The sequence below is a fragment of the Sorex fumeus genome, unplaced genomic scaffold (assembly GCF_029834395.1).
Source record: "Sorex fumeus unplaced genomic scaffold, SorFum_2.1 ptg000093l, whole genome shotgun sequence".
Taxonomy (NCBI): Eukaryota; Metazoa; Chordata; class Mammalia; order Eulipotyphla; family Soricidae; genus Sorex; species Sorex fumeus.
Genome location: NW_026606150.1, coordinates 7,773,140 through 7,844,321, shown reverse-complemented (window position 1 = coordinate 7,844,321; position 71,182 = coordinate 7,773,140). Strand labels below are relative to the sequence as shown.

The window sequence follows — 71,182 nt, the reverse complement described above, 5'->3', positions numbered from 1 at the left end:
GGGGAGGTGGCTGGAGCAATATAGCACAGCAGGTAGGTTTTTGCCTTGCATGAGGCCGACCCGGGTTCTATTCCCAGCATCCCATATGGTCCCCCGAGCACTGCCAGGAGTGATTCCTGAGTGCAAAGCCAGAAGTAACCTCTGAGCATCACCAGGTGTGACCCAAAAAGCAAAAAAATAATAATAATAATAATAAGATAAAAAAATTTGCTGGGGATGTTTGGGGACCACAGTTTGTGGTGTTCAGGGATTATGTGTTTCTCTTTCCTAGTCATCACTCCTGAAGGGCTTGGGGGACCTTCTGGGGTGCTGGGGATTGAACCCCGTCAGCTGCAGTCAAGGCACGTCAGAGCAGCACTATGTCTCAAGCCCCTCGCAGTTTTTAAAACCCACTGACATGACCATCTCATTTTTATGTTCTATCTGTGAACATCGAGATTTAATATTATTTACGAGATTTGCTTATTTATTAATGCATATTATGGACATTCTTGTCCTCATTCCAAACGCCCTAGAGTTGCCTGGAGGTTTAGATTCCCTCTGGACCGTTATTTGCCAGACTTTCCAGACTCCTTCAGAACCTTTAGGGCCTGTGGGAAAGAATTCTGACCCATAGCAGGAGGAGGAACTCCCTCGGCAGCCTGCATCCCAGGTGTCACATGGGCTCTGTGTCCACTGTCCTGTCTGAGCTGCGTCCAAACCCACCCTGGAGACCCGCGGGGCACCTGGAGGAGCCCGTGTCCCGTAGCCTGCTCAGAGGGGCGGAAAACTCGCTTGCACCCATGACCATGGCATCGTGGAGGACGATTGGGAAATAAAGTTCTAGCTCAGAGATTTGGAAGGGTGGGCACTAATAGAGGGGCAAGGCTCTGGCCTTACATGTGGCTGACCCTTGGCACCTGATCCAATCCCCCTCATGCAGCCAGGAGAGATTACCCAATCATAATGCATTCCCTAATCATAGCTGTTGTGGCTGACTCGCCCCCCCCCCAAAAAAAAGAAATATTGGGTGGTTCTAAAATATACATTTTAAGATAATAATTAATTGATTTTTTCCTTCTTTTTCTTTTCTTGTTGGGCCACACCGGGGGCAGTAATGGCCCATCGCTGACCTGAGAGGAACTGTCCCTCCCCCAGCTCCATCTCACAGTACCACAGAAGGACCCACTAATGGCTCCTAAACCCAGGAATCACACCGGGGACATGTTTCACCTGGTCTGGAATAACTCAACTAAGGTACTGATAAGGGAAAATGTGACATATCAGAAAACAACAGACGTTACAGATGCTTCTTGGTATTCTGCATATATCAGCCACATCGTAATCCTTAGTGTCACTGTGCTCATATCCGTCTGCAGCATGGTTGGGAACAGGACTGTCATCTGGCTGCTGGGTTTCCGGGTGAAGAGAAACCCCTACAGTGTCGACATCCTCAACCTGGCATTCGCAGACTTCACCTATCTTTTAGCGAATGTTCTTGATATCATAGATATCTTCAAAGTGTATTTTTCTCATTTTTCTTGGATTTTCGACAATCTTATCATATATTCATACCAGTGGGTCTGACTCTACTGATGGCTGTCAGCGCCGAACACTGTCTCTGCGCTCTGGCCCCTCTGGTACAAATGCCACCGCCCGGCCCATCTCTCTACCATACTGTGTGCTCTCATCTGGGGGCTGTTTTCAATTTACTTTTTACTGGGAATTGCATGCTCTTACTCTGATTTTGTTGACTGGATTGTACTGGAGGACATTTCTGACACAATGTCCCTTCCTACTCTATTGGTGCTCTTTGTGTCCAGCCTGATTCTGGTCATTTGAGGACAATGCTGCTCCCAGCGGAGACAGCCCAGCAAGCTCTACTAGACCGTCCTGCTCAATGTCCTGGCCGCGCTGCTGCTCAGTATGCCGAGAGGGATCTATGTGGTCTGCAATTGGCAAGGTTTCCATCAAGATACTATATGATACATCATTCTCCTCCTCAATGCCATGAACAGCGCAGTCAACCCCATCATCTACTTCTTGGTTGGCCGGCACGGGAAACAGAGGGGCAGGAAATCCCTCCGAGAGTGTTCCAGAGTTCTCTGACAGATGCAGAAGCAGGAACTGAGCAGAGAAGAGGAATCTCCGACCCCAGACAGAACATAACGACCCCTGAGCATGAGGGAGGGGGATCCCAGTTGAGTCCCCAGGTCTGACCCTGTCCCGGGCACTGTCTCTGAGAAAGTCTCTGACCTTCCCTGGAATGGCCAGAAGCATCGTGTGACTGTCAGGAGCGGGAGTTGTGTCTGTGTCGGGACCACAGAAATCTCCACAGATACAACATGCAGACTTCCGCGGGGCCGCAACTTCTCTGGGTCTCCTTCTACACACGTTCCCTCCTTCTCATCTGCACCCCGGGGAGCAGGTGGGCTCAGGCCCCGTGTGCACATGTGTCCTCTGGAAATCTGTGGGCACTGTCCCTCGGCCAGACCCCACAGTCCAGGGTCTCTGACCCCTTCACTGTCCCCAGGGCGCCCTACAGCCATGGGCGCCAATATTGTCCCTTGAGCTCTGCCGAGTCAGGTGTCCTTTTGGAATTGCCAACTCTCCACCGAAGCCTCCACAGGTCTGGACCATCATCTCACCAGGAATCCATTTGTTCTGTGCCCCAATGTTCATGTGTCCACACCATCAACATCTCTAAATTCGCGGCTCTTACAAACTCACTCTGCTGTCCCGCCCATTAAGGGGGAAGGTGACACCGGTGACACAGGCCAACACCTACTGGCCTGCAATGTGCTGGGGACATCTGGGTGGCAGAGGTGGTGTTTGGAAGAGATGCCTTCTGTCTCCTGAGAGACAGTTGACCTCAGAGGTGACTCCCCCAAAGTGCAGTGCTCCTTCGTGTCCCCTGGAGGGAGCCGTGTCTGCACGCTGGGGCCCCTCTACCTAGGCTGGGGGTTGGGCAAAGAGAGAAGCTGCAGTAATCTCTGTGGGGAAGGAGCTTCTCCCCTCTGACACCTAGTCACTTTACTCCCCCACATGGACACAAGTGCGAGGCTGCTCCCGCCCTGAACTTGTGGAGCCCTGTGGTCTCCCTGGACGGGCCAGCAGGAACCTGCACTTTAGTGGGTGCCCAGCTCATTCCTCCACCCACAGTCTGAGCCAAGACGCTTGATCCCGTGTCCTGGGTCCACACTGCACTGCTCTGCTCTAGGCCTCTGCTTTGTGCGGGCTGGCACTGGGAGGGACAGAGTTCAGACTGTGCCCTGGGTGGTTCTGGCCCTTGGGGAGCACTGTTTCAGGGGAGCCCCTACCCACATGAGTTCCCCTCCCAGCCCCGTCTGCCCTTGGGTGCTCTTAGGAATGAAACTGTGTTCCATGTGCCCTGCGTGGGAACTCCCATAATCTACACCCTCCGCTGTTCCCTGACCGCTGCTGACTGACCATCTGCCTGAAGAAAGGTGAGCTCCTCTCATAAGACATTAAGTTAGTTAAGAGATTTTGGCTGCCTGATTTCTGACTGCGATTCTGTCACTGACACCCCCCCCCCCCCGGCACAGTGGGGAAGGTATTTGCTATCCCGAAACTGACCGGGGTTTGATTCCCAGAACCACCTACAGACCCCAAGTCCCACCAGGAGTGACCCCTATGCACATAGCTTGATGGAATCCTAAGCACAGCTGGGTGTTGGATCTGAACTTTAAAAAGGGGTGGGGGAGAATGAATGAATTGACTTGGATGGGACAGATACAGGAGGGTCTCCGCATACGTGGTTCTGAGGGAACATGGTGAGGGAGTGAAAAGGGCCGATGGGTTAGTGTCCAGAACAATGAGATTTCCGTGAGGGAACAGTGAGATTAGCTGAATCGGGTTGTCTGGGGAGCGTGTGGTGCTGGAACCCTGTGTGCATGCCTCTGTAATTTATGTATAGCCCATCCCATGCTTAAACTTATAAAATAAATGCAACAAAGTCCCTTTCCAGAATGAGGGTTGACACTCTATGACGCTTCCTTGTAGCAGGTATTTCTTGTGTTTTAAACATCGGGTATTTGCATGCTTTATTTTTTGTCCACATCAGACCTTTAAAAGCTACCCGGGACCTATTTCTTATGCCAAAAACAGTAACAACAACGTGCTCTTCGTGTTCCTGGAGCAAGCAGACGCCATTGGGCTACACTAGCACGCGACAGGGACAAATGAAGACATATTGGCATCCGCTCGAGCAAAACGATGAATAGTGGGATTCCAGTGATACAGTGATATTTTGTGTCAAATCCTATGACGACTAAAGTGTTTTTATTCATGTTTGTTTATTTTTCTCTCAGATCTGTGAACAAATCTGAAGTCAGTTTTGTTCCCAGGATGATATAGTTGAATATGATGTTTCTAATGTTGTATTTTGTGAATAAAATGATTCTGCATGATTTCCATTCAGAGATCTTCATTTGTTTTAACTGTGAACAAAAGGTAGAGGAAGAAGCATCATATAAAATATAGCAATGGGGGGGGGGGGGGGTATGGTGCTGCCAGCAGGTCATTCTGTGCCTGTGAGGCAAGTGCATCAGCAGCCTGATGGCATATTCAGACTTTCAGATACCCCAAAATTGCTGCTGTGCCTTTGACCAGACCCCAAAAACTTGGGGCAAAGTTTACCAAGAAAGTAAACGGCCAAAAGTTAGGTATGTGGGAGACACATCCACAAACCTCCTACGGCTCAGCTATATAATTGGAGGCATGGCCTCTCTGGTTCCTGATTGAACTGCTTAATGGCCATGACCCCAGAGACTCAGAAACAAATCTCGAAACCCAGCGGCTTTTGGCAGACATGCGTCCGGACCACGCAATAGATTATTGTCACCGGACCACCCGGGGGGAAGAGGTTTCGTGCCTTGGCCTGTTCTCCCTGGCAGCCTGGGGGCTGCCATTCTCCAGAGGCCACTGGACAGTCAGGTTTGGGCCCGCAGTAACGAGACACGCAGGGCCTCACAGGATGGGGGTGGAGTCGGTCCTGTCCTCCCCACCCCAACGAGACCCCAAGTCATCTCCCACAAACGGTCTCTCTGACTCCTGATCAAGCTGCTTAACGGCCATGATCCCAGAGACTCAGAAACAAATCTCGAAACCCAACAGCTTTTGGCAGAAATGCGTCCGGACCACACAGTAGGTTACTGTCGCCGGGCCACTGCAGGGGGGAAAGGGTGTTGTCCCTCCACCTGCTTCCCCCGATGGCTCCATGGCCGTCATCCTCCAGAGGACATTGGACAGTCAGGTTTGGGCCCGCAGTGATTGACATTTGGGCCTCACAGGATGGGGTTGGAGCCGGTCCTGTCCTCCCCACCACAACGAGACCCCAAGTCGTCACCCAGAAACAGCCTTTCTGGCTCCTGATCAAGCTGCTTGACGACCATGATCCCAGAGACTCAGGGGCAAATCTCGGAACCTAGCAGGTTTTGGCAGAAATCCCGCCAGATTTAAGTGTTAAAATTTCGGAGTTTCAAAATCGCGCAGCCACTACTGCAGCCACGCGACATCATATCTTATTCATAACCAGCAATAGAAAACAAATTGTATACGGTTGCCTTTTCAGCAGATTTGAGTGTTGGGGTAAAATCTCAAATAATAATGGTGGGTCTGGTGTCAAAATATTGAATGTGATCGAAGTAGAGAGAGAGTAATGTGGAAATCCTCTGCCCCACAGGTAGGGGGAGGGTGCAGAATGGGGGCATACTAGGGGTTGTTGTGGGTGGAGAATGGGCACCGGTGAAGGTACTGGTGTTTCATTGTATGACGGAGACTTAGACCCAAAAGCTTTGCAACTGCTCTCACCGTGATTCAACAAATAAAATTATAAAAAAATGAGGGGAAAAAAACGTAAGGTGTAGTTCATGCCCAATTCAATCAGCTAATCAGTGACTGAATAAATAGCAGTAATCCTACATAAAAAAAATATATATTGCAATGTAGGCGCTGGAGTGATAGTACAGGGGGGATATGGTGTTTTTCTTACACATGACTGAACCGGGTTTATTCCGCAGCACGGCACGTGGTCCCTCAAGCATGGTCATGAGTGATTCCTGGGTACAAATCCAGGAGTAATCCCTAAGCATCACCTGATGACCACCACCAATAATAATAACAAAGACTCTGTCAGGGCCAGCTGGAATGACAGTCCAATGTTACTATCCCTTTTCCGTGTCTCAGACTTGAGGTCTGTCCTTCACACTCCATGTGACCACTGAACCCATGAGGGTGACCCCTGAGTGCCCAGTCAGGAGGAAGATGAGCACAACCAGTCTTTATACTAACCCTCAGTAAATATGTTGTGTCATTCCCCTGAAACCCCCAGTTCCTGTCCATCGCCTGAGAGGTGCATGTCTTTGTGCTGGTCAATGTCCTCCTTACTGGTGAGGAGCCGGACAACCCAGCGGCCAACTGCGTAGTCCCTTCTCTGTGTTCTAAAAACTCATGTCACTGGTGAATGCTCTTCTCTGTTTTCATTGCTGCAGACACGTTTCAACATGATGTGCTAGGATTTTCTCTGGTTATTTAATTTTCCTGTTAGTCCTGAGCAGACTGTATTTCTCCATTGTCTATTATGGTCCCCACCATGAGTTATGGCTCTAAAGTTCTGCACATGAAAAAAACCGAAGTTCTCAGTTCTTGTGTCATAGAGCATCGTAACATTCTTGGAATCCTGTGAGTATTTTGTAACTGTGTTTCTGTGGGGGGCTGGAGCAATAGCACAGCTGTACGGCATTTGCCTTGCGTGCAGCTGACCCAGCCGAGCCGGGTTTGATTCCTCCGCCCCTCTCGGAGAGCCCAACAAGCTACCAAGACCCGGTCAAGCCCTGCTGGAGTCACGCTGAGGCTGCCACATTGCCCGGCTAGGACGGCAGCAGCCCTGGACCCGGTCCGGTCCCTGCTGAGGCCGTTGCTGCCGTGGCCTCTAGGGCTCAGGGCTCCATGCCCCCCAGCAGGCCCACCCGGACCCGCAGGGCGAGGGCATCAGCAGCCTGACGGTGCCTTCAGGCTTCCCGACACCCCACATCATCGCTGTGCCTTGCTGAGACATTCTCTCTCCCCTCGAAAAGAGCTTCCTCTCTAGCCTTACCTTTCCAAACCAGACCTTCATCTCAGTGGAGAGTTCCAGAAGCAGTACAGCTGGTCTAGCTGTCCTTGGGATAGAGTGACCTGATTATGGTCAAGGAAGAAAGAACAAGAAAATAAAGGGCACCTCCTCCCTGAAGCACCTCTGACTCTCTCTTGCTGTACTTGAGATTGATTCTCATGTATGTTATGAACAAAGTGTATCACATTTGCGAAAACAACATGCACCTTCAAAGTTGAGATAAGTTTAGAGATAAGTTTAGGTTTTTCTGTTCTGTGTGGTACTAGGTAGCTGTTTTTTCAAAAAGCATAATTTTACCATGGAATAAATGGTGTTCAAAAGTAGGCAGATTAAATACATACATAAATGTTTGTTTATTATAGGAATACATATAGATTCCTTCAATCAGACAGGGCAAGTTTCCATTTTGTCCCCACAGTTGAAATTAAGGTGACACAGTTTTTTGCTTTAACCTAGAATCAGCTCAGCGTCTCCTACACCTGTGTCTGGCTGTCCTCACTGGGGCCCCTTGGAGAGGGGTGGGTTGAGTTTCCCTCCCTGCCCTGAGCAGAGCCCCGGCAGCCGAAGTGTGTAAACTCACACAAATAGGGGGCTCGGCACCCACACGGCGGCGGCTCTATCTCTCCCGCCACCCGCGTTCGGTAGTCTCACCCTTCTACCACCCCGGAGAGGTCGATGGCGATGGTCAGGCGGGGGAAGGAACGAGGGCCAGGCTGGTAGGTATTAGTCGTAGTTTATTCTGATTCTCTCCTCATCTGTCTTTCTATCTCTGCCCCCCATTCTTCCTCCCCCAGCTACTTCATTCTCCTTCTCCATTCCCCTTCATCCTCCTTCTCTGGAGTCTGGGTTCTGATCCTCTCTGAACTCTCTTCTTCCTTCTGCCCTCTCTGAACTCTCTTCTTCCTTCTCTCTGCTGCCCCGCTCCTACAGTATAGTTAAATTCTCTCTCCGTGAGGAATTGGGGAAACAATTACACATAGGTGCGGTCACAATCAATAGGGGTGGAGATCAACAGGGGTAGAAATCTTAGCCTCAGGGAAGACCGCTCCTAGGACAGATCCTTCCTTAGCAGGAGGACCCACCCTAGAGCAGAATTCCATGGGCGTGCCTCTCCTCTCCTTGTCCGACAAGCATATAAAATATTATATAAATCATTTTGTATGGATACAGTAAGAAATATCTTAAACTTATAGAATTGCTCTCCTAGGGCCATCTCGATCTCAGACTATGGTGCTCAGGCCAGATAGTCTTTCCCACCCCTAGCAGGATCCTAGTCTTGTCGTTACCTTTGGATCATGACAGCATTTGTCTATGATCAAACTCTTAACTTATAGTTAAGAATCGTGGCACTTTGGCCTGGCCCATTTCGCTGCCAGGGTAGTTCACTGCTTGCCCTGGGTCCATTCTGTCCCTCGTCGGGACCCTGCTTTTGGGGTGTTAGGAACTAAGGGCAACTGAGGCTTAAGTCGAGAAAGCAGATGCCCGGGAGTGAATAATATTCAAGGCCAATCAAATCCTAAATTACAAAGCATAATGTTAACGGTCTTTCTGTATCTATACAAAAGGATATTACTTTAAAGTAAACTGTTCATAAGGCATAAGGAGAGGAGAAAGGCAATATTTCACTCATACATATAAAATCATAGATTTCTGGGAAACTGATCTTACAAATTAACAAAGTCTGATTAAGGGGAAAGCTGATTAACTGGGTGGGAGAGCATAGGGAAGACTGTTTACAGATAAACACAATGGAAGTGGAAGTGCTTCTGGAGCACTGAGGTGGGTGTAACCAGATTGATGGGTGTAACCAGATAAAACCTAAGCTTCTTGAAGGACAAAGCAATGTTACCCAACACCGAAGACCTCTGGAACCAGCCAGAAGCATGCTGAGACCACTCCCTCACACATGAAGGAACTGGCAGAGGAACCCAGGCATGCAGGTCCCAGGACTGAGGTCTCCAAGCCTGCTCAGATTGTGACTGGGCCTCCTGCACCCAGATCCCACATCTTCCAGTAGGTAGGCGTCACACCCACCAACTGCCCCTGGTGCCAGTAATCCCATTTACGGCCAACACCAGAGACTATAAAACCCAACTCCCGGAAGCGTGCGGCCACATTCGTGGCTGTGTGACATCTTTTTTTTTCTTTTTTTTTTTTCTTTTTATTAGTGAAACACCATGAAGCACAGTTGTAGATTTACAATTTTTTGTGCTTGGGTTTTGATTATACAATGATCAAATACCCATTCTTCCATCAGTTCCCACTTTCCACAACCATGGATAATATCCCTCCCACCCCCACCTCCCCATCCCACCCCGCCTCTGTGGCAGGGCATTCCCTTTTGTTCTCTCTCTCCTTTTGGGTGTTGTGGTCTGCAAAAGAAGCATTGAGTGGCAAACATGTTCAGTCCATAGTCTACTTTCAACATGAATCTCCCATCCTGGGAGGATCCTCCAAACACACTTTATTTGGTGCTCCCTTCTCTATCTGAGCTGCCCTTTCCCCTAGATTGCCCGGCTGGCCTCTGACCTATGGAGTAATCCTCCTGGTGCTGATCTCAGCTATTCTTGGGTATTAATCTCATATTTTGTTACTTTATATCCCCCAGATGAATGCAATCTTTCTATGTCTATCCCTCTCTTTCTGACTCATTTCGCTTAGCATGATACTTTCCATGTGGTACCACTTGTATGTAAAATTCATGACTTCATCTTTTCTAACAGCTACATAGTACTCCATTGTGTAGATGTACCAAAGTTTCTTTAACCAGTCATCTGTTCTTGGGCATTCAGGTTTCTTCCAGTTTCTGGCTATTGTAAAGAGTGCTGCAATGAACAAACAAGTGCAGGTGTCACTTCGACTATACATTTTTGCCTCTCTGGGATATATTCCCAGGAGTGCTATGGCTGGGTCAAATGGGAGCTCAATTTCTAATTTTTTGAGAATCGTCCATACTGTTTTCCAGAAGGGCTGAACCAGTGGACATTCCCACCAACAGTGAAGGAGTGTCCCTTTCTCGCCACATCCGCGCCAGCATCGGTTGCTTTTGTTCTTTTGAATGTGGGCCAGTCTCTGAGGTGTGAGATGGTATCTCATTGTGGTTTTGATCTGCATCTCCCTGATGATTAATGATGTAGAGCATTTTCTCATGTGCTTTTTGCCATTCGGATTTCTTCTTTGAGAAAGTTTCTGTTCATTTCATTGCCCCATTTTTGGATGGGGTTGGATGTTTTGTTCTTGTGGAGTTTAACCAGTATTTTGTATATGCTGGATATCAACCCCTTGTCAGATGTGTATTCGGCGAATATCCTTTCCCATTCTGTAGACTGTCTTTGTATTTTGGTCACTGTTTCTTTGGAGGTGCAGAAGCTTCTTAGTTTAAGATAGTCCCATTTATCTATCTCTGTTTTCACTTGCTCGGCCAGTGGCGTGGCATCTTTGAAGATACCATTAGCTTCAATGTCATGGAGGGTTTTGCCAACTTTGTCTTCAATGTACCTTATGGTTTCTGGTCTGATGTTGAGATCTTTAGTCCATTTTGATCTTACTTTTGTACACGGTATTAGGCAGAGTTCTGAGCCCATTTTTTTGCATGTAGACATCCAGAGATGCCAGCACAATTTGTTAAAGAGGCTTTCCTTACTCCACTTCACATTTTTTGCACCTTTATCAAAGATTAAATGATCATATGATTGAGGGGAGATGTCAGTGTATTCAACCTTGTTCCATTGGTCTGCAGTTCTGCCTTTGTTCCAGTACCATGCTGTTTTAATTATTACTGCTTTGTAGTAGAGCTTGAAGTTAGGGAGGTTGATTAGTCCCATTTTCTTTTTCCCAAGAATTGCTTTAGCTATTCGTGGGGGCTTATTGTTCCATATAAATTTCAGGAGTGTTTGCTCCATTTCTTTGAAGAATGTCATGGGTATCCTTATAGGGATTGCATTGAATTTATACAATGCTTTCGGTACTGTTTCCATTTTGACAATGTTAAGTCTCCCGACCCATGAGCAGGGGATATCTTTCCATTTCCTCATGTCCTCTTTTATTTCCTGAAGTAGCGTTTTGTAGTTTTCGATGTACAGGTCCTTTACTTCCTTAGTTAAGCTGATTCCTAGGTACTTGATTTTCTGGGGCACAATTGTGAACGGGATTTTTTTTTTCATGTCGTTTTCTTCTCTCTCACTGTTTGCGTATAGGAAAGCCATGGATTTTTTGGTATTGATTTTATAGCCTGAAACTTTACTATGCAAGTCTATTGTTTCTAGGAGTTTTTTGGTGGAGGTTATTGGGTTCTCTAAGTAGGGTATCATATCATCTGCGAATAGTGAGAGCTTGATTTCTTCCTTTCCTACCTGAATGCCCTTAATATCTTTTTCTTGCCTAATCGCTATTGCAAGTACTTCCAGTACTATATTGAACAGTAGTGGAGAGAGTGGGCATCCTTGTCTCGTTCCTGATCTTAGAGGGAAGGCTCTCAGTTTTTCCCCATTGAGGATGATGCTTGCTGTAGGCTTGTGGTAGATGGCTTTAACTATGTTGAGGAAAGTCCCCTCTATACCCATTTTGGCTAGGGTTTTCATGATAAAACCATGCTGGATCTTGTCAAATGCTTTCGCTGCATCTATTGATATGATCATATGCTTTCTATCTTTTCTTTTGTTGATATGATGGATTATGTTGATTGATTTCCGAATTTTAAACCATCCTTGCATCCCTGGGATAAATCCTACTTGGTCATGGTGTATGATCTTTTTGATGAGTAGTTGGATTCTGTTTGCTAGTAGTTTGTTGAGGATCTTTGCATCTGTGTTCATCAGGGATATCGGCCTGTAATTCTCTTTCTTTGTGGTATCTCTGTCTGCCTTTGGTATCAGTGTGATATTTGCTTCGTAGAAACTGTTTGGAAGTGTTTTTGATATTTCAATTTCGTGGAAAAGCTTAAAGAGGATTGGGAGTAAGTCCTCTTTAAAGATTTGGAAGAATTCACTAGTGAATCCATCTGGGCCAGGACTTTTGTGCTTGGGGAGACTTTTTAATTACCATTTCAATTTCCTTGATGGTGATAGGTCTGTTCAGGTATTCCAGGTCTTCTTGGTTGAGCCTTGGGAGTCTGTAGGAGTCTAGGAATTTATCCATTTCCTCGAGGTTTTGATGTTCCGTGGCATAAAGCTTCTCAAAGTACTCCCTGAGAATCCTTTGAATTTCTGTAGTTTCTGTTGTGATGACCCCCTTTTCATTTCTGATTCGGTTTATTAGGGTTTTCTCTCTCCCTTTCTTTGTGAGTTTTGCTAGAGGCTTATCGATCTTGTTAATTTTCTTGAAGAACCAGCTCTTGGTTTCATTGATCTTTCGAATTGTTTTTTGGGTTTCCATCTCGTTAATCTCTGCTCTGAGTTTTATTATTTCCTTTCTCCTGTTCGGGTTGTGCTCCTTTTGTTGGTCCTTCTCCAAGCTCTTAAGCTGTGAGGTTAGTTTATTTATGTGGGCTCGCTCCTCCTTTCTGAGGAATGCTTGTAGAGCTATAAACTTTCCTCTTAACACAGCTTTTGCTGTGTCCCATAAGTTTTGGTAACTTTTGTCCTCATTTTCATTTGTTTCTAGGAATCTTTTGATTTCCTCTTTGATTTCCTTTCTAAGCCACTTGTTGTTCAATAGCACACTGTTTAATTTCCAGGTGTTTGATTTAGTTTTCTGTTTTTGTGTGTGATTTACTTCTAATTTCAGCGCATTGTGGTCTGAGAAGATTGTTGATACAATCTCTATCTTCTTAATTTTATGGAGGTATGTTTTGTGGCTCAGCATGTGACCTATCTTGGAGAATGTTCCATGGACGCTTGAGAAGAATGTGTATTCAGCTTTTTGAGGATGAAGTGTCCTATATATATCTACTAAGTCCCTTTCTTCCATTGTTTCCCTCAGATGAAGTATGTCCTTGCTAAGCTTGAGTCTGGTTGATCTATCAAGAGGTCTACAAAGTGGTGTTGAAGTCTCCCACTAGCATTGTGTTGCTATTGATGTCTTTTTCCGAATCTATGAGTAGTTTTTTTTTAAGTACTTTGCTGGTCTCTCATTAGGTGCATATACATTTATTATTGTAAGTTCTTCCTGTTGTACAGATCCTTTGATCAATAAGAAATGGCCTTCACTCTCTCTTATGACCTTCTTCACTCTGAAATCGATGTGGTCTGATATTAGAATGGCTACCCCAGCTTTGTTATGGGAGCTGTTTGCCTGTAGGATTGTTTTCCAGCCATTGACTCTGAGTCTGTGTTTTCTTTGACTGTTGAGATGTGTTTCTTGCAGGCAGCAGGATGTTGGGTTCAATTTTCTAATCCATCCTGCCACTCTATGTCTTTTAATTGGTGCGTTTAGCCCATGGACATTGAGAGAGATTATTGTTATGGGATTTTGTCCCATTGTTCTGTTGAAATTTGGTGTATTTGAGGGGCCTGTCTTGCCTTTAAGTATCCCATTTAGTTGTTCTTGTAACCATGGTTTTGAGTCTATGAAGTTCCTGAGCTGTTGTTTGTCTATGAAACTGTGTGTTGTTCCTTCTATTATGAATGAGAGTCTCGCTGGGTAAAGTATTTTTGGAGAGGCATTTATTTCATTGAGTTTTTTCACTATGTCCCACCACTGTTTTCGGGCCATGAGGGTTTCATCAGAAAAATCAGCTGTGAATATTAAGGATACTCCTTTGTAAGAGATTTCTTTCTTCGATCTTGCTGCTTTCAGAATTTTGTCTCTGTCTAAGGTTTTGGTCATTTTGATCAGGATGTGTCTTGGGGTATTTTTATTCATATTTCTTCTAGCTGGTACCCTTCGGGCCTCCTGAATGTGGCCACAGGTTTTCTTCAGCTCTGGAAACGTTGTAGCAATGATATCTTTGACAGTTTCTTCTTCATGAAGGTTTTCTTCCCGTCCCTGTGGGACTCCAATAATTCTTATGTTACCCCTCTTGGCTTCATCACGGTCTTCCCTTGCCATCTGTTCCCGAATTGTGAGTCTCTTTTCCATTTTCTGCTCTTTTCTGGAGAGTCTCTGAACTTCATCTTCGAGCTCACTGATTCTGTTCTCAGCAGCTGTTACTCTGCTGCTGAGGCCTTCCACTGAGTTTTTCAATTCGCCTACCAGGTTTTTCAGGTCTGACATTTCCGATTGCATTTTCCTCATTTCTGCCTTCAAATCCTCTTGTCTTTTATTGTCATTGCTTTCCATTGTTTCTTTTAGTTCCCTAAGCATCCTAAGTAGCTCCCTTCTGAATTCCTTGTCAGAAAGGTTGTCTAACACTACAGTACTGTTGATGTATTCTGGGCTAGACTCTTCAATAAGAAAGTTTGGTGGGCTTTTGCGTTGCTTTACCATTGTGACCAGTGTAGTTTAGTCCTTCACGTTCACTGTTACTATTCTGCTTGATATGCAGTGTGATTTGAGATAGGCTTGTGAGTTATTGGCTACTGTGTTTCTAGTAGCTTAGCTAACCTAGAGAAGGTTCCATCTAAGAGGGTAGCTTATGGTTCCTATGGCATATGTAGTGGGAGAGTGTTTCACGGCCACTAACACGGCTGCGGCTCAGGAAAGGGCGCAGATCAAGGGAGAGAAAACCGGCTGTTCTAGGGGATCGAGCTAGCTGTGCAAGAGAGACTCCCAAGCCCTGGGCACCGGGCTGTACCTGGTTGAATAAGGAGAGAGACCCGGAGACATTCAGCTTTGTTGCCCAGAGATGGGATGGGCTTCAGTTCCCGTGCATGACATCTTATTATCTCCTTCTTACTTTAGACAAACCGGCAGGCTACCGAATGTATCCTGCCTGCACGGCAGAGTCTGGAAAACTCCCTGAGGCGTACTCAATATGCCAAATGGCAGTAACAATTATGGGTCTCATTCTCCTACCCCTGAAAGAGCCTTGGATATGGCACTATTTAAAATCACAGGGCTAGGATGAAGGAGACATTACCAGTGCCTGCTGGAGGCAATCGGTGAACAACAGGATGATTGTGATTGTGATTGTGATCGTGAACCTAGAATCTCAGCACTTGGTGCAGAATGTGAAACATCAGTTTTCCTTATTCATCTCCAAATCTAAAAGAGTTTGTTGTCGAAACTAAGCTTTGTGTCAGTGGTGCCCGCCATGGCTGAGAGGTGTCCTTGGGGTTTATTGTGGGTTTTTTTTGTATTAAGGACCCTCAGGGGGTGTACACTAACTATACACTGAATGACGTGATTCCATGAGCACTGCCCGAAAAGTTTCATCGGGTTGGGGTTCCTCTCTGTGTACCCTGGTGGGAAACAGCCCTGGGACTGGGAGCATGTGCAGGCGAATCCCTTGGTTTCTCAGAAGCTGTGCGCAGATGTTGGCAGGGGCAGGTGGGCCTAGAGAGAACTGGACCGCTGTGATGGGATGACATTTCAATAAAAATCTCCAAACTACTTTGAGACCTACGAAGATATTTTACATAATTTCCTTAGATGTGTTTTTCGTTCTTTATTTTAAAATTTATTCATTTTTCTAAAATAGTTTGTTGCTTGAGCTGGAGCGATAGCACAGCGGGTAGGGCGTTTGCCTTACACGCAGCCAACATAGCCGACCTGAGTTCGATTCCTCCGCCCCTCTTGGATAACCCGGCAAGCTACCAAGAGTATCTGGCCCGCACGGCAAAGCCTGGCAAGTTTCCCATGATGTATTCGATATGCCAAACACAGTAACAAGTCTCACAATGTTACTGGGCCCACTTGAGCAAATCGATGAACAACGGGAGGACCGTGACCGTGAGATTGTTGCTTATTGCATTAAATATTCCAACCCCAATCCCACCAACTTTGCACTTTCCCACCACTATTTCGTTCAATTTTCCCAACCACCCCTCAAGCCAGCCCCTATATCAGGATCTGAAGAATTTATTTTCTATTGCTTGTCATGATTCGCTGCGTGCAAGGCAAACGCCCTACCACTGATCAAAGAGATTTCTGTAGAAGAAAAGGTGTGAAGATCGTTCTATAGCACCATGGAGCCATTAAGGCCTTGTAGAAGAGAGTATTAACATGCAGTTACAGGTTAAGTCTTGTATGTTTATATTTTCGAAACTGAGATTGGTTGCCTTCAGCTTGCCATCGCATACCATAGAGTTGCTACTCCTGATTTATCAGTGGTGTAGACTTTGAGATGTCACACAGCTGCATTCATGGCCGCAAGCTCCTGGAATTCAAAAATTTTGTACAGGGTCCTAAAGCTGGAGATGTGTTTTTAACTGGATGGACTTTGGGTGCCCTGGATGACAGGGCCTGCAGTGGGGTCTGGAATCATCTTTGCAATTGCAGATCTCTTCTGAAATTCATTTACAGTCTCTGGATCATGGGTAGTTAATTACCTTATTTGAGGAAGTGCATGGGGGGTGATTGACATGAGGATGAGGGGAGGTAGCCCATCCTTACTCCGTGAGAACCTGGGGATTTTGGTGACAAAACCTGCATATACCTGAGTTGTATAACAGATCAATTTCTGGAAGAGGCTCATCCCCAGCAGTGCAGTTTGGGCTTAAGCATGAAGGCAGTTGTGACGTGCGGAGGGCTTCAGTTGCTGGGGCTCTGTTTGGGCGGATGCTGGGCTCACCCAACCCTCCCTGGGATGACAGCCTAGCACAAGGTCTGCAAGTATGTCTGCAACTTGTCGATCTTTTTGGAGACTTGTTTATGAGTCTCTGGATCACGGTTAGTTAATGAGCATATTTTAATGAATTTGTTTGGAGGTTCTAGCAGGGGAGCACAGCTACTCATATATCCTAGACCGAAGACCGGTCCGTCTCTATCGGGGAAGGCCGTCCTCTTCGACCGAGCGCGCAGCTTCGGGAGGGACGCACATGGAGCGGTGAGGGAGGAAGGGGACACCCACCTAGCCAGCCAGATCAGCCGAATCAACCCTGGCAATCAATGGGGTGACAGATGTCGCAGTCAGATCGCCCTCACATCGCTGGAGCGATAGCACAGCGGTAGGGCGTTTGCCTTGCATGCAGCCAACATGGCCGACCCGAGTTCGATTCCTCCGCCCCCTTGGAGAGCCCGGCAAGCTACCGAGAGTATCTCGCCCACACGGCAGAGCCTGGCAAGCTCCCCATGACATATTGGATATGCCAAACACAGTAACAACAAAGTCTCCAATGGAGACGTTACTGGGCCCGCTCGAGCAAATCAATGATCAACGGGGGTCATTTATTTTTTATTTTAATGAGTTCATTGGTTCCAGAGAGTCCATGGGTGTGACTGCCAGAAGAACAGAAAGGTGGGGGTGGTCACCCAACCCACTCTGTGAGAATCTGAATATTTCAGCCAAATGTGTACTTTTTTTAAAAGTGCAAATTGCAATAAAACCATTAGTATAAAAATAATTAAATGGGAAAAATAAAAAATAAAGTTGTAGAGATATAAACATTTATATCCATCTCTTTATACCATATGTTGCCATGGAAGTCTTTTTATGCTGAATCTACTCCAAATTATCTGGTTAAGTACATGGATGTGGGTAGAAATCAACTGTATTCAAAAAATAGACAGTAACATTTCCACTTTCCTAGAAATGATGAAAGCATCATAAGGTTCATGAAAATTCATTAACTTAACAAAAAAAAAATGGATCTCAAGCTTTCTTCTCTGCACACCTAGAAACAATACTCCGCAAGCATCAGGCATATTTGAGAAAACACCCCGTGTCCTGTAGCTCCCATCCTGCACAGGTGTTACCCAGAGTCCAAGGAACAGGTGTAAAACCAAGGTCAGGGAGGGCGTCTCCTTGGGATGGGGACTGTGGGTCAGGAGTACCCAGTGGTGGAACTGCCCAGGTGGGCAATGATGGAAGCACCACACCAGGAGAGGCAGGGGAGTAGGATTCTGGAGTATTGAGAAACCCAAAGGGGGCCATGGAGACTGAACACCCCTGAGAAATGAGGCAAGTAGGAAGAGAGAAAGGAGAGAATTCTGAGAAATAAGTTGGATTATTTGGCTTTAAACCTATAGAAATAGTCATTTCTGATGATGTGGGAAGTGAAAGAGATTGCCAAGATCTCATTTATCCATTGGATCTTCAACCAGAGTCTCCATTAAAAGCACTGGGCCGTGTCCTTCTTTGGTTCACTCCTGCTCTTTCTTGCGGTGCCAACGAGCCTGCAGAGGAGGTAAGTGCTTTCAGCGCCTCTGGGAAGGGAATCGATTCAATCCTCCATCCTCACTCAGGTAAAAGGTAAAGGTAAAGGCCCTCCCGTTGATCGTCGATTTGCTCGAGCGGGCCCAGTAACGTCTCCATTGGAGACTTTGTTGTTACTGTGTCTGGCATAGCGAATACTCTCGGTAGCTTGCCGGGCTCTCCGAGAGGGGTGGAGGAATCGAACTCGGGTCGGCCATGTTGGCCGCGTGTAAGGCGAACGCCCTACCCGCTGTGCTATCGCTCCAGCCCATCCGGTAAAGCGAATGATTAGAGGTCTTGGGGCCGAAACGATCTCAACCTATCCTCACTCAGAGTCACAGAAATTCCCAATGAACAAGCACTGGAAATGAAGGAGATAAGGTAAAAGGAAGATTCTGGAGCATGAACTTCATCTGACCGCTATTATTTCTCCCAAATTTTATTGGCACAAGATATTTTACAACATTGTTAACTAGAGTGATTCATGCATACCATGTTCTATCGGCACACGCAAAATGAGTGTAAACTTCCCTCCGTGAGAGAACATGTGTGTCTCTGTGCTGTAGCCCTTCAGGCACAAATGTCTCCGCCCAGTATGAATTTTCAGTATTGTGTGCTCTGTTCAGGGCACTGGCCTTTAAATTCCTTCAGGCAATTCATGTGCGATCGCCTTGTGATCACAGTGTCTCCGTTTCTGCCTCTACTGCTGGGTGACACTCCTCACGTCTCTGGTGCTCTCTGGGTCTGCTCTAAATGTAACCATCGAGGTCCAGTGCTCCTCCAGGAGAGACAGCCAGCAAGCTGCTCGTGAATGTGCTGCTCAGTGTTCTGTGCTCAGTGTCCCCGAGCAGCCTGGGTGGCCTTCCCCATCTCACCAGCATTGCCGCGTGAGCACAGCACAGCTGCCTGAGACCTCTTGCTTAGTTTATTGTTCAACAATCTAATTGCAGCACTTAAGTTACCTAAAGAAAAGATTCAAGTTCTCCTAAGTAGTGCAAAATCAGAAGATTTCAAGATTCATGACTTGCCTTTATTTTGGCTTGAGAATATGAGAAGGAGAGAAGAGAAGTCTATTCTCAGTCTCTAGGTCTTTCTCCCCTCTCTCTATTTCTCATTCACTCTCTCTCTTCCTGTACTTCTAGGCAACACCGAACTGTGCTGAGCACTCACTCCTGTCTCTGGGATCAGGGATCACTCCAGACAGTGCTTGCGGACCATCTGGGATGCCAAGGATAGAACAACAATCAATGGCATCAGAGCAAATGCTACGACACCCACTCTCCATCCAGTCCTTTCTCTCTTTATCTGCCTAGGATCCACACACCCATCAGTGGAAGGTTCAGTGTCTCTTCCTCAGTCAACAACCCACACATCACGGAGTTCGATTGGGCCACAGAAGGATGCATAGTCACATGTGATGCTTGGTATTATGCAGAGGAGCTAAAGTGCCTTTCCTCACGTGTAATCCTCAGGGGATATTGGGCGTTCAGGTGACAGCTGGAGTCAATCCTGATTGATGGTGTTCAAATATGTATCATCAGTGAGAATAGAGAGGAGCTTTTCTGCCAGTGACGGGGGTGTCGAGACACAGAGAGAAGCGACTGTCCAGTGCAGGCCCCTGGGTTGTCCTGCTCTGCACTCAGTCAGGAGAGTCTCTCACCAACACAGGGCTATGCACTTCTTGGACCATGAACCAAACAAAGTGGATTTCAGGGAAAATGGCATCGACATTCTTAATATTTTTGGGTTTGGAAGATGCCTAGCTGTTCTCTTCTTCCTCCTGGCTTTGCATCAGGGATCACTCTTTGTGGCTACAGTGGACTCTATGGGGTGTCCACGGTTGAACGTGGGTCAGCCACATGAGAGGCAAGAGGCATACATGGTATATGAACACACCATCACATACATTTTCGTATTTATTTATTGATTTGGGGGCTTCTTGGCCACATCCGTCAATACTCAGGGGTGACTCCTGGCTCTGCACTCAGAAATCACACTTGGTCATGCTCAGGGCACCATATGGATGACAGAGATAAAATCGAAGTCAGTCGTGTGCAAGAAAACACACTCTCCACTTTGCTCTCACTGCAGTCTCAGGAAAGACAGTTTAATGTGCTGCTTATTCCTCTCCCTTTCCATCAACAGTTAAAAAACTGAAAGGTAGTGCACAAAACCATGCAGTGTCACTTATTTCACAAGATACACCATTAAAAGCATCATATTTTAACTAGATCATCGTCAAAGCAAATGCAACCATAGATCTGCAAAAAAAATCTCAAAGAAATACAAATATTAGCAGAATAAAAGATACAATGCAAGTCATGTGATTTGACACAATAGAAAATCTGCAAACAACTGAAGGTTAAAATACAAGAATCCATGATCCCAAGAAAGCATCATAGAACATCAACTCTAGTCCTGGAGGAGAGTTTGTTATGTTTATTGTTCAATTTTAGGTACTGAGATTTATGATTTGTGATTTATGAAGGGCTGGAGCGATAACTTTTGCCATAAGCGTGGCTGACCCAAGTTTGATTCCGCCGCCCTTCTCTGAGAGCCCGGCAAGCTACCGAGAGTATCTCACCCGCACGGCAAAGCCTGGCAAGCAAACCGTGATGTGTTCGATATGTCAAACACAGTAACAACAAGTCTCACAATGTTACTGAGCCTATTCGAGCAAATCGATGAACAACGGGAGGATAATGCTACAGTGCTACAGAGATTTATGATACTATAACTGACGGAAATGCATGCACAGGGTTCCAGCATCACACATACCCAGAGAGCCCACTCAGCTGACCCCAATGTCACCTACGGGAAGCCGAGTCCTCGGGACCCGTGGCCTTTGGCGGTTGGTTACTCTCTCAAGAGGTTCCTTTAGATCTAATAGATGCTGAGACCATCCTGGGCAGTGGAAAGTGAAGACTATGGAGGTTCTGCACAGGGCAAGTGGGAACACAGTGTTATTCCTAAGAATACCCAGTGCGGGAAGGGTGCTCACGTGAACAGGGCTTCCCCTGACACAGTGCTCCCCAGGGGCCATCCCAGCCCAGGGCACAGTCTGAGCTCTGTCCCTCCTAGTGCCTGCACACAGCAGAGGCCCAGAGCAGAGCAGTGCAGTGTGGACCCAGGACACGGGCCCAAGCGCCTTGGCTCAGACTGTGTGTGAGGGGTATGCTGGGCCCCCGCTAAAGGGCAGGTTCCTGCTGACCCCTCCAGGGGGACCTCACAGCTCCACATGGTCAGGGCGGGAGCAGCCTCTGCACTTGGGTTCATGTGGGGGAGTAAACTCACTGGGTCTCAGAGAGGAGAAGCTCCTGCCCCCGCAGAGATCACTGCAGCTAGTCTCTCAGCCCAACCTCCAGCTCAGGTCAGAGGGGCCCTGGCGTGTAGACACAGGGCGTCTGGAGAACACGAGGGAGCACTGAGCATCAGGGAACTCATCTGCAAAGTCAAGTGTCTCTCAGGTTTCAGGGGGCGTCTCTTCCCAACACCTCCTCTGCCACCCAGAAGTACCCAGCACAATGCAGACCCCGCAAGTGTGGGCTGGTGTTACAAGTGTCACCTCCCACTCAGTGGATGGGACAGCAGAGGAGGTTTGACAGAGCCGCCAATTCAGAGCTGCTAATGGTTTGGACAAACTTGCAGGCTATCGAATGTAGCCTGCCCACAGGGCAGAGTCTGGCAAACTCCCCGTGGCGTACCCAATATGCCAAATACCAGTAACAATGATGGGTCTCATTCTCTTAAAGAGCCTTGAATATAATCTCAGGGCTAGGATGAAAGAGACGTTACTGGGGCCTGCTCGAGGCAATCGACGAATAACAGGATGATGAATGAATGAATGAATGAATGGTTCGGAGGCATGAACGTTGGGACATAGAATAAATTATTTCCTGGTGATACGAGAGTCCAGACCTGTGGAGGCTTTGGTGGAGATGGCAGTTCCACAAGGACACCTAACTCCATGAGCTCAAGTGACCGTATTGGTGCCCATGGCTGTAGGCCTCTCAAGGGACACTTGAAGGGGTCAGAGATCCAGAACTTTGGGGTCAGCCCGAGGGACAGTGCCCAGGAATTCCCACAGAGGACACACAGGCACACAGGGCTTAAGCCCACCTGCTCCCTGGGGTTCAAGTTTGAAAGAGGAAACATGTGTAGAAGGGGACCCAGGGAGGCTGTGGCCCCACGGGAGTCTGCACGTCATGTCTGTGGAGAGTGTTGTGGTCCCCAACATGGGTAAAGTTCCCGCTCCTGACAGTCACATGATGCTTCTGGCCATTCCAGTGAAGACTTTCCCAGAGGCAGTGCCCAGGGCAGGGTCAGACCTGGGAACTCGGCGGGGATCCCCCTCCCTCATGCTCAGGGGTCATCCTGTTCTGTCTAGGGTCCGTGATTCCTCTTCTCTGCTCAGTTCCTGTTTCCCCATTGGTCAGCGCACTCTGGAGCACTTCTTGGAGGGATTTCCTGCCCCGCTGTAGCCCGTGCTGGCCAACAAATAAGTAGATGATGGGGTTGACTGCGCTGTTCACGGCACTGAGGAGTAGGATGAACCATGGATATTCCGAAGTCAGTAACAGCCACATGGTGATGGTCCAGATTTCTCTTGGCACATTGAGCAGCAGCACGGCCAGGACATTGAGCAGGATGGTCCAGTAGAGCTTGCTGGGCTGTTTCCGCTGGGAGAAGCATCGTCCCCAAATGAACAGAATCAGGCTGGACACAAAGAGCACCGGGAGAGCAAGTAGGGACATTGCATGACAAAAGAGAGACGGGATCATCGCATAATCATCACTAATGAAACTGAGCAGAATTATCACCAAAAAATTAATAAAATACAAACCCCAGATGAGAGCACACACGATGGTGGAGAGATGAGCGGGGCGATGGCATTTGTACCAGAGAGGCCAGAGCACAGAGACACAGCGCTCGACGCTGATGGCCATCAGCAGAGTCAGACCCACCGGGTATGATATCAGGTGGAGTGTGTACAATAATGAAATAGAATACCTGTAATACACTGCAAGACTGGTGCTTATATCAACAACATTACTTAAGAGATAGAAGAAGTCTGCAATGGCCAGGTTGAGGATGTAGACGCTGTAGGGGTTTCTCTTCACGCAGAAACCCAGCAGCCAGATGACAGTCCCATTCCCCACCATGCCACAGAGACTGATGAGTTGAGTGATACTGGATGTCACAAAATTGTAATATGCACGTTTCCGGAACGTATCTGTAATGTCTGCTGTGTTCAGCGATGTCTCATTTTCCTCTTTCCGTAACTCAGTTGAGTTATCCCAGACCAGCTGTGACATGTTCCCGGTATCATTCCTGAGCTCAGAAGCCATCTCTGGGTCCTGCCATGGTCACTGTGAGATGGAGCTGGGGCGGGGACAGTCCTCTCAGGTCAGGGATGGGCTGTCACTGCCCACCCACTCTGGCTTCAGTCCTACTACCCCAGTGAGCAGGAACACAAGGTTGGGTGTGAGGGAGGGTCCCCTGGATCCTGCTGTTCCCAGTCACCAGACAGATGAGCTCTGTGCTCAGAGCAGAGTCTGCATCCTTAGGAGATGCCTGATGATCCTCTCCCCAGTGACCCGGCCAGGACACGGCTGCTGAGGGACTGGTGTCTGGGTGGAGAAACAGAGCCCGTCCCTACTCACTGCTCTCCCCTGGTGCCACGAGTTCCTCCAGGCAAGTGCTCTGTGTTGGAGGTAAAAGAAAATAACAGGAAATGACAGCTTAGTGACAATGAGCATTGACACGTCTCATATAGCGACGCCACTTTACAGTAAATGTACATTTGTTTCACGTGATGGTCGAGCACAAACAATACCGTGACTCGGGTGCTCCCTCACAGTCTTCCCATCACAGCCCCTCACACATGTGCACACAGGCCTTCGCTGACTCCCAGAATGGCTATGCATGAAAGGAAATGTCCTCTGCGCATCAGGGTAGACACTGACACTTTACGGGTTACCAAGTAATGAGTGTTCACAGTGAAAGGCTTGTGAGCATCCCTCTGTGCTCTATGGACAGGCAGGCTTTGATTATATCTATCAGTGAGTCGGTAATTTTCTAAGAACTCAGGGACAGAGAGCTAGTACGTGGGTGGGCATTTGCCCACATGCGGAACCCTGTCCCAGTATGGTCCCCTCTGAACTCCAGGGTTGATCCCTAATCTCACAGCCAGGAGTTAGGCCTGAGCATTGCTAGGTGGGACAGATAAACGAAGAAGTAAAACACATTTAATTATTATTTTTAAATATTATATTTTCTAACCCCACTCCCAGGCACTTTTTCGTTGTTTATTCGGGTGGTATATTTTTTGTGTATAGCCGCAATGGACTATGCTTAGAGGATATTCATGGCTTGTGCTCAGGAATCACTTCTGTCAGTGCTTGAGGTATCATGTGGGAATCCAGGGATCGGACCAGGCACCGCGTGCCTTGCAAATGCCACCCTGCTCTCCTATCACTCTCCTCAAACCCAGGTATCTTCTGTAGAATTTTATTCACCACGAGTCCTTTCAAATCTGGTTCCTGGTCTGGACCAGGAGCCAGGAGCACCATCATCCCCAAGTGACCAGAATCAGGCTGGACACAAAGAGCACCAGGAAAGGAAGAAATGACGCCATGTTAGACAAGTGCAATACATAGTAATGAAGGATCTCAATGTGAAGGATCAGAGTTGTCAATAAAAGACAAGTCAAGGAAAGACCCCAGATGAGAACACAAAGGATGGGGGAGAGATGGGCTGGGCGGTGACATTTGTACCAGTGGGCCAGAGCACAGAGACACTGCGCCCAGTGCTGACAGCCACCAGCAGATTCAGACCCACTGTGTAAGAAAACCAGCAGAGAATGAGGTGGGTGGGGCACTAGCTTGCACTCAGCCTACCTTCTTTCTATTCCCAGCACTACGTAGTGGCCCCCAATCACACTCCAAGTGACCTCTAAAGCACAGTAAGAGGTAAGCCCAGCATTCCACCAAGTGAAGGCCCCATGCCCCACTGCCAAATCAAAGCCAACAAAGAAGCAAGAGAAGTAGAGAGTACAGACACTCCTTCTCACCTGAGTGCCCTCCCGAGTCTGGGGTCCTGATATTGGGAGTCCAGAAATGTCTCTGAGGCTTGGGGACCCCTGGGTGTTTCCCAAGTGTGTCTCCCATTTCTGTCCTGCAGCTCACTCTGATCCGGGAGTGGCCACAGCCGAGGGTTGGGCCCTAGAAGGTTCCCGACATCCTCCTGCACTTAGCACCATCATGAGGTGGGTCTCACCCAAAGGAGACTAGAGACAGGAGTGCTGGGTGGGCTGGAGAAGCTAGGGGCTTCTCCTGAGGCACTCACTGCTGAGTGCTCTCCTGGCACCCAAGGGAAGCAACCACAGAGCTAATGCATGCACGAAGGTTGGAAAGTAAACAAGGGCTAAAGTGCTGGAGGCATCAGACTCACAATCACCTTTAATTATGATTTGGAAATGTGCGCTCCAATGTGTATGTACTTGCATAACATTTCCAGTAGAAGCATTTGGGTGTCCAAGTTCATTTACCCACAAATATATACAACTTATGGAAGTTCGTCTAAAAAAGTTTGAGTTAGAATGCAAGTAATGCAGAAAATTGTGTGTAAACTCCCAAATGATACCAAAAATCTGCAAAGGAAATTGGACTACAATTTTCTAATTGAGATGTCAATTTCAAGCTGTGAACTATCATAACTTCCGTGAATGTGACTCTGAATGCACCATCTGTAGAAAACCAGTTCGGGAGACACAGGTTCCATAAAAGTCCAACGTTTAGATCAAATGATGAGCAGGAAATGTTCTGTCCAGGGAAGGAGCAGCAGGTGCCTGGATCCTACTTCAGGCCTCGAGGTCCTTATCCAAACAGACCTGGGTTTGGTCCTAGGCAGCCCCTGTGTGGAGCAAAAGCCCTGAGCCTAAGCCCCACAGGAGAGGTCTTTGAACAAAGGCCTAGAGGAGATTCTGAGAGCGGCTGGGTTTGGACCAAACAAAAAATTAAATAAATGCAAAATGAAAATCAACACCTCATGGTTTCTGTGATCTTTTGCAATTTTATTTCATTTTCTGCTTTGTTTATTTTATACTTTCTTTACTTTAGATCATTATTCTGACACTTTCCTGTTCTTATTGAGTCTGTTGCTCCATCCAGCTTGCCTGAATGCAGCTTTGCCTGTGCTCAATGCGTCCTGAGAGCATTGGCTCCTTATCACTGACCCAGGAGTCCTCTAATGGCCTTTCCAGGAACTGCCTGACCCAATGTTTACTCACTAAAATGTTCTTAAGTTTCCTCATGTTAGTGTGTCCTCAAATTTCTTCTCTTGCTTGATTTCACTCACACTTTCAAGAGATGTGGTCCTCAGATGCTCCAGGAATGGTATCACTTCTATGATGTACTTTATAAACTAAAGTAAAAATGTGCTGTAAATCCTCAAAGCGCTTCACTGAAAAATTCCAGCAACATGAGAGTGAGGGGAAATAAGAAATCCAGAGTCAGTCATATTCCTTCAGTTGTTTGAACATTCTGTTATAGTTTTTCTTGAGGTTTAAGTTCCACAGACAAGCGACATCATCTACTGTCTCTTAGTCTATTTACTGACTTACACAGTGCTCTCAGGTTGCCCCAAATCCAGATATCTATCTCTCTTAATTGGACAGTATGTGGCATATCTGTTAATAATTTGATATAAATTTTCTATAAAACATGAGATGATCTTCTGACACCCTTACCCTTTCTTTATTTCCTTTGCATTCGTGCCAATAAGTGGAATTACACGTTATTACAATTTAAATTACAATTACAGGTACTTCCTGTTTGAGTAAATTTTTATGGAATCATCATGAAATAGACCATCACAAGATATTGGTGATTGGGTGTCACTCGTATAATGTTCCAAATACATCTCTCCACCAGTGTACATTTCCCACTACCTATGACCGTTTCCCACCTCTCACTGACTCTGACAGATATCTTTCTTCTTGCTCTCTCTCTCTCTCTTTCTCTCTCCAATCTGTTTGTATTTAAGTCCACAGAAAAGAAAAATGAAACTCTTGGGTGTGTATAAATAGACGTTTCTCAAAGAGTCAATCCTTCATCCCAGTATCTATCATTTTATTCACAAAATACAGCATTAAAAACCATCATATTTTAACTAGATCATCACGGAAACAAAACTGACTTTAGAATTGTCAATGATCTCAAAGAAGTACAAATACTAACATGAATAAAAAACACTTTTGTAGTCATTATGATGACAATGGGTAGGGTGTTTGCTTTGCACGCAGCCAACATGGCCGACCCGAGTTTGATTCTTCCGCCCCTCTCAGTGAGTATCTCGCCCGCACGGCAGAGCCCGGCAAGCTACCCATGACGTATTTGATATGCCAAACACAGTAACAACAAGTCTCACGAAGGAGACGTTACTGGGCCCCCTCAAGCAAATCGATGACACAAAATAAAGCATATAAATAACTGACAATAATTTATTATAATTTTTTATAATGTAGGAGTTCTTCTATTTATTTAGCCATTGATTAAGCTGTTTGAATTTATCATGAACTCCACAATTCTCTTTTTCAAAATTTAGATGTTAATTTTATTTTATTTATGTTTTATGTAGCCCCCGCCCCGACCAGGGCTACGGCAGCCGAAGACCTCCAGGACCAGCCACCACCATGCTGAGACCACTCTCCGCACACATGAAGGTACTGGCAGAGGGACAAAGCCACGCGGGTTCCGGGGCCGAGACCTCCAAGCCTACTCGGATTGGAGTCGAGCATCTTCCACCCAGATCCTCCAAATTCCAGTAGGCGGGGGTCACACCCACCACCTGGCCCCCTGGCGCCGTGTAATCCCATCAGCGGCCAAGACTCAGAGACTATAAAATCCAGATCCCGGAACCGCGCGGCCGCGAATGTGACATCTTATCAGAATTTTTTATTATGACATCTTATTATCTCATTCCTACTTTGGACAAACTTGCAGGCTATCGAATATAGCCTGCGCACAGGGCAGAGTCTGGCAAACTCCCCATGGCCTACCAAATATGCCAAATACCAGTAACAATGATGGGTCTCATTCTCCTAAAGAGCCGTGAATATAATCTCAGGGCTAGGATGAAAGAGACGTTACTGGGGCCTGCTCGAGGCAATCGACGATTAACAGGATGATGAAATGAAATGAAATGAAAAATGAAATTTATGGGCTGGAGCGATAGCACAGCGGGTAGGGCGTTCGCCTTACACGCGGCCAACATGGCCGACCCGAGTTTGATTCCTCCGCCCCTCTCGGAGAGCCCGGCAAGCTACCAAGAGTATTCGACATGCCAGACACAGTAACAACAAAGTCTCCAAAGGAGACGTTACTGGGCCCGCTCGAGCAAATCGACGATCAACGGGAGGGCCTTTACCTTTACCTTTACCTTATGTTTTATAATAAAACATAAACTTTGCATTCTTTTCTCCCCGTTCTGTGAGGTAGAATTTTGCATGAAGGAGACGGTGGTCAGATCCCGTTTGGAATTTTGGGACAACAGCAACATCGGTTAGGCAAAACTGCCGATTGAATATGATGTGGTCTATTTCATTGTGGAACCGTCCACCGGGAGACTCCCATGTCCAACGTTTAGATTTAGCCTTTTGGAACTGTGAGTTACCATAGAAGGTCTTGGTTGACATGATGAACTCAGACAGTCTGTCACCCTGTTCGTTCCATTCTAGGCCACGGGTCCCGATGTGGAGTTCATCGGCTGATCTTATTGGTCCTATCTTGGCATTAAAATCACTGACAATGATCTTGTAGAAGGTGTGATCTTCTTTATAGAACTTCTCTAGCTCCATGTAGAACTTCTCGATTTCTCTTTCATCATAATAAGATGTTGGTGCGTAGACAACGAAGATAGAAACTGCAGGCAGTGAGCCACATCTATTCAAATGTAAACGTCCGATTCGGGTTGTTAGGCATTCGAATGAATCAATGCTCTTGGCCAAGTTTGTGTTAACAAGGACACCGACGCCTCCAACACCTCTTTTATCGCATGTTCCGAGGAACAATTCTTCTCCAGTGTCGAAAACGGCATGGTGAGATTCGTGCCTTCTTGTCTCGGTCAGACCAATGATGTCGTACTTGATCATTCGCGCTTGTACCATCAGGTCCTTGATGGATGCATCTGATGCTAGCGTACGTGCATTGAAAGTACAGACGATCATTTTTGTCTTCCTTCGTTGTGGCAGCCAGGTTCGGCCTTGAGATTTTGTCGGCCTCTCCTTTCTCATCCTTCTCAATGCTGCCATATTGGTGACGCCTTTAGGGTCAGGTGAATGAGACCAGTTGTAGTTACTGGTTTTGGCATATCGAATACACAACGGATAGCTTACGAGGCTCTGCCGTGCGGGCGGAATACTCTCGGTAGCTTGCCAGGCTTTCCAAGAGGGATAGAGGGTTTTGGGGTGACCTCTAATCGCCCTTGTAGGTGTTACCATATTTGAACCCTATCAAATATGGTACAGCAATTCTGGAAGATGGGTATTTAGTGTCTTGTAATGGGTCCGGAAATCGTCCTGGAGTGTGGCGGAAGCTGGGTAGTGGAGGTAGTGGAGGTCTGCCAGTGAGGTATTTATCTGGTACCGGTAGGGATAGGGGGTCTTCTGTGCACAATCCATTCCCTGGGTCTCTGGTGGTTGGTGGAAGCAGACAGGGCAGGGTAAGGTGGGGCTCCTGATTTTAATTCCTTCGTCACCTGTGGTTGGTGGGAGCAAGCAGAGAATCTCTTTCTCTGGGTCCGTTGAGCCTGGAGTCTAAGGTCTCAGAGTTCCGCTTATCTTGTTCTGTGGGGCTTCATTCGTATATATAAATATTTAAGTCGTTTATATAAATATTTAAGTATTAAATATTAAGTATTAAATATTTATATAAATATTTAATTAAGAGAATTACTAATGGTGGGGTCCTAGTGCCTCACCCCTTCTCTAAGGCTCAGGCTTGAGCTGGCATTTCTCAGAAGGAGGGCTCAGTTCTGGGCTTCTTGCACTTAGGCTTCAGAGACAAGCACTCTCCTCTGATTGCTTCTAGAAGCATCCAGGAGGACCCACCCAGCACCCTGGGCCCCGAGAGCCTCCTGAATCAGACCCACGTGGTGAAGGATGGGAGTGCGGGAGGGACCCGTGGACCCAGCCCCGCAGCCGGCCCTCAGCCTGCAGGTGGCATCTGGTCACACTGAGCCCCAGGATGCCCCTCTGGGCCACACTCTGGAGAACCCTGGAACCCACGCACCCCAGATGCTCCCAGGCCCCCCGAGCACCAGGAAGCCGCAGCTTCTGTCAGACACAAGTGAGGAGAAATGTGGGTTTCCGTCTCGGTCTGGGCCTATTCCCACTGCCACAGTGCTCTGAGCATCTGTGTCCAGCTCTCTGCAGGCTGTCTGGGGGGGACCAGGGGCAGGAGGGGCTGCCTGTCACAGATTCTAAGAAAGGCACAGGAGGGTCAGGACACAGAGAAAAGACCCCAAGAACTCCAGAGTCCTGGTGGACCCCGACTGCAGCCCCTAAGCTCGTCACTGCCTTTCTCTGCACCTTAAACTACAGGGGCAAACCGAATCTGGGCTTCCGGTCAGCACCGGGACCAGAGCTGGCGGCCCAGGAGGCATCTCTTACTCCTACAGATGGTCTGTGAAACGCCTGCAGCCATAAGCAATGTCCATTTCTCGGGAAGTCGGGTCTTGGGCTTCCTCGGGCCTAACAGGAGAATCAAGGGAGCGAGTCCGTGGAGAGGGTCAGAACCAAGTGGCAGGACCCGGGGCCCGAGGAAGCAGGTGACGGGGGTCCTCCAGCTGAACCCGGGGAGGCGGGGAGTGCAGGAGCTCAGTCTGGTCTGGCTCTGCTTGACCTGCCAGGCTTCGGCTCGGACACCAGGACTGTCGCTCAGGGACATGACGCAGGGACTGGCGGGAGCGTCCGAGGCTGGAAATCGCTTCCTGCTCACTTCAGTGTCCATGGCCACTCACCTCAGATGAGGAGGGGCAGGAAGGCAGGGGAGATCCTGCAAAGACTGAGAAATCACATGGACCACAAGGCGTTCACGGGTGAGGTTCAAGAGTACGGAGGGGCCGCCCCATCCTTGTGGTGTCTGTCTCGGTGCTCCCTGCTGACCGCTGTCCCTGGGCGCAGTCAACACTGTCCCTGCCCAGTCTCCCTGTGAACCCCGAATCTGACTCACCCGCGGGAGCAAAGCAGGGCTGGGCTGGGCGCTGCTGGCAGGACCCACTGGACTGTCCTCAGAAAACCCCCAGGGTGACCCTGTCTGTCGCCTCTAGCTGTCCCTGTGTTAGCAGCTGTGACAGTCACGACGTTCAGCCACTGGCACTGAACTTTCTCTGCCCATTGTCCTCACTCCGTCTTGGGGCCAGTGGGCCAGGCCATGGCTGGCCTGGGACATCAGTGGGGAAGGAGGTACCAGAGAGCTGCTCAATTTGCTTCTTCTCCGGAGGCTGTTTTACTACATTGATTTTTTCCGCCTTCTTAGAACGCAAATGACTTTCAAATATGCATTATCTTGGAGACTTGCGATGTGATGTGTTGATTTGTGTGTGTGTAGTGTGTGTATACAAGTGAGTGTACCCCACCATCGAGAGAAACACTGTATCACCTCACAACATTGCAGTTTCTCTGTGTTGTCCCTTCCCTCAGCTCCTCCCGCGTAGGCCCGAGAGAAGAGTGAAGGTCTCGCTGAGCTCCCAGGCCTTGAGGGGAAGGTCTGAGTGTTCACGGTGGGCAGCTGCGGGCTGAGGCTCACACACGCAGCTTGGGCCGGGGAAGAAGTCTGCCCTACTGCCCGTCCTTAGGAGACTGGGTGACAGCAGGGACCGATTTCATCCAACTTCATCTGTGCCCGTCACCAAGGTCCTGAGGTTTCTCCTCTCTGTCCCTGCAGCCAGAAATTGAAACATGCCTCCCGTCTGGTGCTACTGTTTCCGCTCGTTTTCCAGCAGATCCTGCTCCCACCCGCCTGTCGCTCCTTCCTTTCCTTTCACCTCAGACTGAGTCCTTCAGATCCCAGGACCTGAACCTGCTCTGGGGGAGGGGCGTCGTGGCCCCACGCCAGCCTGCAGAGACCCTCATGTGTGCGGGTGACGAATGCTCTGTGCCACCTTCCTGGGCGGGGTCGGGTTCAGATGCCCCCGGGGACTCGCGTGGAGCTGGCAGGACTCAGAGGGGAGGGACACAGCCTGTGGGCTGACCAGGGCCGAGAGCTGGGGTGGGTGTGTGTTGGGGGTGGCCACGCAGAGGGGCCGAGTCGGGAATCCTCGTCAGAGAAGCTCAGGACCGTCATCTGAGTGGCGTCCCCAGAACTCCGCCCCCAGGTCGGTAGGGACAAGTTTGTTGGACAATGACACAATGGGAGAGGCAGCAGGAGCTGTGACCTGCAAAGCAAGTTCCAGGGGCAAAGTGAGCCAATTCCCGCACAGCTGACCGCTGGTCATGAGAAGAGTCTTGCCTTGAGGGAGTCCCGGTTGGGAGGTGGGTGGTGATTCCAGGCTCCCAGAGGTTGGTGGCTGAGCCGTACTGGTCCCAGCTGGGCCCTGGACCCTGGCGAGAGGAGGGGTCCCTCATGTCGGGAGCCCTCAGGCAGGAGGGAGGGAACTAAGTTCTGTTTCACAGGGTTGGGGTGGTCAGTGTCATAGTTTTAAAAAGTCAGTAGTTAATTGACTTTTATAAAGTCACCAGTTCATTGACTGGAAAGATATAATCAGTACCTGACAATCAGGGTCTGAGAGAGTCTCACACCCTTTCCTGACCATCCTCGTTACTGGCCAAAAGCACTGAAACTTCCTGGAGGACACACTTTGAGGGTCATCTGGCATCCAGAGGGGTGTGTGAGGGACCAACCGAAGAATACCAGTGAGCGTGTACTTGGTGCGTGATGATAACAGAAAATACAGACATGGCCTTATCAGAGAGATCCTGAGAAGTTTGAATATCCACACATTTTCATTTTTATGAAAACTTTAATTTCTAATATATTTTTATTCCAGCTGGAGAACCTGCAAGTGGAGGAACAGAACACGTCGCCCCAGGGGAGAGCGGTGAGCAGGGACAGGCTGTGTCCCCCACCCAGGCACAAGACCCTCAGCAGCCGTGTCCTGGCCAGGTCACCGGGGACAGGATCATCAGGTGTCTCCAAGGGACCCTGGCCCTGTTCTGAGCACGGAGCTCATCTGCCTGGTGGCTGGGGACAACAGGAGCTGGGAGGACCCTCCCTCACACCCACACCCTGTGTCCCTGCTCAATGGGGTCATGGGTCTGAAGCCAGAGGCGAGGGCAGTGTCGGCCCATCCCTGAAAGGACTGTCCCCGCCCCAGCCCCCTCTCACAGTGACCACAGCAGGACGCACAGATGGCTGCTGAGCCCAGGAATGACACCGGGAACAGGTCTCACCTGCTCCAGAATAACTGGACTGAGGCAGCAGAAGGGGCAGGTAACACAGCATTGAATGGGATAGACATTGCACCGATGCCACTGGATTTTAATCCTGTAGATTTTGTGATCGCCAGAATCATTATACTCATCAGCCTCTGCGGCATGGTGAGGAACGGGACTGTCATCTGGCTGCTGGCTTTCCGTGTGAAGAGAAACCCCTACAGCGTCTACATCCTCAACCTGGCATTCGCAGACTTCCTCTTTCTCTTGGGTATTTTTCTTGAGAACACTGCTGATCATTCAAATGTTCACATGTATTTATTCAAAGAATATTTCATTCAGTTTTGTCACCTGGCAGGTCTCACCCTGCTGATGGCCGTCAGCGCCGAGCGCTGTGTCTCTGTGCTCTGGCCCCTCTGGTACAAATGTCACCACCCAGGCCATCTCTCCACCATCCTGTGTGCTCTCATCTGGGGGCTGTCATTTACCTGCTCATTAATGATGTTTCTGTGCGATCTTTTTAGGGTGATAGAACAGTACAAAATGTGGCTCTTCACTCACACTGTCACCTTTACTACATTCCTGGTGCTCTTGGTGTCTGGCCTGACTCTGATCATCCGCGTCCAGTGTTCCTCCCGGCGGAGACAGCCCAGCAAGCTCTACTGGACCATCCTGCTCAGTGTCCTGGCCTTCCTGCTGCTCAGTGTGCTGAGAAGGGTCTATGCCGTCTACACATTGCCAACAATCTTTAATCCTACGCTATGGTTCTTATTAACCCTTCTCATTGTCGTGAACAGCGCAGTCAACCCCGCCATCTACTTCCTCGTTGGCCAACATGGGAAAGAGCAGGCAGTAAACCCCTCCGAGAAGTGCTCCAGAGTGCACTGATGGATGAGGAAGAGGAGGCTGAGCAGAGAAGAGGAATCACCGAGCCCAGACAGAACAGGGCGACCCCTGAGCACCAGGAGAGGGCGCCCTGGCGAGTCCCCAGGTCTGACCCTGCCCCGGGCACTGCCTCTGGGAAAGTCTCTGACTTTCCCTGGAACTGCCAGAAGCGTTGTGTGACTGTCAGGAGCAGGAGCTGTGCCCGTGTCAGGGACCACAACACTCTCCACAGACACGACGTGCGGACTCCCGCGGGGCCGCAGCAACCTGGGTCCCCTTCTACACACATTCTCTGCTTCTCACCTGCACCCCGTGTGCATATGTGTCCCGTGTGCTCAGGCCCCGTGTGCATATGTGTCCTCTGTGGAAATCCCTGGGCACTGTCCTTCAGGCTGACCCCACAGTCCAGGGTCTCTGACCCCTTCACTGTCCCCTAAACGCCCTACATCCATGGGCGCCAATACTGTCTCCGTGAGCTCTGCTGAGTCAGGTGTCCTTGTGGAACTGCCATCTCTCCACTACAGCCTCACACATTTGGGGCCCATGTGTCACACTCTGTCCTTTGTTCTGAACTTATGATGTGTCCATGTATTCTAGCAAAGCACACAGTTCGTCAACTCTAACGAATGCACTCCGCTGCCCCACCCAGACTCCATGAGGGCAGGAGGTGACACCCAGACCACACCTGCTGGGCCTGCACGTGCCGGGGTGGCCCCTGCAGGCACAGATAATGCTGGGAGAGACAGACACTCGACAGCCTCTAACGAAGCCCAGCAGCTCGTGACTCTCCCCAATCCTCAGTGCTCCCTCCTGCTCCTCCCAGAGGGCCCTTAAGAGAATGTTACCAACAAGTTTCAAAGTCTTGCTGGTCTCTTGGTAAGCTGTGTGAGGATTCATACCCTCTTCTGTTTTCCCTGAAAATCAAAATTATAAGAGAAACACACTGTCCACTGTCCTCCCGTTGTTCATCAATTTGCTCGAGCGGGCCCAGTAACGTCTCCATATTTTGAGACTTGTTGTTACTGTGGTTGGCATATTGAATACGTCATGGGTAGCTTGCCAGGCTTTGCCGTGTGGGTAAGATACTCTCGGTAGCTTGCCAGGCTCTCCGAGAGGGGTGGAGGAATCAAACCCGGCTCAGCCCGGCTGGCTGTGCGCAAGGCAAACACCCTACCGCTGTGCTATCGCTCCAGCCCATAAGAGAAAAAGAACTCTTAAAGATACATATTATCTCACTGATTCACAATGTGAATCAACTAGTCAGCGTGTAGTAAGTTATAAGATCTTTAATTTTTTTTTCTTTTGGGGCCACACCCGGCGATGCACAGAGGTTACTCCTGGCTCTGCACTCAGGAATTACCCTCGACGGAGCTCAAGGGACCATATGGGACGCTGGGAATGGAACCGGGTCGGCCACGTTCAAGGCAAACACCCTACCCTCTGTGCTATTGCTCCAGCCCCGATCTTTAATTTTAAAGAGGCCTTCAATGCTTTGTGTTCAGAAAGCCATGCTAAATTTTGTCATGATAACGTCAGCTGTAGGATAACATTGGTTTGTCCTTTCTGCCTTGCCACAGGGAGCTTAAGTTTATTGGGTTGCGCCCATCACAGTGCTCCCATTCCTCCCTGTTGTTCACAATAATTTATTCCACTCAATATTTCAACATCAATCCCACCACCATTCCACCTTTCCACCACCATTATTTCAAACTTTCCCACCATCACCCAAGCCTGCCCCAAAAGCAGATGCTAATTTATTTTGTACTGCTTGTTATGAATAATCTACCCAAAAAAAAGTGCTCAAAAAGGTTTCCTTATAGGAAAGTGTTGAAAATTGTTGCATCTCACCTTGGAGCTTTTAAGCCCCTGTATAAAACATCACTAATGTGTTGTTACAGGTTGAGACAAGGAGATTTTTAAATTGTGTCGTCAGAGTCGCTCTAATACTTTGGTTTGAAGAAACTTGTAAAAAGGGCTCTTAGATTCCCAAGACACATCAGAAATCTAAGGACAAAGTTACTCTTACAAAACTGGACACGTGAAAGTGCGGGAACAGAATTGAACGAATACAAGACCATTGTTTAAGCTGCATACCCTGTGTCCACAGATGGCAGTGATGCCTTTTGTCAATTAAGACCCACAACAAACACGTTGAGGGCATTTGATTGTGAGAGAAATGAAACACTTCTTTTTCTCTCTTCTTGCCGCTTTCAGAATTTTTTTTTCACTTGATTTTGTTTGGGGGGTCACACCCAGCAATGCTCAGGGGTTCCTCCTGACTCTGCACTCAGGAATGACTCCTGGTGGTGCTCAGGGGACCATATGGGATGCCGGGGATGGAAGCCATGTTGGCGGCAAGCCAGGCAACCCCCTCCCCCCGCCATCCGATCCCTCCAGCCCTCCTGCCATGTCTCTGATGCTCCATTTCCCATCAATGAACTTATTATGCTTCAGGCTCTTCCTTTGATCTCATTTTCCAGACTCCTCAAAGTCTACAGGGTCCCTGGGACAGAATTCTCGTTGGTAGGAGGTAGAACTGTGGGCCCCACGAGGCCCCCTCACACGCATGAGTCACACGTGCTCCGTGTCCGCCTCCCCGTCTATCTGTGCCCGAGACCACACGGGGGGCTCCTGGGGGAGCTGGAGGAGCCGTGTCCTGCAGCCCTGCCCAGAGGGGAGGGACACGTTCTTTGTCGCTGACCAGGGTGAAAGCTGGGATGGGGACGTGTGAAACAAAGTTGGACTGAAGGTGGTTTTGTGCGCTGGTGGGAACTGTGCGCTGGTGAAGGACGGGTGTTGGAATATCGTATGACTGAAACCCGACCCTGAACAGCTTTATAGCTATGCATCGCACAGTAATTCAATAAAGTAAAGTAAAGTAAAGGCCCTCCCGTTGATCATCGATTTGCTCGAGCAGGCCCAGTAACGTCTCCATTGGAGACTTTGTTGTTACTGTGTCTGGCATATCGAATACTCTCGGTAGCTTGCCGGGCTCTCCGAGAGGGGCGGAGGAATCGAACTCGGGTCGGCCATGTTGGCCGCGTGCAAGGCAGACGCCCTACCCGCTGCGCTATTGCTCCAGCCCTTCAATTCAATAATAAACAAAGAAATAAAAAATTGAGATATTTTTGTGATAAATGATAACGTTGAACTAGCACCCATTGTAGTCAAGTTCTCTGACAACTGCCTCAGCCCACTGACTGAATAATAACTAGGGACCGGGGAAATGCTTCTCGAACCCTTTCCTCACTCACTTGCAGTTGGAGCATCACAGCGACAGCGTGGGGTCCCTTCTGTGACACGTGTGGAGCATTTTCCTCTGGTTCAGTGGTCATTACGGTGCGCCTGAGAGGGCCTGTGTGTTTGTGTGTGTGAGGGGCAGTGTTGAAAACAGCACTGACCAGTCCCATGTTCCCGCTCTGTGTGGGGCATGACAGGTAGAGAGAGCAAACAGACATTAAGGAGGTCTGCGGTATATAAAACTTAGAGTAAGGGGGCCGGAGTGATAGTACACCAGGGAGGACGTTTGCCTTGCACACGGCTGACCCAGGTTCGAGTCCCAGCATCCCATCTGGTCCCCCAACCACCGCCAGGGGTAATTTCTGAGTGCAGAGCCAGGAGTATTCCCTGTGCATGGCCGGGTGTGACCCACAAAGCAAATAAATAAATAAATAAATAAAACTTTGAATAGGATTTTCATTGAGTTTCATTTTCTGGTATTTTCTCTTAGCTCAAATCCAGAGAATATCCAGCAAGGAAGACTTTAAGGAAAGGGAGAGCCTGAAGCCCAGGAGGCAGAGGCCAGCCCTCGGGCATCACAGGAGACACGCAGGATGCAGGGTCAGGGCAAGGTCCATCTGTCGGAGCCGGAGGGACCCTCACCCAGACCCACACCCTGTGTCCCTGCTCAGCGGGGCTGTGGGGTCTCAAGCCAGAGTCGGGGGCAATGATGGTCCATCCCCGACCTCCGAGGCTGTCCCCGCCCCCAGCTCCATCCCACAGGGTGAGGCTGGTCGCAGGCCCAGCAGATGGAGGCTGAGTCCGCTAGCACCGAGGGCCTCTGAGAGCTGGACCGACAGGTCTGAGTCACCGGGCGAGCGCGGCACCAGCGAAAGGGCAGATGCTTCTCTTGCTGGCGTCCCCTGCCCTTAAGCCCTCTGCCAAGCGGCTACTCTAGCAGCTCCCAAATCCGGCTGTGGCTGGAGCAGCTGGGAGGGACCGAGCCACTGTGCCCGCAAGAGGACATGCGGGGACATCACGCACGGGGTCACTGCTGAGACCCCAGCCATCTCTCCCACGCTGCTCCCGGCACCTCCAACAACCCCCCTGCCCCCCGGCTGCTCCCCACACACAGGCCACTGCTGGACACACCCCAGGCCCCCAAGTGTCCCTGTCACAGCCCAGTCCTCCCCATGTGTCCTGCCAATGTCAGGGTTCCTGCCAGAAACCCCGCTGGGAAGGGCCGCGTCCTCGGGGCGACGCTGCAGTGGGGTCCCTCCATGAGACCTCACTGTGCTGAGGGTCCCCACTTTCACATTTCCCTGGAAACACGCTACTGGCCCTGCATGGGGGGGGTCCAGGGGGCACCCAGGGCCCCACAAGCCCAGCTGCTCCCCGATGTGGTGAGGTGAAGCAGATCTCGGGGACCCCAGGACTGGGTCTCTGAAGGGCAATGATGCAGCCGCGGGGCAGAAAGGGGAGAGGAGGGGGTGACCGGAGGGGCTGACCAGAGGGGAGGGGGCCTGGCAGGGGGAGCCGAGGCCCCCTGGACAGAGTGAGAAATGTCCCTGAGAGGAATGGCACCTTTACTGCGGCTCCCAGTACACCAGCAGTGCTGACGTGGGCTTCTCCTTGGGAGAGGCTGGGGCAGGCGGCATCTCGGCTCTGGGGGGCGTCCCCTCACGGGTCCACCCTCAGTACATGCCGTCCACCTCCTGCTGTTCGCCCCGCTCCAGCCGGAGAACCTGGAAGGAAGTTTGTGTGCAAATGGGGTCAGCAGGTCAGACTAAGGGTCAAGACGAGAGGAGGGGGGACAGCGGGAGGGGGAAGGAGACCATGAGGCATCACAACAGGTGACACGCCTCCTTTCCGGCATCTTCCACAACCATCTGCATGTCCTGGGCACTGCGATGCCGCCCTAACTTTGGGCGCTAACAGGGATGTAAGGGGAGGGTGGGGCAGTCCACTGGCAGAGCTGGGGGTGTCTAACCAGGGTGGGAGTGCTCAGGGCTGAACTGTCCACTTCCTGGCAGAGCTGGGGGTGTCTGACCAGGGTGGGGGTGCTCAGGGCTGGACTGTCCACTTCCTGGCAGAGCGGAGGTATCCATCCGAGATGGGGGGGGGCGTCCCTGACCGTATCTGCAGGCTTTGCAGGCAGGGCGGGGCTGGTCTCGGTGTAGAGAAAGGAGACAGGGGAGGTTGGAGAATGAGGGTCGCCTGAGCCTCACGTCTGAGGAGGGACCATGTGCAGCGTGTCCAGCTGCTCTGCCCATTCCCTCAAGCCCAGAACCAGTGGCCATAGCAGCACCCGCTGAGCCCTGCTCCATTCTGGGCAATGTCCCCTCCAGGAACAAGGTAAGAGGAAAGGAGAGGCAGTGTCCCTGAACAGCGTGACCACAAGTGCTGGACAGAATGACTGTCGAGTGCTAGAGTGACCGCAAGTGCTGAAGTGACCATGGTGCTGGACAAAATGACCGCGAGTGCTGGAATGACCACAGTGCTGGACGGGGCGACTGCAAGTACTGGATGGAGTGACCGCAAGTGCTGGATAGAGTAACCGCAAGTGCCAGATGATGACCCTGAATGCCAATGAGTGATCCTGGTGCTGGACAAAATGCCAGAAGTGCTGGATGGCGTGACCGCGAGTGCTTGACAATAACCATGAGTGTCAGATGCGTGATCACGAGTGCTGAACAGAGTGACTGTGAGTGCTGGACAGAATGACCACAAGTGCTGAGCAGAGTGACCACGAGCGCTGGCCCCACTGTGTGCAGGCGCTCTCACCTGCTGTTCGATGCAACGGGCCTGCCAGGGCCAGCCCGGGCGGTAGAGGAAGGGGCGCAGGTCGAAGCGGTGGTCGTCGGGGCTGTAGCTCTCAGCGTGGTAGGCGGGGGTCAGCGTGGTCATCTTGTGCCTGTTGGCCGAGTACTTGCCGAAAAACCGCATCACTTTGTCGGCCACCTGTGGGGAGCCGCTGATGCCAGGGCCTGTTCGCAGGACCCCAGGGGACTGGAGGGGCCCCATGGGATGCGGCCAGGGGAGCCCAGGGGGCCTGGGAAGGCGCACTGACCGGCCACTGGGCTGGGCTGACCACCAGCACAGTCACAGAGGGTCCCTGCACGCCCACCGCCGCCCACTCCCCACAGGGCAGCCGCATAGACACCCTCCACCCCTGCCCGGTACCTGGCGCGGGGAGCACTTGTTCCTCCACAGGGTGAGGAGTTTGCAGAACATGCTGTAGGGACCGGCCTTGGCCACCTTCCTGAGCCTCCCGAAGACCGACAGCTCCTCATACGTCATGCCCATGTCCTCCTGCGGACAGCAGCACGCGGCCACACTGGGTGATGGAGGTCAGTGCAGGGCTGGGCCCAACCCCCACTGCCTGGGCAGGGCCACAGGCAGGGCCACTGTGTGGGCGGAGCCACGGGGCATGGGCGGGGCTATGGGGAGTGGGTGGGGCTGCGGGACATAGGTGGGCAGGGCCAGGGGAGGTGGGAGGGGCCACGGGACGTGGGCGGGGCCGCGGGATGTGGGCGGGGCCTCGAGGTGGGTGTGTCCACGGGAAGTGCACAGAGCCGGGCGTCTGGGTCGGGACAATGAGCTGCCCCCCACGAAGCTGCACCCCTGGCTGTGGCCCCCCAAATCTGGGTGCTGTGCTTGTCATTACTCTTCATTTTTGATCTTTTTGAATGATGGTGGGCTTTTTTCCCCCCAAGTAAAGGCTCTTATTTTCTTTTAGGGGGCCCGGGACACACCTGGCAGTGCTCAGGGATCATTTTTGGCGGGGCTTGAGGGACCCTGCGAGTTGCCGGGGATCAAACCAGGGTCTGCTGCTTGTAAGTCGGTGACTCACCCTGTACTAACCCCCCACCCAAGACACTCATTGTTCTTTTCAATTCTTTTCGGCACTGCGGTTTGTAAACTTCCTGGCTGGGTTTCCGGCACCACGCCCTCCACCAGTGTCCCCTTCCCTCCACCCAGTGGCCCCACAACCCACCCACCACCACCACCACCAAGCTCTCAGTTCTCAGTTTGTGCGGAAAACAAGAGTCTGCCAAGGAATTGAGGTAAGCTCTCAAGTGAGGGGCAGGAGCGACAGCACAGTGGGGAGGGGCTTGCCTTGAGCGCTGCCCACCCGGGTTCCATCCCGGCATCCCATACGATGCCCTGAGCACGGCCAGGAGTGATCCCTGAGTGCAGAGCCAGGAATATTCCCCAGAGCACCACCAGGTGGGGCCCAAACACCAAAACAAAGTCCACGATCAGAGTCGGTGCCAGGCCCAGGAGGACAAAAAGAACGGGCCTGTCGCCAAATCCACCTGGAAATTCGAGGGACACAGAAAAGCTACAGCGATACTGGAAAGGAACCCACAGGAGGACCCACACCCAACTCGGGGCTGCGGACAGCACAGACGTGCAGGCGGAAGCACCAAGTCCAGGACAGACCCGCACCCCTGGGGAGGTGAGACCCGCTGCGGCCAGCGACCACAATCATCTGGACACCCTCTGCAAAAGGATGGAGTCGCAGCCCACCCAGGACCCAACACCAGGACCCCAGACAGAAGACACAGGAGCATGCCTTTGCGGCTCAAGGACGCTGGTGGGAGGGAGGCTGGTGCCCTGAGCTCCCACAGCCACGGCCATGGTGCCTCGGTCACTGCCCAGGGGCCCAACAGCACCAAAGCTGCCGCCACCACCCATGGGGCCCATTAGCGCTGCAGCTGCCCTGGCCAGCCACCAGGGGCCTGCGGGGCTCAGCCAGAGGGCCCCAAGCCCAGAGAGGCTGGGTCCGTCCGCCAGAAGTCAGCGTTGGCGCTGAGGCCAGCTGCCAGGCCCAGAGGGGGCACCAGGGCACCAGGGAGAGGGATCACCGCCAAGACACAGCCCACGTTACCTCGTCTGTCTGGGACACCTGCCCATTAGCCAAGGGCTCCAGCTCTGCGGTGGCCGGGGCAGCCAAGATCCTGCAGCCGAGATATGGGATCAGTCAGGATGGCGGCTAACATGCCACAGCTTTGGGGGTTGGCCCCAAACTGGCCATTCCGCACACAGGCCAGCTACCACCACCACTGACCCAGGTGTACAGGCCAGCGGCAAGCACAGTGGACAGTACACAGGCCAGCGGCCAGCACAGCTGAGCTGGTACAAAGGCCAGTGGCCAGCACAGCAGCCAGTACACAGGCCAGTGTCCAGCACAGAGGCTGGTACACAGGCCAGTGTCCAGCACAGTGGCCAGTACACAGGCCAGCTTCCAGCACAGAGGCCGGTACACAGGCCAGCGGCCAGCACAGCAGCCGGTACACAGGCCAGTGTCCAGCACAGTGGCCGGTACACAGGCCAGCGGCCAGCACAGAGGCCAGTACACAGGCCAGCAGCCAGCAGAGTGGCCGGTACACAGGCCAGTGTCCAGCACAGCTGAGCTGGGCACACAGGCCAGCATCTGGCACTGAGAAGCTGGGCAGTCCACTCTGGTCTTTCCAAAGGGCATGGACATCCACCAGTTTTACGGCCTGGAGGACCGAGGCTAAGGGTGAGAACCATAGCTGCATTTCCCACCAAGGATCCAGTGACAGTGGTCAGACACTGCCCACTGGACGCCACGAGCATGTCCCTCATGGTTATCGAAAGCGTATCCACACGGCCAGAGAGATAGCACAGCAGGGAGGGCATTTGCCTTGCACATGGCCAACCTGGGTTTGATTCCTGGCATCCCATGTGGTCCCCCGAGCACCACCAGGAGTAATTCCTGAGTGCAGAGCCAGGAATAACCCCTGAGCATCGCCGAGTGTGACCCAAAAAGAAAAGGGAAAAAAAAAAGGCGTATCCAGGGTCTGGAGCAATAGTACAGTGTGGAGGGCGCTTGCTTTGCATGCGGCCAACATGGGCTCGATCCCCAGCATCCCACGTGGCCTTCGGCACCTCTGGGAGAGATTCCCCGAGGAGGAAGCCCTGAGCATCGCCGGATGTGCCCCCTCTCCCCCACAAAAGAAGCGTCTCCAGACACTGCCCAGTGGGGGACAGGACAGAGGTCTGGCCAAGGTCTGTGGCAGGTTCTTTTCCCCAGGAGTCGGAGCAATCGTCAGAGTGAGGGTGATCGGAGCCAGGGTCTGTCAGGGGGACGGGGGCAGGGGGGGAGGGTGCGGCAGGGCCGGGCGGGGTGCCCTCACCTCTGCAGGGCAGGCAGTGGGAATCGCTCGGCACAGAAGCGTATAAAGGTCCGCAGGTCTGTCTTGCTGATGCCGCCGATGGGGTTGATGTCAGCGCTGGAGCAGTCGTACTTGGTCAGGTAGCCCAGGAGACTGTGGGTCAGGGGGACACTTGGTTTCTGGGCCGCAGACTCCCTGACAGGGACACCCACCCTGACCCTGAGGACTTGGTTCTCCCAGGGCAGCCAGAAACCAGGCCCTGCCGAGGGGCACAGGGATGTCTGGGGGGCCTTGACAGGCAGGTCCCTCCAGAGAGGGCCCTGGGTCAGGACAGACAGGGGTCATGGGGTCCTCAGACAGGGAGAGGCCATGCATGGCGAGGCCATGCCAGTGGTGTGCCATGGTGTAGACAGAGCCTGAACCTCAGCCACACTGGTCAGCACCAGCACCTGGAGAACCTCCCCAGGCTGGCAGGAGGGTGACCCTCAAAATACCCATCTCTATCTGGATGGGGCATGGTCCTGGACGCTGAGGGACCCTGACGTGCACCTCAAAGACCTGAGAAGAGGGAAGGGGGCCAGATGGTCAGGGTACAAGGACATGGGAGGGCAGATGGACGGAAGCTGGCTGTTGAGGCGAACAAACACTGGCTGAGTGCATGGGTGGTGGAGACATGGGTGAGTGGATGGTGGGTGATTGGATGGATGGGTGGGTGGGTGAGTGGGTGGTAGATGAGGGTGAGTAGATGGATGATGGGTGGATGGTGGATGGATGGTGGGTGGGTGGATGGATGGATGGATGGATGGATGGATGGATGGATGGACGGACGGACGGACAGGTGGGTGGATGGATGGATGGATGGATGGATGGATGGATGGATGGGTGAGTGGGTGGTAGATGAGGGTGAGTAGATGGATGATGGGTGGATGGTGGACAGGTGGATGGGTGGATGGGTGGGTGGGTGGATGGATGGATGGATGGATGGATGGATGGATGGATGGACGGATGGACGGACAGGTGGATGGGTGGATGGATGGGTGGATGGGTGGGTGGATGGATGGATGGATGGATGGACGGATGGGTGGATGGGTGGGTGGATGGGTGGATGGATGGATGGATGGATGGATGGGTGGGTGAATGGGTGGGTGGATGGTGGATGGATGGATGTGTGGATGGATGGATGGTGAATGGATGGATGGATGGTGGATGGATGGATGGATGGTGGATGGATGGATGGATGGATGGTGGATGGATGGATGGATGGATGGATGGTGGGTGGATGGATGGATGGATGGTGGATGGACGATGGATGGACACTGGATGAACGATAGTGTGGGATAAGTGGGTGAATGAATAGTGGGTGGATAGTGGGTAGGTGATGGACAGTGTGGATAACAGATGGTTCGACAGAAGCACAGCCGGTAGACAGAGTGATAAGAGATGAAAAGAGGAATGCATAACAATTAGAGGATTTAAAACCCAGCTAAGAAGCAACTCAGAACAGTGCAGAGAAGATCTGCGTGGAGCAGGGGCTCATGAAGGCAATGAACATGAAGCTAGTGAAGGGGTCCCTGTAGCTCCCTATGGGGGTCCGGCAAACATGGGAGAAGCCCCGAATTGTCCCTTAACAAGGAGCCGTGTGAGAATTTCTAGCCTAGATCAAAACTGAGCTGCCTGGTTTGGAGGTGAAAGCTGCTAAAGAGGAAGTGAGAGGTGGGAAGGAGTGGAGTCGGAGAAAGAAGCCGAAGAAAGAAGGACGACGAAGCAGGGCCGAGCGGGTGCTGCCCTCCTGCTGGGTCACCGGAAATGCAGGAGCAGGACAGCACAAGACACAAGTGCCATGACGGGGTGTGGGGAACAGCCAACCGCCTCTCGCCAATCCAGACAAGGCAGCAGGGGTCCCTGCTTCCTCCAGAGCACACGCCGCAGGGATCAGAGCTACACCCCGGGATCAGGGCTGCACCCAAAGGTCAGGCTACACCTGCAGGGATCAGGACTATACCCTCAGAGATCAGGTTTACACCGGCAGGGATCAGGACTACACCCGCAGGTCAGACTATACCCACAGGTCAGGCTACACCCACAGGGATCATGGCTACTCCCGCAGTCACAGCTGCACCTGCAGAGCCCAGAGCTCCTGCTGGCCGGCCACACGCACCTCTCGTCCACGTTGGCGGAGCCCAGCACGAGCAGCCCACCCGGCAGCCCCCGAGACCAGAGGCTCAGCTGGGCGAAGAGGTAGGCAACAACCATCCGGATCCGGGCCTGGACGACAGGAGGCAGGCGTCACCCTGAGCAGCGGGAGCAGAGGGCGAGCTGGGGACAGAGGGCGCCCCACCCACACAGCTCGGCAGGACGCTCCGGCACAGCCCCACGGAGAGGCGCTTCCTGAGCGTGGGGCCGAGAGCAGGGTCAGGGTCCCGCGGCCTCTCCTGGACCATCCCCAGGAGCTCAGCAGTGGCCATTGGCCCAGAAGGGCCCAGCAAAGCCAGCCAAGGGGACGTCCCTCGCCAGGGCTGTTTCTGGAGGGCGCAGGAGGCCACTCCAAGGGGACAGAGGCCAACGGCTGCAGCCCCAGACTCCACTGGAGAAGTCCAAGAGACAGGAGACCCCTGGGCTCTCAAGACAGACACACACTCACACCCGCCACACACGCACACACACCCCCATGCACATACTCACACCCCCTCACGCATGCACACACCCACACACACACACACACATGCTCACCCACATACATGCACACACACACTCACACACAAACTCGTGCACACTCATGCTCACACACACGCTCACACACACACACTCATACCCATGTACACACTGCACACCTGCACGTCTCAGATCCTCCCCGGCGCAGCCCCACACACTCACCTGTGCGCTCATGGCAACCACATGGGGGCACACTTAGATCACAGATGTGTACAGCCCAACTCTCTCCACTCTCACACTCCTGCACACACACACACATGCTCACTCACCACTCACATACACACACACACACACACACACGCTCCTCGGCCACAGCTGACATGCACACACACGCTCTGAGACTCCCACACAACCACGTGCCTACCTCCCTTGGATGCTCTCTCCAACACGCATGACAACATGCAAACACACACACACACACACATGCGGGCCTCAACAGGGGGCTGCGAGGAGGGCAGGGGACTTGCTGCCCCCGGACACTGTACCCCCAGACACTGCGCCCCCCCAGACATTGTGCCCATGGACAGCGCTCCCCCGGACACTGCGCCCCGGACGCTGCACCCCAGCCCTGGTGCCCCGGACACCCCGCGGGGCCGCACCTGTACGTTCTGCAGAGCCAGGTTCTCCCTGCTGCTTCCCCCCAGAACCGCGAACTTGGGGTATGTCCCCGTCACCAAGCTGAAGATGCCCACGATGGCCTTCACGGCCGGCTCAATGCTGAGGCCCACATGGTGGCTGCAAGGAGAGGGCTGTGGCGGGTAAAGAGGACCCCCACGCGACCCCGCGCCCAGCCCAGGGCCCTGAGCCAGCCTGGCCCTGCGCCCTGCACCCACCCTGGCACTGAGGAGCCGCTTCTGGGGGACGCGCTCAGGGTTTCTTGCTCTGACCAAGTTCCCTCGGGGCAAGTCCCCCAGAGCCAAAGCGGCCCAGCCTGTCCCACATGGCGGGCAGAGTCGGGCACGGGGCTTGGGTGCCCCTGCCCCGCCCCCATCCACTCAGACTGGGACAGAGTGGCCGGGCTCCAGGCACCCCGCCCTGCCCACTCACCTCCCAATCTGCTGGGCCAGCTCGGCCGCCCTGGAGCGTGTCTCCTCAGACGAGTTCTCGCTGGCCATGTAGCAGGTGGTCAGCAGGCGGCCACACAGCTCCCGGGGGTCCTGAGGGGTGTAGCCCGTCTGGTTCACGAGGGCGCGGACATCAGACAGCACGTCCTGGTCTGAAAGTCACTGGGTCAGGGGCAGCAGCCACCCACAGACCGTACCCCTCTCACCACTCCCTGAGGCGGGTGCCTGCAGCCCAGCCATGCAGTGAGGCCCTGGGGCCCCCGGGGACCCCTTCCTGCCCCGCACGCACAGCACAGCCGGCTCCGTGGTGCAGGGGTGTAGCCACGGCAGGAAGAGCCAGGCGTGGCCTCCAAGCTGGACCCCGAAGCTGCCTGGACACAGGTGCCTGCAGGTGACCCGAGGCCTCCCCGAAACCCCTCGGTCACTTCCACCCTGCACCCCGTCCCACCCCCATCCCCACCCCGGGTCTCACCCCCAACCCCGGCCCGCATCCCCCCCTCCCAGACAGACGCCACCTACTTCCACTCCGCACGGCCTCGCAGACCAGGTGGCACATGGAGTAGACGAGGCAGGCGGTGGCCGCGCTGTCCAGCCCCCCGCTCAGGGGCAGGAAGAACCCCGCCTGGAAGGCCAGCACAGAGGGTGAGCAGGGCGGAACCCCAGCCCAGACCCTGCGGCAGGGCCCGAGCCTGAGGATCCCCCCAAACCCAGTATCTGAGGATCCCCCCACAGACCCCGAGCCTGAGGATGTCCCACAGACCAGACCCCATGTCTGAGGGTCCCCCTACCCCTACAGATGTGACTGCTGCAGCCAGGCCCCCGGCACTGACCAGGGAGCTGCCTACACTGTCCAGAGGCTGCGACCGAGGCTGGACCCCCACAGTACGTCAGGAACATGGGGTCCGACTCAGTCACCGCTCAGCTTCCTGCAGGACCCCACAGGCAGAGCTGGACATTGGGCGCCCTCCGGCCCCCGGGTTAGAGCTGGACACTGGGCACCCTCCAGCCCGGGTAGGCAGAGTGCAGAGGTGACGATTCTGTTCTCTGCAGTGCCGAGGTGACAGCCGCCAAGCAGGCAGGGATGGCTCAGTGGCGAGCACGGGCACACCGCAGGCCTGAGAACACACGCCTCTGGCTTGCTTGTTCACCACCTACCCGACCTGCAGGGACACGCACAGGCCCTCTGTGCAAGCGCCCTTCCCCCCTCCCCCTGCTCAGAGCACCCTGGTCTCCGTCCAAAGGCCCAGCCACCTCTCCGGGGGCACAGAGCAGGAGCACAATACTGGCCCGACGCCCTTGGCCCTGTTACCCTGTTGCTGTCCAGGTACGGGAGAGATCTTCCATTTTATCATGATGGTGGGGACACCACCCCACCAAGCAAAACTCCGGAAATTCCACAAAATTGCAAATCAATGAGAAGTTGATAACAACAACCAGAAAAGTTTGTTTTTTCTCAATCTGTCTTTTGTGATTTACGGGTCTACAAAACTTAAAAGCTAGTAGTATGACTAGTGGTGCTCTGATAATGTATTTTAGAGCTTACATGAAGAGGTAAGTCCACCAAATACATAATTCACTAGCTGAGATGGGGGCCCACAAGCCCAGCACTGAACCTCTAGTTCTACCCCTGGGCCCCTACCCCAGAGGGCATCTCCGTGCACACCAGTCAGGTGTGGGTGACACTACACCCACGTGTGCGACCCTCGGCTGGGAGCATACAATCAGGGCTGTGAAGGTGGCTCAATGGTCAGCGCACACCTTGCACCTTGCATGGGTGAGACCAGGTCTGCAGCCTGAAACTGACTTCAGGAAGTGCCCAGTCCCCAGGGAAATGCACAGTCCCCAGCCATGGTGACAACCACACAGAAAAAGAAAAGAAAGAAAATCGCCAACCGTCCATGGCCAGGGCAGGACAAGAAGCGCAAATCTTACCTGCCGGCTGCGCCGCAGAAAGTCCCAGAGCCAGCACGCGGGTCCCAGGCTGGGGGGCAGAGCGGGGGTCAGGGGGCCCTGCTGGCCAGGCACCTCATGGGGCGGGGTGCTTAGGAGGGGAAACTGAGGCCGCACCTGATCTCCTCGCCCACGCTGTGGTACTGCCACTCGAGGGGCTCAGACAGCGGCACCAGCAGGTCGTCGTGGCACGAGAGGGCGAAGTCCACCTTCACCCGCGGGTACGGGCTCACCCTGCTGGCCTGTGCGTGGATGGGTAGGGGGTCGGGGCTCAGGGTGCGCGCGAGGCCTCCTGCCCACCCCCGCTGAGCCTCGGAGCACCCGAGCGGACTCTGGAGACCCCCGTGCCCCCGAGCAGAACTCTGCAGCCCCCACATACGCCTGGTAAAGCTCTGGGGGCCCCAGACAACTCAGAGGAGACCCCGAAGGCCCCAAGCTCCCTGGTGTCTGGGACAAGACTTTGAACAGGTGGTGCACCCCGACTGTGACCTGGTGACCCCAGCATGGCTGCCCCCCAAGTGTGACCCGGTGACCCCAGCACAGCTGCACCCCGACTGTGACCCGGTGATCCCAGCATGGCTGCACCCCAAGTAGGGCCCAGGGACCCCAGCGGTGCCACCAACCCAGGCCAAGCAGTGAGCCGGCCCACCCCCTGGCTAAGGGCCACTGGAAACGGCCCCCAGCCCCAGCAGTGCCTGGGAGAAGCCGCAAGCCCAGCCCCAAACCCCAGGGCACCCCCTGTGCCACCCCAGATTCCTGAGGCAGGAGCAGGCTCCAGGCATAGGCCGAGACCACCCACGGGCCAGGGGGATGCAGCCTGATGCCCAGCCGGGGGCAGGAGCACCTCTGGGACACAGGGCCAAGGGACAGCACAGAGGTCGAGCCCGTGTGTGCAACGGTCCAGACACCGCACAGACAGCGGGGAAGCAAGGCCTCGGGACTGGGGACGGGGGAGTGCGAGGGGCAGAGGGGGCCGGGCTGGTGGAGTGCAGCGCCTAGGAACAAGCGAGGACCCTCCACAGTGCCCCCGAATGGCCCGAGAGTCCCACAGCCCGAGGTCTCCCAGCAGCCCCTGGGAGCCGCCAGCACTGACCGCCAGGCTCCGGGACGAGATCTCGGCCCGGTAGCTCCTGACGTCCTCCAGGTCCAGCGTGGCCGTGAGCACTTCCTGCAGGGGCGGGGTGGGGAGAAGGCGGGGCTGCAGGGAGTCGCAGGGAGGGCCAGGGAGGGGCCTCACCCCCGATTCAGCCCTCCCAGGACCCACTGAGCTGAGGCACCTGCCAGGCACCACGGGGTCTGCTGGGGCTGTCTCGCAGCTCTCCTCATCACACACACACACATTCACACATACACACATACACACACACTCACACTCACACACACACATCACACACACATACACACCACACACACACCACACACACCACACACACTCATACACACATTCACATTCACTCATATTCACAACACACACACACACCACTTACACCACACACTCACATACACACCACACACTCACACACACCACACATACACCACACACTCACACCCCACACACATACACACTCACACACAAACCACACATACCACATCTACACACACACCCCACACACACCCCCCCCACACACACACACACACATGCACACATACACACAGCTGTTTGCCTCGGAATGTGACTTTAGGATGAGACAGCCGGCGCTGCTGCAGCCGTGCTGTGACCACGAGGAAAGTTAACCTCAGAAGGAAGTGAGCACCGAGAGAAAGCATATGGGAGAGACAGTGAGCAGGGTGACAGCACCCTAGTGCCGGCGTGAACGGGTTACCTGTGTCATGGGAGGTGACACCGCCCTGCTTTTGAACCAGCTAGGCCTGGGGTTCTGCCCCTTGCAACACAGGGCAGGGGAGCGGGGCCTCACCGGGAGAGGTGACTCCTCTCCTGAGCAGAACAGGTTTGAGAGCACCGTCTCACACACATGCAGGGGAGGCGGCAAGCAGCTGTGCCCAGCAGTGTGGGCGGGGGCGGGGCCGGGCCGGGGCACGTACCACGTCGTCCAGGGAGAACTGGGCGCCCTGGGCGCACACGCGGCCGTTGATGGCGACCAGGGCGCAGCCGTCATAGTAGAGCCGGTCCCCGTCACAGCCCTTCTGGTTGGCCAGCAGGTAGATGCCGCCGTTCTGGAGAGGAGGAGGGCGGCTGGGTGGGCTCTGAGCCCACCGCCATGGCACCCCACCCCACAGGTCCCGGGGAGGGGAGTCGGCCCAGCCCCAGCCGCATGCGGGGGACTCAGCAGCCAACAGCCACCACCTTCTATCGGACTTCCAGGCCCAGACAGGCTCCGTCTGCGTGGACTGGGGCTCCAAGAGGGCCGGTGTCCACCCCCAGGGGAAGTCGACACTGCCTCAACTATCCCGGGAGCCCCTCGCTGGGGCACCACACCCGGAGGAGCAGCCAACTCGGGGCGTCCCCACGCGCTGCCACGCGGCCAGGGACAAGCCTCACGGGCTGCGCTGGTCACCTCGGCCCAGTGGGCAACTGGAAGGCTGGTGTGAGCCCAGCGGCCACCCAGCCACCAGGGGCCCCGTTTCCCACCCTTGAGAGTAAGGCTTGCAGCAGCAGCCCTGGGGTCCCGGGAGATGCCGGGGTGACGGGGAGGGGCGAGGGGAGCATGTCCTTGGGACCTAGGTCAGGCCCACCCAAGGGACGGGGAGTCAAGGGCAGGATACAGCACTTCCGGGCTCAGAAACGAGTTCCTCATGTACCCTCCCCCACACTCACCCCTCCCCCATGCCCACCCACCCCCATACTCACCCCTCCCCCACTCGCCTCTCCCCATACCCGCCCCTCCCCTGTACCCACCCCTCCCCTCATCGCAACCCTCCCCCACACTCACCCCCGCCCCCACCCCATGCCCACCTTGGCAGTGGCGGCTGTCACCAGCTCCACCCTGGCATGGGCCTTTCGAAGCACGTGGTGACTGCCCGAGGCATTGGTGAAGATCTCCACGCCGTCCAGACCCATGTCCACATGCGGGCTGCAGTCAAGAGGCCGGCTGAGCCCCCTAGTCCCCCAGGGCCCCAGGGCTCAGGCAACCCCGACCTCTCACTGGGCAAGGGCGGGCAGTGGTGGCGCAGGCAGCTGACCTGTGCGGCGTCCACAGCTCCTCACAGATCTCACTCCCGATGCAGGAGTCGCGGGTGGCCAGCACGGCATCTCCGAAGGGCACTGTCTCCTGCGGGTGGAGCATGGGACCAAGACGTGGGGACGCCCACGTCACTCACACACTCCGGAAGGTGCCGCCAGGGGCCCTGCCTAGACCCCTGCTGCCTACACACAGGACATCCTGGCCGGGACCCAGCACTGACCAGTCACCACAGTTGCCACCCGACTGGCCTCAACCACACCCTCGAGAGCCAGGACCGGGCTGCCCGACAGTTCACCCGTCCACGGTTAACGTTGGCCCACACTGGCTGTGTCCACTGCAACTGTCAGGGTCAGTCACCAGCCCCCACTCATCACAGCCAGTCACACCATCACTCCGGGCTGGCACCCTGGGCTGAAAGGGCAGGGGCAGTGGCCCGCCTGGTTCCCGACACCCCCCTTCATGTCTCAGCACCCCCCTATCTGCTGTCCTCGTTTTCCCTGTGCTGCCAGCTCCAATCTCCTGTCCCTTTGTCCCAGAAGGATCCCGGGTGCCCGCAGCCTGTCCACAAGGCGACTGCACGGGAGCGTCCCCAGACACTCACCTGGTGGGTCAGGGCCTGGATCATCCGCGGGAGGAAGTACTCCTCGGTTTGCCTGGAGGGGAGGCACCGCATGGGCGAGCAGAGGGTCAGTGGCTGGACACCACTCCACGGAGCACAGAAGCAGAGCCCAAGAAGGGGCCAGGCCACGCCCCTCGCACCCCTCCCCCAGGCCTGGCCCCCGGGTCCCTGTGCAGAGCCTGGGCTCTGTTCTCTGGACCCCTGTCCAGATGGGACGTGAGCTCAACCGAGCAACGCGCCCCCGGGGCCCAGGAAGTATGAACGCGCCCCTCTCTGCATGCATGGGGCTCGGAAGGGACCCTCAGCACACAAAACCACACACGCTGATGAAAGCAGCCACACTACCATGTCAGGACTACAAGTCAGAACCACAGTGACTCCAGCACACGGGAGCGCTAACTCACAGCCAGCTCGGGGCCTTGCCCCAAGCCCATAACTCTCACCATCACTCACCCACGAACACGGCTTCCAGGAAGCCAGCACAGCGCCCAGCCGCGGGGCCAGTTCTGACACACTCCAGCACAGTGCCCAGCCACAGGGCGGCACTCTGGCCAGGCCTGGTTCCCCTAAGGCAGCATTTCCCAGTCTTTTGAGGCTTGGCCTGTGTCTTCTGCCTCGGATTCCTCTGAGGTCCCAAGCCCACAAAGGTGTTCTCTGTCCGTCTTCCAGACTCATGTAACATCTTTCCCTCGGAAGGCCGACCCCTTCCACAACACCAGCGGTGGGTGCTGTCTGCAGCCATACCCCTCAGCTCTGTTCCTGCTGCGCTCTCCCCGTGTGCCAACTCGGGCCGTCCCACCAGCGGTGCACGCGGACCCACACGCGGCCACTCAGTCACAGAAGCTGCTCCAGAGCCCAGACTGCTGGACAGAAACGGTAGCCAAGGGGTCTGCCTCTAGCACTGCGTTGACACCCCCTCGGCCAACGGGCTGAGTGCTCGCTGCACACGGGAGGCCAGGCTCAGCCCTGCACTGCACGCTCCCCTGAGCACTGCTCAGAGCCAAGAGCACCCCTGGGTGGGGCCAAGAAAAGAAATTAAAAAAAAAAAATCAACTGCTCACCAATGTGCTTCTAGAGATTCTAGAAGCCAGTTCCCAGCTGAGGACCCCTCCCCAGCCCCTTGCAGGGGACAGCGGGCAAAGTCACCCACGTTTCTGAACACTGAACAGATGCATCCACCAGAGGGGCCCCCACCCACCCTCCACCCCACCCCACCGCCATGGCCCACCACCCTAGTGCAGGGTGGCCCCCAACCCTGCCGCGGCCAAGCTCTGCCTCTAGCTCTCAGAGTGATGCAGGAACCAGGAACGTGAGTAACTCATTCCAGGAAACCACAGATGTGAACGCCTCATTAATCAGGGCAGAACAAGTCTGACCAGGCTGTGTGAGCAGAAACCAAAAGGACGCAAGAAGATGAAGGAAGTCGGTGCGAGGCCTGAAGCTGACTGTACCAAGTGTTAAGTGGAACACAGTGTGTCAAATGGAAATTATCCGCCCGAGAGCAATGCAGCAAGGAACAAACGTGTCAGAACCCTGTGTGAACTGTGTGGGATGCTGACACTTCCAGCAGCAGTCGAGTAGATCTGCATGCGGAAGAAACCTGCCTGCCTCTCAAACTTTCAGGCAACACCTGCTTCTTCTTTCTTTTTTTTTATTAGCGAGACACCATGAGGTACAGTTGTAGACTTGCAAGTTTTTGTGCTTGGGTTTCAGTTATACAATGATCGAGTACCCATCCCTCCACCAGTGCCCATTCTCCACCACCAATGATCCCAGTATCGCTCCCACCCCCCCATCCCTCCCCCCACCGTCTCCCCCAGTCCCACCCCGCCTCTGTGGCAGGACATTCCCTTTTGTTCTCTCTCTCCTTTTGGGTGCTGTGGTTTGCAAAAGAGACATTGAGTGGCAGTCATGTTCGGTCAATAGTCTACTTTCAGCATGCATCTCCCATCCTGGGAGGATCCTTCCAACACCTTTACTTGGTGCTCCCTTCTCCATCTGAGCTGCCTTTTCCCCTTGCATGTGCGGCTGGCCTCCAAGCCATGGAGTGAACCTCCTGGTACTTATCTCGGCTATTCTTGGGTAACACCTGGCAAAATTCCACAATTAGAGCAGCGTCAGCTCCGCCAAGCTTCACCTTTAACACTCAGGGCAACGCCCCCTCAGCCAGGCTCCACCTCCAGCACTCAGGGCAATGCCCCCTTAGCAGACTCCGCCTCCAGCACTCAGGAAAACGCCCCCTCAGCCAGGCTCCGCCTCCGGCACCCAGGGAAACGCCCCCTCAACCAGGCTCCACCTCCAGCACTTAGGGAACGCCCCTTCGGCCAGGCCCCGCCTCCAGCACTCAGGGAAACGCCCCCTCAGCCAGGCTCCGCCTCCGGCACCCAGGGAAACGCCCCCTCAACCAGGCTCCACCTCCAGCACTTAGGGAAACGCCCCTTCGGACAGGCCCCGCCTCCAACACTCAGGGAAACGCCCCCTCAGCCAGGCTCCGCCTCCGGCACCCAGGGAAACGCCCCCTCAACCAGGCTCCACCTCCAGCACTTAGGGAAACGCCCCTTCGGACAGGCCCCGCCTCCAACACTCAGGGAAACGCCCCCTCAGCCAGGCTCCGCCTCCGGCACCCAGGGAAACGCCCCCTCAACCAGGCGCCACCTCCAGCACTTAGGGAAACGCCCCTTCGGACAGGCCCCGCCTCCAGCACTCAGGGCAACGCCCCCTCAGCCAGGCTCCGCCTCCGGCACCCAGGGAAACGCCCCCTCAACCAGGCTCCACCTCCAGCACTTAGGGAAACGCCCCTTCGGCCAAGCCCCACCTCCAACACTCAGGGAAACGCCCCCTCAGCCAGGCTCCGCCTCCGGCACCCAGGGAAACGCCCCCTCAACCAGGCTCCACCTCCAGCACTTAGGGAAACGCCCCTTCGGCCAGGCCCCGCCTCCAACACTCAGGGAAACGCCCCCTCAGCCAGGCTCCGCCTCCGGCACCCAGGGAAACGCCCCCTCAACAAGGCTCCACCTCCAGCACTCAGGGAAACGCCCCCTCAGCCAGGCTCCGCCTCCGGCACCCAGGGAAACGCCCCCTCAACCAGGCTCCACCTCCAGCACTTAGGGAAACGCCCCTTCGGACAGGCCCTGCCTCCAACACTCAGGGAAACGCCCCCTCAACCAGGCTCCACCTCCAGCACTTAGGGAAACGCCCCCTCAGCAGACTCCGCCTCCAACACTCAGGGAAACGCCCCCTCAGCAGACTCCGCCTCCAACACTCAGGGAAACGCCCCCTCGGCCAGGCCCCACCTCCAACACTCAGGGAAACGCCCCCTCAGCAGACTCCGCCTCCAACACTCAGGGAAACGCCCCCTCAGCAGACTCCGCCTCCAACACTCAGGGCAACATCCCTTCGGCCAGGCCCCGCCTCCAACACGAAAGAACGCCCCTCCCCTTTTTATAGCCAAGCTTTACACCACTCCCCACCCCCACAATCATCCACCTCCCGTGTCCACAACAACACCTACCCATGGGCATCCGGGAAGCCCTGAGCTGCAGGGCTCCACACTTAGAAACCCCCAGACTGGTGAGGGGTTCCACGTGTGAGCTCGGAGCTCCAGCGAGTCACCGATGACCATGCAGGGTCTGTGAGCTCCTGACCACAGGGCAGGGCTGGGCCAAATGCCCCACGCCTCAACAGACACAGCCCGGGGACGCAGGACTCACCTGCTCCGGGACCAGGGGGTGAACCAGCGCAGCTCTCGGTAGTTGCCCTCGTTGGCCAGGGCCATCTTGGGTCTGATGAGCAGGATCTTCCTACAAGCGGAAACGGGGCTCCTGAGACCACCAGGTGCCAGGGCAGCCCCCACCCAGGCCTGGGGGCTGCACCACCCCCTGATGTATGGGTGCCCCAAGCCACTGCCCCTCATACCTGCAGGTGCTGGGCCCGTGAGGCCGAGCCACCCTGGGGCTTCCAGGAGCTCCCCAGGGACCTGGGCACCAGGGGTCAGGCAGGTCCCTCTGCGCCCCTCCCCCCCGCCCCCGGCCACCTACCTGTTGAGGAATATCACCCTGCAGTTGTAGCGGACATTACGGTGCATGATGGGCCTGCAGAGAGAGGCGTCCTGCTGCCTCCTGGATGCCGTCCACACCGGGCACTCCCCATCGCCCGGGTCCCTGTGCCACTTGCCTTCTTCCACACAGACCCCTGCAGCTACACCACAGGCCTGCCATCCCCACCTCTGCACCAACTCTACCAGTGCCGCCCCCATGACACCTCCCGGCCTACCTAGACCCCCCTCTGTCCCCACACCCACATCACACCTATGTCCCCTGAGACAGTGCATGGAGAGGAATCATACATGCCTGTTCCTCTGGGTCCCCCAAACACCTACACTGGACCTCACGGCCCCTCCCCATGCTGTGGAAACACACAGGAGGCAGCCAGCCCATGCCAGGCCCTCCCCAAGGTCAGGGTCAGTGAGATCAGCTGCCCACGGTGTCCGGCCACGGAAGGTGCTCACACATCGGGGAACTGAGGAACTGCTAATCCAACAGAAACTCTTCGGGAGCTGCCCCTCAGGTGAGACGGAAGCACAAGCGTCCCCAGAACACCACACCACCACCGCACACATGCACACACACACACACACACACGCATTCACACACGCATGCACGCACACAGGGGTGCTGGGCCCACCCTGTCCTGCACAGGTGGTACTTACATCCCCACATCACAGATGATGTCTTGCGTGACCGGAGCCTCCAGAAGGGCCGCGAGGACTTGAAAGGAGTGCAGGAGGGTGTCTGACTCGTAGTAATGGTCCCAGCACCCATAGCCACTGTGGAGGGAAGGGCAGCGGGGCTGAGGCGGGAGTGGCCGGGCGGCTCATCCGGCAGTGCAATGCTCGGCGGACTCAGGTCAGTCACCTGCAAGGCGGGTCCCCTGCCCACTGTGCCCTCTCTCTGGCCGGGGGCTTGAGAGTCTCCTGGGGGACCCCACTGAGGCACCAAGGTCAGAACCGCGGCTGGAAATGAAGAAACGGTAGTCCGAACCTTTGATCTTCATTGCAAGCTACAGTACATTTTCTTTCACATCAAAAAGATTTGGGTGGGACTGGAGCAATAGCACAGCGGGTAGGGCATTTGCCTTGCATGCGGCCAACCCGGGTTCGATTCCCAGCATCCCATATGGTCCCCTGAGCACCGCCAGGTGTGACCCAAAAAGCAAAAAAAAAAAAAAAAAGATTTGTGTGTTTGGGGTTTCGTTTTCCTTTTGGGTTTTGGATTCTTTTTTAGGGTGTTTTTGTCTTTTGGTTTTGGAGTCACACCTGGTGGTGCTCGGGACTCACTGCTGGGTCTGCACTCAGGGACCCTGGCAAGTTTGGGGACCATATGTGGCACTGGGGGAGTCATACCAGCTTGGCCGCATACAGGGCAAGTGCCCTACCCGCTGTGCTACTGCTAAGGCCATTTGTTCTTTGTTTTGGGGGCCACAACCAGTGGTGCTCAGGGTTACTCCTGGCTCTGTGCTCGGGGATCAGTCCAGACATGCTCAGGGACCCCTACACAGTGCCAGGGATCAAATCCGGGTGGGTTGCATGAAAAACAAGCATCTGTGAATAGGACCTTGCTTGGGGAAAGAGACTGCACAGGGCTAGTGAAGGGTCTTGAATACGAGAGGCGGAAGGGGTAAGGGGCAGACTGGGACCCCCCCAGACCAGGAAAGACGGAAGGGGGGAGGGGCAGGCATATGCCTTGTCCATTCCGCCTTACTCCTCCCCTGTCACAAACACCCAGGGAACTGTATCTGTCCTCAGCATATTTCAGTTTTGGTCCTGGCCTACATCTTGCTTGGACCAGTTCGGATCCTGACCCAGGTTCACTCCCTGGCAGCCTGAGAGCACCAGGGCTGAGCCCTAAGCACAGAGCCCGGAGTCAGCCCTGAGCACTGCCAGGAGGGGTCCAAGGACAAAACATAAATAAATGCAGGCAGCCAGGGTTGGCCCCCGGGGCCCTCGCTCTCTGCCATAGGGGTGGGACCCCTGCCCAGCAGACACTGGAAGTCTCTGCTCAGTAGAGAAGCCTGGGTCCTCTCCTGCCTCAGTTTCCCCTCTGGATATGTGTGGAGAGCCCAGCTCAGATCCACGTCTAACTCTGACCCACCGCTGGCACACATGATGCCCTCCGATGGGCGTGGCGACAGGGGGGCATCGGGGAGAGCAGTGGCGGGAGAAAGACTAGGACAGAGGCAGAAATGAGTGCGGGGCCGAGCCTGTGCCTGGACACTATGAGGGGGGACCAGCAGGACCCAGGCCCACCCCAGGCCACGGCGGCAGGGAGATACAGAACACCCAGCAGCTCTGGAACAGAGGGCACTGGGCAGAGGGCACTTGGGCACTCCCGGCCCTCGGCAGCCCAGAAGCCCACACCCTGACGTCATGGCAACAGTCTGGGCCGAGAAGTCGGGGTTCACCACTGAGAACTCAAGCCCCCCGGAGAGGATGCGCTGGAAGGCAAGCAGGGCCCGCGCATGCGCGCAGAGGGCGGAGATGCAGGGACACGGGACCACCCAGGGGTAGCGGGGGCTGCCGAGCCCAGAGAGAGCCAGGGACGCTCCGAGGGGGCTATTTCTGACAAGGAACTAGAAGCGAGTGGAGGAATGGCTTTCCTGGGTCTTCCTGGTGCCCAGAGGGCTGAGTGCGACCCTTTCAGGCCAAACTGGACACGGCAGAGCTGGGAGGGGGCGCAGGGGCGAGTCAGCCCAGCGCTCCGGCACCCCAGGGGTCTCAGGCCCCAGCCACGCTATGTTGGCTCATGCCTGGCAGTGATCAGGCCCTTCTCGGGCTTCTAGATTTTGGTGGTCTCCTTCCTCACCTGGGGCCTGTGTACACTGAGGCTGGCGCCTCACCCGTTCCCCCTCTCACCCCACGCCCACCACACACACCCCCCTCAGTGGGGGCTCTGTTCTTACCATATTTCCAGCTCTGGTCCGAGCCTGTATCTTGCTCCTCTCTGCTTGGCAATTTCAATGCCTGTGTATGAGGGAGAGAAAGAGGCACCAGCTCAGCCCTGCATGGGACGGACCAGGAACCGGGCCTGAGCCTGAGGTCAGCAGGGTGGGGGGGCCAGGGAGTGCTAGCCTTGCACACCCCCAGCCTGAGTTCGATCCCAGCACCCCAGAGCCCAGCCAGGAGTGATCTCTGAGTGCAAAGCCAAGACTAAGCCCTGAGCACCGCCAGGTGTGGCCCCCAAATGAACAAATAAATAAATCAGCCAACGAGGGCCACCTGGAACCCTGCTTCCATCTGTGGGGGGGAGAAGGAGGGCTGGGGGTGAGCCCCGCACAAAGGCCAGGGAGGGGGTGGTTCCCCTCTGCTGGTCCCAGGAGACAAAACACCTGGGGAGGTGTCTTCCCTGATGGAGACCAGCAGCTCAGCCTGGGAGGAGGGAGCAGCAGTCAGGACCCCAGCGCCCGCCCCCTCATCAACATCAGGTGAGCTCTGCAGCTGGCAGGAGGGGACAGAAGGACGGAGCGATTAAAAGGACAAAGGTCAGACATGGGGCTGCCTCTTGGCAGGAGGCTGCCCCTGGGTGAGGCCACCTTAGAGGCCACCTCCGGGGCCAGGACCAGCCCTGGGGACCTCCTCTGGGTTCAGGACCAGCCCTGGGGACCTCCTCCGGTCAAGACCAGCCCAGGGGACCTTCTCTGGGGTTCAGGACCAGCCTTAGGGACCTCCTCTGGGGGCCAGGATCAGCCCTGGGGATCTTCTCTGGGTTCAGGACCAGCCCTGGGGACCTCCTCTGGGCTCAGGACCACCCCAAGGGACCACCTCTGGAGTTCAGGGTGGCCTCTGGGGGTCACACCCGCAGCAGTCCCATCCCAGTGCGAAGTAGCCAGTGCCTCTAAGCCCGCAGGCACACCCCTTCTCTGCTACTCCAGCGGCCACCAGCAGAGCTGGGCAGCAGCAAAGACCGCCCCACCTCGGGACAGGCGGGGCAGCTCAGCTCCACGAGGGCCCAGGCGCCCCAGGTAGCCTCAGCCCTCGCCCTGCCCCCTCGGCCGGAACAGGGTCCCTGGCACCGCACGCGCCCACGCCCACCCCGCCGGGCACCAGGCACTCACGTGGTCGTGGACACTCGCAGGACCTTATCTGTCCCCACACCCTGGGCTACAGGTTCCTCCGGGGCCAGGCGGGGCGGGCGTGTGTCGTCCACCCAGCCAAGCCCGGCCCGAGCGGGGTCCGCGCCGCTGTCCCTCCCCGCGGGCACCCGCCGACCCCACTCACTCTTTAAAATCCTCTGCAAATTGCCCTCGAAGTCCAGTGCCCACTGGTTGAGCGCGCAGGTGGCCACGGTCACCTTCCGGCCCATCCTGGACGCGGGGCGGGGGCGGCGGGCGGCGGGCAGCGGGCACCGGGGTCCCACCCAGGGGTCCCAGCTAGGCGGGCAGCGGGGTCCCAGCGAGGTGGCCAGCAGCGGAGCGGCTCCTTCCCGGTCGCCCCGCCCCGCCGGGCGAGCGCGCCGCTGATTGGCCCCGCAGGGCCGCGCCCTCGGGCCCCGCCCCCAGGCCCCGCCTCCATTCGGTTGGCCCCGCCCCAGCCGCCCGCGCGCCTGCGCACGAGCGCCCGGCGCGCCCCGGGCCCGCCCCCGGCCGCTGCTCTTTGCCCGGGCCGGGGCGTCCTTGAGCCGGCCGGGCGGGCGGGGCCAGGTACCCCGGCGGCCTGCAGCCCTCGGAGCTGGCGCGCGCTGTCCGGGGCAGTCGGCCTTCCTCTTGCAACACCGGAGACAATGTTTCCTTTCTGCAATCGGGCGCTCCTGGCTAAGATCTGATTCTTCCACCAATCAACTCACAGACGCGCCCGCAGGACAGCGCGGGCTGATGCTGGGCTGGGCTGCCCTGCTGGGCTGCTGGGCTGCTGGGCGCTTGCCTGGACCAGGCTCTGTCCCAGGCTTCCCTCCCACCTGCGGCTGGCAGCCAGCCCTCTCCCAGGCTTGCGGTGTCCACCTCCCAGGCATGCCTAGGGGACACGTTTCCACCAAGGACTGGCCCTCCACCTCGGAGGTGTTTTCTCTTTTCTTTTTTTTAATTATTATTCTTTTAATAGTGAGACATCATGAGGTACAGTTGGAGACTTACACATTTTTGTGCTTGGGTTTCGATTATACAATGATCAAATGCCCATCCCTCCACCAGTCGACGTGTTTTCTCTTTAAATTACTTTTTTTTTCTTTTTGGGCCACACCTGGTGATGCACCAGGGCTACTTCTGGCTCTGCACTCAGGAATTACTCCTGGCGGTGCCCGGGAGATCATATGGGATGCTGGGAATCGAACCCAGGTCGTTTGTGTGCAAGGCAAATGCCCTACCCACGGTGCTATCTCTCCAGCCCCTAAGTCCCTCTTGTTAAAGGGAGGCTCGTTAGTGATGGGCAGTTTGCAAAACTCCAGGAAAGCATAGGAATCCTTCACATTTCCAGTAATATGCCTTTCCCCGGCCCCAAGGGTCCTTCAGACATCCCTCAGTTCTTTGGGGGGGGTCTCTACTCAGATACGTCCCACCAACAAGGGCTGGTGGAGGCCTGGGGCAGGAAGGAGCAATTCTTCCGAGTCCAGTAACAACAGAACGTAAACCGGTACTCAGAGAAGGATGGAAAGAAAGGTCTCAGCGAAAGGAGAGGTCTGTTAGACTGCTTAGGCGCCTGGCAGTGAGTTTTTCCAAAGTAACAAAATCCAGATGTGAATGACAGAAGTCAGGTGTCACACCCGAAAGCAGCGGGGAAGCACCCACTGGCAGAAACAAAAGGTTGTGCAGTCTTATGGGAAGGGGGGGCGGCACCGGCTCGTCCTTCACGCCCTACCGAGGTCACGAGTTGCCCCCCATGAGCAGCTCTCCGGCACAGCCATAACACCAGACGCACAGAAACCAATCTCTAAATTATCTGGCTCTTTGCAGAAATCCAAAATTGTGTGGCCACTTTTGCGGCCGTGTGACATTATATGATTCTCATACCAGCTCTAGAAAACAAAGTACTCCACAATGCCTTTTCAGCAATTCTGATTGTTGGGGGGGGGGGGGGGAATTCTAAACAATAATGGTGCATCTTTTGTCGAAATGATGAATGTAATCAATGTGGAGAAGAGTTAAGTAGAAATCATCTGCCTCACAGGCATTGGGAGGGGTGGGAGGGGGGTATATTGGGGTTCTTGGTGGTGGAAAATGAGTACTGGTGAAGGGAGAGGTGTTTGATCATTGTATGACCGAGACTTAAACCTGACAGCTTTGTAACTTTTCCCACAGTGACTCAATAAATAAGAAAAAATAAAAAAAACAAAAAAGTAAAAAATAAAAAAGAATAGGAAAGAAGGGACTGAAGAGAGAGTGTGGGGGGGGGGGAGCAGGCACTAGCCTTGCACACAGTCAAACCCAGGTCTGTTCCTAATACCACGTATGACCCCTCCAGCACTGACAGGGGTGGTCCCTGAGCACAAAGCCAGGAGTACCCCCACCAAGGCCGGCCTGGGTGTGCCCCCAGCCCCTCCCCCACACATACCCCAGAAAGTGTATGAATGACTCCCCAAAACTTCCAACTCTCCCCTGGATTTCCTATCAAGATTCTCATCTACTCAGAAAGCATCAAGTGGGGGCAGTCCCGGGACCCCCACAGAAAGGGCTGCAGAGGAAAGAGGGGAGAGTTTTCTATCTTGGGAGTCACCCACGTTTCCAATTAGAGGCGCTCTGACTGTGTGCCCTCGGCTCTCTCCCCTCGGAGAACCCCACCTGCTCTGAACGCATTTTTCTCCTCCCTCCTCCTGCTTCTCTCACAGCTTCCTTCTCTCTGTTGCCTTCCTGAGATTCTTTGAGGACAGACGACAGACCCAAGAGAGAGCCGGGGCCCTGGGCAGAGCCTGGACTGGCCTTCCTTAACTTCCCTAGTGTGGAGACTCAGTTCTGCTTCCTGAAGACAGGGCGGACCTTGGCACAGCTGGGGCACTGGGCTGCCGGCCCTGGAGTCTGTGCCATGTGGGAGCAGACTTCTCCTGTCCAAATCCCCAGGGTCACCATTGTGGCGGTGACCAGATCGGTCCCTTGGTGCATTCAGGAGGGATGGAGAAGCGGGTCACAGGATGGGCCGGCAACATTTTCCTTGAAATCAGACAGGAAAAGTGTAAGGGTGGGGGGCCAGGGATTGGCCTGGGTTTGGTTGAACTTCAACATGGGTTTGGCTGAACATATCACGATCACGATCATCCTGTTGTTCGTCGATGGCCTCGAGCAGGCACCCGTAACATCTCCTTCATCCTACCCTGAGATTTTAAAAAGTGCCATATTCAAGGTTCTTTCAGGGTTAGGAGAATGAGACCCATCATTGTTACTGGTATTTGGCATATTGGGTATGCCACGGGGAGTTTGGCAGAGTCTGCCGTGTGGGCAGGTTACATTCGGTAGCCTGCCAGGTTGTCCAAAGTGAGAATGAGATAATAAGATCTTCCCAGAGCTGAGTTTCATAGTCTCTGGGTCTTGGCCGTTGATGATATTACACGGTGCCAGGGGGCCAATTGGTGGGTGTGACCCCTGCCTACTGGAAGATGGAGGATCTGGGTGGCGGATGCTCAGCCCCGATCCGAGCAGGCTTGGAGGTCTCAGTCCTGGGACCCGCATGCCTGTGTTCTAGGCCAGCACTCCATCTCAGGGACCCCAGCACTCTGGATTCTGGTCCCCAAAAACTCTCTCTTCTTGTTTTGCTGCTCTGTGAACCAGCTTCCAAGCCTTGGTTGGGTTGCACAGAGACCCCCTCCGGCGTCTGGATATCCCTGGGCAGAGGGAACGGGACTGGGGGCTGGGATTAACTCTAGTTGCCCCTCAGAAATAGCTCCAGAGTGCTGAATCTACTGAATATCCATGAAATCAACCTGCTCTGGGGCATTTAAGTCATTCCTGCTGGCTCTAATTAATACAAAGAACAAATTACTGAGATATATTGGTTTTTTCTTTCCTTCACTGGTGATCCATTTAAACAATCATTACATTTACTTTTTATTTATATTTAGAGTTGTTTTGTATAAACTCTGTATGAACACTGAGCAATAGCACGGCAGGTAGGGCATTTGCCTTGCACGTGGCCAACTGGCCGACCTGAGTTCGATTCCTCCGCCCCTCTCGGAGAGCCATGCAAGCTACCAAGAGTATCTCGCCCGCACGGCAGAGCCTGGCAAGTTCCCCGTGGCGTATTCAATATGCCAAAAACAGTAACAACAGGTCTCACAATGTTACTGGGCCCGTTCGAGCAAATTGATGAACAACAGAAGGACAGTGACAGTGACAGTTTGTATAAACACAATAAGAGATATAGACTCTTATCTATACCCTTGATAAAAGAGGACTTTTCCGGGGAACATTTCACTATGTTTCTCAGGCTACAGTGCTCAGGCCAGGATAGCTTTTTCTAACCCCAATAGGGTCTTTTTTTAGTTACTTCTTGCCCTTGCCTTCAAGGGCAATTAAAGTTGAAGTCAAGTAAATATGACAGATGCCCAGGAATTAATATTTTTCAGAGTCAATTAACTCCCACGTCACAAAAGCATAGCATTAACTGTCTTCCTGTGCCTATACAAAAAGGACCTTGCTCTACACTAAAAACAAACAGAGAAACGCAAGTATTTCACTTACATCGTAATGCAGTCTTCCACAAGCTTCTTAAATAATCCTTTAAAGCAGGCAAGCATATGATATGATTCCAAATTAAAGTATTTAAATTCACAGGATCTCACAACTTTCATACAAATGATTATAAAAATTTTATCTAACTGTACTTTTAATCAAAATGACAAATTTGCCCTTCAAGTTTTGCTCCTGAGGACAGGAGTGATGCTTTTCCCCCTTATTTATTATTACTATTTTTAATTTGATTTTATTATCATTTTATTTGGCTTTGCAGGCTGGTTATTTTACCTTGGCAGACATCTCGGCCGTGTCGGTGGCATGGGCTCTGCAGTGGCTGCCCTAGAAGCACTAGTACAAATATAACAACTAAAAGGGGGCTGTTAGAATTGCCACGAGGGACGAGAAATGTTTGAATGGATAGCAACTGGCTGGACCACCCATCATGTTTCCAAGAGATCAATGCTGGAAAAAAAAAACTTTTTTAATTTGTGAGAGAAAGTTTCAAAGATTAAGCTGCAAACGTCGTATGTCATAAGAAACATTTCCCGGGTTAAGCAAATATTTTCTGATCGATTCCCATAAATGCTGTGCATTCCCATAAATTTGGGGAGGAACACATCACTGGATAAAATTTAAATCTCATTTGAAATCACTTTTAGTTTATAGATTTTGTATTTCATCCCCTAGAAAACCCTCTGCTTGTTGCAAGTTGACTGTTTGGCTCATGATTTTTGGATGAAGTTATTGTTGACTGGGTCATAATAACCTAGCAATTTTATTTTTTTGCCATTTCTCAATAAAATAGACGGTTTGTGTGCCCTGAGGGAGGGCAGCTCCAACGGCAGCTGCTGTGACCATGAAAGTTGTTAGTCCCGTGATTCCAAGAATAAGCATTGGCCAAAACCTTGAGATCTTTCCAGTATCTTCTGTAACAAAATTCCTGCAATATCCATTGAAGGAGAGTCCTGACATGTCCTGAGAAGTTTAACGCCCTCCCAACCGGCCGCCCGGCTTTAAGAAAAGAGAACGATCGCCCTTAAAGATATGCTGGGATTTAGGCGAGTGGATAATCCTGCAAGAATAACAGAACAAAGTGTCTTTCTCAATACTTACTTTTCCCCTAAGTAAGTAAGAGAAAACAAGGTATCATTGCACAAGTTTGTAGGAACCGTTTTTATGAGTAAAACTGAAGTCATTCCATTTCTTCAATAAGACAAGTCATCCAAGAGACAGATGGGGATGTGGTAAAGTCAACATAATTCGTTTCTGAGGTACGTTGTTCTAGATCATTTTTCTGGCACTCCAGTGTCTTCTGAATCAGGCATCCAACCAGTTTCACTAATGAGGGCCAAAGGTGGTGTATTCTTCCATTCTACCATCAGCATTTTGCTTTCCTTCATAACTTTCCCACACCTTCATGGATAGAGTGGTTGGTGTTTCACTGGTCTGGTCGGCACCCTTCCTGACTTGTTGGCAAACCTTTATTAGTCCCCAGTGGGGCAGTGATGCTCAAAGGGTCTTTTCCATTTGCTTAATCAGGATCTTGAGGGACAGGTGTGCCATCATTCCCCATGAAGATACAACAAGCATATCCTCTCTCCCAAGTTTTTACCTTTCCTTTTTGTTCCGTTTCCCCTTTCTTCCTTCCTAAACTGGATATGTTGATTTATCTAGATATTGTCAGTAGGCTTTTGCCAATGTTTTTAGTTGCATAGCCAAAATGTTGTGTGTGTTTTTTTTTAAGATCAAGAAATATAGGGTTGGGGATGGAGCGATAGAACAGTGGGTAGGGCATTTGCCTTGCACACGGCCGACCCGGGTTTGATTCCCAGCATCCCATATGGTCCCCTGAGCACCGCCAGGAGTAATTCCTGAGTGCAGAGCCAGGAGTAACCCTTGTGCATTTTCAGGTGTGACTATATATATATATATATATATATATATATGAAATATAGGGTTCACTTAATCACTTAACTTCCCGTTAGTTGTCGATTTGCTTGAGCAGGCGACAGTAACATCTCCATTTGTCCCTGTTGCGTGCTAGTGTAGCCCAATGGCATCTGTTCGCTCTGGGAACATGAAGAGCCTCAAACCGATCGTTCATGATCTTGATGAAGAAGTCTGACCATCTGGTAGGTGGGCGGCCACGCGGTCTTTTGACATCCCGTGGAATCCAGTCGGTAACAGCTCTAGTCCAGTGGTCGTCTTTAAATCTCATTACGTGACCAGCCCATTTGATTTTTGACACCTTGGCAAATGAGACAGCGTCCCTGATTCTTGATCGTCGACGGAGGTCAGAACTCCGGATTCGTTCTCTCATTTGAGTGAAACGTGATATTCCAAGCATAGCTCTTTCAATTCTTCTTTGGGAGACCTGAATGGCGTTCTCATCCTGTTTGCGTAGGGCCCAGGTCTCTGAGGCATATGTTAATGCAGGAAGAACAGTGGAATCACAGAGATGTGCCCGGAGCCGAAGGTTCTTCGTTCTCTTAGCTATTTCTTCGACATTCTTGAAGGCGTTCCAAGCCGCTTTCTTCCTCCTGCGCAGTTCGGGTGCCAGGTCATTTGGCATGTTGACTTCTCGACCTAGGTACACATAGCTGTTGCATTCGGAGATGGTCGTTCCATTGAGAGCGAATGGGGCATCAGGAATGAGGCTGTTTCTCATAAACATTGTCTTCATAAGATTCAGCTGTAGTCCTACCTTTCCACACTCACAGTCAAAGTCGGCCAGCATTTGTGCCGCTTGGCTGATGTTTGGTGTTATTAAAACTATGTCATCAGCAAAGCGGAGGTGGTGTAATTGCCGACCATCTATCTTCACTCCCATTCCTTCCCATTCCAGTCATCACATGATGTTCTCGAGGGTGGCACTGAAGAGTTTCGGTGAAATCACCCTGCCGAACCCCTCTCTTGACATCAACGATCACTTCCTTGTAGAATGGTGAGATCTGGTAGTGAATCCGCAATACAGCTCACGGAGGATCTTGATGTATTGGGCTTGAATGCCCTGATTGGCTAGGGCTTCAATGACCGCTTCCATCTCAACAGAATCAAAGGCCTTCTTTAAATCAATGAACGTTAAACAGAGCGGCATCTTGAACTCCCGAGAAACCTCAATGAGCTTGGTTATCGTGTGGATATGGTCGATGGTGCTGAATCCTTTGCGGAACCTGGCTTGCTCGCATGGTTGTCCTTCATCTAGTGTTCTGCCAATCCTTTTTAGGATGACTCGAGTGAACAACTTGTAGATGACAGACAATAGGCAGATCGGGCGATAGTTGCCAATGTCATGGATGTCTCCCTTCTTGAACAGTAGTACGGTCCTGCTGGTTTTCCATTGGGACCGTCAATTGAATATGATGTGGTCTATTTCGTTGTGGAATCATCCACCGGGAGACTCCCATGTCCAACATTTAGATTCTGCCTTCTGGAACTATGAGTTACCATGGATGGTCTTGGTCGACATGATGAACTCAGATAGTCTCTCACCCTGTTCGTTCCATTCTAGGCCATGGGTCCCAATGTGAAGTTCTTCAGCTGATATTCTCGGTCCTATCTTGGCATTAAAATCACCCACAATGATCATGTAGAAGGTGTGGTCTTCTTTATAGAACTTCTCCAGCTCCATGTAGAACTTCTCGATTTCTCTTTCATCGTAATGAGATGTTGGTGCGTAGACAACGAAGATAGAAACTGCAGGCAGTGAGCCACATCTATTCAAATGTAAACATTCGATTCGGGTTGTTAAGCATTCGAATGAGTCAATGCTCATGGTCAAGTTTGTGTTGACAAGGACACCGACGCCTCAGACACCTCTTTTATCGTATGTTCCAAGGAACAATTCTTCTCCAGTGTCAAAAATGGCATGGTGAGATTCGTGCCTTCTTGTCTCGGTCAGACCAATGATGTCGTACTTGATCATTCGCGCTTGATCCCTAAATATAGGGTTAATAAGACTTTATGTTTTTGTTGCTGGGAATTCCCGTTAACTCCCCCTTCTAGACGGTAATTTTAAATTTCCTTATACTAATCCAGTTTGACCATACATTTTTTCTCATCTGTGACTTTTATTCATTCCAACATACAATCAATCAGATTCACTTTAACAGAATACGCACCCTCCCCCTTTATTTTCCAGCCTGTGTGAGGTGAGCTTCCTTTCCAAGTCGCCCAGAGCTGTAGGGGAATCTGAGCCCTTTCTCCAAACGTCCTGCAAACATTATCCTTAACCCTTTTCCAAATCTTGGTCTTTAAAGCCCCTTTATCAGAAAACCAAGGATTTACTTTGTAGATAATCTTAACACAAGGCCAGAGTTTGTCCTAGGAAATACGATTTCCAGTTCTGCTCAAGAATTGTGTCATCAAATTAACGAAGAGCTTGGTGCATTCTGTCCTGCGCCAGAGATGTCAAATGACTCCAAGTGACACTGGTTCTGTTCCATTTAACAGTGGGGTACAGCTAGGATTCTAAATCCCCAACACCCTGAAAAATTCGTTATCCCACTCCCTCCTTTTAGTGGGAGGCTACAGCTATCTAACTTCTCATTACCCTGAAAACTTTAAGTAGGGGGGTACAGCTAGGATTCTAACTTCCCAGTACACTAAAAAATCCGCTATCCCGCTCACTCCTTTAAGTGGGAAAGAGGGAGTACAGCTAGGATTCTGCAGGCGACCAGCTCTGGTTCCATCATCAGCACCCCATGTGGTCCCCCAGTCCCCACCAGGAGTGACCCTGAGCACAGAGCCTGGAGGAAGCCCTGAGCATTGCCAGGTGTGGTCCAAACACAAACGAACAAGCAAAAATTGAAAGAATGATCAACATTCACAGGCTACCAAAAGCATCCTGCCTGCGTGGCAGAGTCTGGCAAACTTCCCGTGTTATACTCAACATACCAAATACCAGTAACAATGATGGGGCTCATTCTCCTAATCCTGAAAGAGCATTGAAATGGCTCTTTTAAAATCTCTGGGTTGGGGGGCTGGAGCAATAGCACAGCGGGTAGAGCGTTTGCCTTCCACGCAGCCGACCGGAGTTCAATTCCCAGCATCCCATATGGTCCCCTGAGCACTGCC

General features: G+C 53.1%; 1 protein-coding gene across 1 annotated transcript; it reads right to left on the bottom strand.

Annotated features, from left to right (window-relative positions):
- Positions 1 to 38,312: 38,312 nt before the first annotated feature.
- Positions 38,313 to 61,926, bottom strand: NADSYN1 (NAD synthetase 1). Its single transcript, XM_056131819.1, has 21 exons — positions 61,731 to 61,926; positions 60,416 to 60,476; positions 58,167 to 58,283; positions 57,496 to 57,549; positions 57,169 to 57,258; positions 53,441 to 53,492; positions 52,838 to 52,926; positions 52,611 to 52,728; positions 51,740 to 51,871; positions 50,790 to 50,864; positions 49,814 to 49,938; positions 49,679 to 49,727; positions 48,266 to 48,368; positions 47,730 to 47,898; positions 47,282 to 47,417; positions 46,129 to 46,235; positions 43,992 to 44,123; positions 42,719 to 42,788; positions 41,008 to 41,136; positions 40,609 to 40,785; positions 38,313 to 39,569 (listed from the first exon to the last, which is right to left on the bottom strand). The coding sequence occupies exons 1-21, from the start codon at positions 61,813 to 61,815 to the stop codon at positions 39,519 to 39,521; spliced, it is 2,121 nt and encodes a 706-aa protein (XP_055987794.1). The 5' UTR covers positions 61,816 to 61,926; the 3' UTR covers positions 38,313 to 39,518.
- Positions 61,927 to 71,182: the final 9,256 nt, after the last annotated feature.

Excerpts from the sequence above, each read along its gene's own strand:
- NADSYN1 (XM_056131819.1), bottom strand. The coding sequence starts at position 61,815 with ATGGGCCGGAAGGTGACCGTGGCCACCTGCGCGCTCAACCAGTGGGCA. Across the intron at positions 58,284-60,415 it reads GGACCAGAGCTGGAAATATG|TGGCTATGGGTGCTGGGACC; the intron begins GTAAGAACAGAG and ends TTCCCTCCACAG. Across the intron at positions 57,550-58,166 it reads ATCATCTGTGATGTGGGGAT|GCCCATCATGCACCGTAATG; the intron begins GTAAGTACCACC and ends CTCTCTCTGCAG.